At 42.7% G+C, this 71,822-nt stretch overlaps 1 protein-coding gene and 2 pseudogenes across 4 annotated transcripts; 2 read left to right on the top strand and 1 right to left on the bottom strand.

The window, feature by feature from the left end:
- Window positions 1-15,563: 15,563 nt before the first annotated feature.
- GCH1 (GTP cyclohydrolase 1) lies at window positions 15,564-68,535 on the top strand. Of its 4 annotated transcripts, none has more exons than XM_025392961.1 (7): window positions 15,564-17,032; window positions 47,175-47,284; window positions 54,400-54,455; window positions 63,412-63,443; window positions 64,675-64,759; window positions 66,662-66,749; window positions 67,480-68,535. In XM_025392961.1, the coding sequence occupies exons 1-6, from the start codon at window positions 16,690-16,692 to the stop codon at window positions 66,735-66,737; spliced, it is 702 nt and encodes a 233-aa protein (XP_025248746.1). In that variant the 5' UTR covers window positions 15,564-16,689; the 3' UTR covers window positions 66,738-66,749; window positions 67,480-68,535. The 4 variants fall into 4 exon arrangements, with proteins under 4 accessions (XP_025248746.1, XP_025248745.1, XP_025248747.1 ...); XM_025392960.1 differs by lacking the exon at window positions 66,662-66,749 and adding an exon at window positions 66,391-66,529; XM_025392962.1 differs by lacking the exon at window positions 66,662-66,749.
- Window positions 32,906-34,285, top strand: LOC112629114 (annotated as a pseudogene).
- On the bottom strand, window positions 54,828-54,939 carry LOC112629611 (annotated as a pseudogene).
- Window positions 68,536-71,822: the final 3,287 nt, after the last annotated feature.

The following is a 71,822-nucleotide window of genomic DNA, read 5'->3' as shown; positions in this document are numbered from 1 at the left end:
TTACATGATCTATTAGCTGACAACATGATTAGACGCTCTTTTGGTTTTGGTGAAAGCAAAGAATTGAGAGCAGCTTAACTTGCAAATGAATACATTACTCAGTTGTTATTGTTACTCCCCATGCAGATAGCAACATTCTGAACTGCTACTTTCGCAGGGTGCCTGGGGCAGTGTATCATAGATAGATATGGGATGCCTGAGGCTGATGACTTTCTTTTGGTAAAGACAGAGCAGGCCAATTGTAAAAGGGGAGATGGAAGAGATTTGCCACAAGTCGATCTGTCTGGACAAAAGTATAGGTGGATATTGATGATATATATGGAAATGGGTGGACACCCGCTAGAATGTGGCTTGATGCTGGGATCTTGGAAAAAGACAAGAGGGAGTAGGCCGACTGTGTGAAAGAAAGCTCCAGGTGAACATCTGGGCTCCTGGTTGTCAATCCTGGATCTGCCAGAGCCAATCGGAGGTCAGAAGGGAGCTCTGGAAAGAGATATTGTTGTTGATTTCACCCTCCTTTTATCCCCTGGGGGCCAGAATGGTGGCTTGGTCCAGCTGGGGCTTTGGAGGGCAGCCTTTGACTGAACAAATTATTGATATTTTGCAAGTAAAAACCAGTTTCTTCCTCTTCAAAATGGAAATATCAACCCTTACCTCCCAGGGGTTTAGGAAACTTCCCAGCTGCCATGATTATAAATGCAATTTCCCACTAGTTTCCTGATAATTTGTCTTGTCCCTCTCCCCACGAATCATATTTATTTATTTATTTATTTATTTATTTATTTAAGTTGGGGCCGGGCTCGGTGGGTGGCTCACGCCTGTAATCCCAGCACTTTGGGAGGCCAAGGCGGGTGCATCACCTGAGGTCAGGAGTTCGAGACTAGCCTGACCAACATGGTGAAACCCCATCTCTACTAAAAATACAAAAAATTAGTGGGCATTGTGGCGGGTGCCTGTAATCCCAGCTACTCCAGAGGCCAAGGCAGGAGAATCACTTAAACCCAGGAGGCGGAGGTTGCGGTGAGCCAAGATAGCGTGCCATTGTACTCCAGCCCGGGCAACAAGAGTAAAACTTCATCTCAAAAAAAAAAAAAAAAATTAAGTTGGACAACTTACACCAATCTGTTCCTTTCAGCTGATAACAAAGATCAGATCCACTTTTACCCTGGGGTATAAACTAAGCCCCATTAAGATAATCTTCAAAACTTGTTTAAACATGTGTTTTTGCTCCTTGATAACTGTCTACTTTATTTTCAACAGGTAAAGTTTCAGTTTAGTCTAGACACATTAGAAGGAGTCAGTCTGAGAAGCTTGGATGGGAGGGTAAGGACAGTTAAGAGTCAAAGGTAAGTATGTTTCTGGGTATTCTCTACCCCATTTTGTGGAATCCTCCAATTACTATCATCCAAATGGCCAGGAGTGGTGGCTCACGCCTGTAATTCCAGCACTTTGGGGGGCTGAGGCGGGTGGATCACGAGGTCAGGAGTTTGAGACCAGCCTGGCCAGTATGGTGAAACCGTGTCTCTACTAAAAATACAAAAACTAGCTGGGCGTGGTGGCTCATGTCTGTAGTCCCAGCTGCTTGGGAGGCTGAGGTAGGAGAATTGCTTGAACCTGGGAGGTGGAGGTTGCAGTGAGCTGAGATGCCCTACTGCACTCCAGCCTTAGCAACAGAGCACGACTCCATCTCCTCCATCTCAAAAAAAAAAAAAAGGCTGGGACAATTTAAAAAAAAAAAAAAATGAGAATTTCATTGTAAATGCCTTCTTCCATGATTTGCAAGAAACAGACCACTAATGAGGATTTGATGAGATTGACAGGGTTTTGCATGCCCCAGCTTTTCAATGGGAAAATTACATAGTGGGAACTCAATTTTAATTTAAAATGGACACATGCAGACCTAAATGGTGGGTGGATCACAGACTAGAGATGAAGGTTTCAGAGCAACTCCAATGGGACACAGGAACTAGGAGGGCTACATAATAGCAAAATGGAGCCTCTTCTCTCTGCCCTCAGATGTGAATTTTCACAGCTTCCAGTTACACCCCTTTCTGATGCTAATAACAATACTTCTCAAATTTCCATGTGGGCTGTCAATGACATGTTACAGAAGCACAAACTATTGGAAATTTTAAAATTGGATTTCGTTCTTATTGATTTATCAATTACACATCTTTCAACAGGCTTTGCCATCTAGAATGAATGACAAATAACAAGTGTCATTCACCAAGCACCTAGAATATGTTGGGCACAGTGCTAAGCCATTATATGTGTTATTTCTTCCAACATCAACAAAATTCAAGCATATTTATATACAGAAAATTGTCCACAACATAAATGTAAATCTCAGTGAACTATCACAAAGTGAAGCCCCGTATCCCTTCCTTCCAAGTCCCTGCCCATACTTCAGAAGTTCACAAGGTGCCTCTCCCAAGCAAGACCCTCCTCTCCCCTCAGACATAGGCACTATCCTAACTTGCAACATCACAGACTAATATCCCTGTTTTTGACAATTTATTTATTTTTAAAATTTTTATAGAGATGGGGTCTCACTATGTTGCCCAGGCTGGTCTTGAACTTCTGGACTCAAGCAATCCTCTTGCCTTGGCTTCCCAAAGTGTTTGTGAAATTTATATAAATGGAATCATATAACATACATTGTATTTTTAGAAATCACTTTAACAACTTTGCAAGGAGGGTATTATTGTATTATTAGTCCCATTTTTCTTTTTCTTTTTGTTTTTTGAGATGGAGTCTCGCTGTGTCGCTCAGGCTGGAGTGCAGTGGTGTGATCTTGGCTCACTGCAACCTCAGCCTCCCAGGTTCAAGCAATTCTCCTGCCTCAGTCTCCTGTGTAGCTGGGATTAACAGGCGTGTACCACCACACCTGCCTCAGTCTCCTGTGTAGCTGGGATTAACAGGTGCATGCCACCACACCCAGCTAATTTTTGTATTTTTAGTGGAGAGTAGAGATGAGGTTTCACCATGTTGGCCAGGCTGGTCTTGAACTCCTGACCTCAAGTGATCCACCTGCTTTGGCCTCCCAAAGTGCTGGGATTACAGGTATGAGCCACAGCGCCCGGTGGCCTGCCTCCCTCCTTCCCTCCCTCCCTTCCTTCCTTCCTTGCTTCCTTCCTTTTTGAGACAGGGTCTCACTCTGTCACCCAGGCTGGAGTGCAGTGGTGTGATCACAGCTCACGGCAGCTGCCACCATGCCTGGCTATATATCATTTTATTTTATTTTTACTAGAGACAGGGGTCTCGCTATGTTGCCCAGGCTGGTTTTGAACTCCTGAGTTCATGTGATCCTCCTCCCTCAGCCTCCCAAAGTGCTGGGATTACAGGCATGAGTCACTGCACTCAGCAGATTGCTCTTATTTTCTAGAGGATGAAAATTATGTACAGACTAGTTAAGGGATCTGTCCATGGTAAAATAGCTTCTAATAAGTGACTAAACTAGGATTCCACCCAGGCCTGTATAAATGCCAAATTGTTTTCCTTCTCTGCACCTTTGCCAAAATCAGAACGGGTGACTTTCAGAGTCTCTTTACAAAGGCCCCCTTTCTTTTCACTGTCTGCCACTGCTCAGATTTCCATTTAAGGACAGGATTAGCCCAGCGCTTACTGTGTCTTTCTCACTTGGCTTGAGGAAGTGTGATGAGGGGACAATGGGGTGAGGGTTGAGTTTCTTTGCTTTCTGATCATTTCTTGATTTCCATCTGATCTATGTTCAGTTGGTTGCCATTCCCCAGCCTGGCCACAAAAAGGCCTGTTCTCTTTCACAGTTTGAGTGTATTTAAGGTTGGTGATTACAACATACAAGGTTGGGAACATTTCTGTTCTTCCCTCCAAGGTTTTGGTTGTATGGGGTATATCCTGAAGCTTTTAAAATATCCTCAGAAATAGGCACAATCAGAGAGCCAGATGGTACTTGAATGACTGAAGTTTGGCATATACTGTGCAAACACACGCTCCTATTGTGTTAACATTCTAGAAGGTCTCATTAATCTTCTAATTAAACTCTATCTTCTAAACCCATTTATTAAAATTTATAGCCGGGTGTGGTAGCTCACCCCTGTAATTCCTGCACTTTGAGAGGCCGAGGCAGGCAGATCACTTGAGGTCAGGAGTTCCAGACCAGCCTGGCTAACATGGTGAAACCCAATCTCTACTAAAAATACAAAAAATTAGCTGGACGTGATGGCATGCACCTGTAATCCCAGCTACTCAGGAGGCTGAGGCAGGAGAATCACTTGAACTCAGGAGGCAGAGGTTGCAATGAGCCAAGATCACACCACTGTACTCCAGCCTGGGGGAGAGAGCGAGACTCCATCTCAAAAAATAAATAAATAAAATAAAATTTATAACTGCCTATGTAGAGCAATCAGAACATTTTGCATATTTATATATGCATATTTATAAAAGCTCACCAATTTGGAAGTATCTTTTATTTTTTAAAATAATAATATTATATATATAATAAAAGTGAGACAAGCAGATTTGGACAGGTGTGAAAGAAGTCAAAAGGAATGAAACAGGTCAAATAAACCAGTGAGTTAAAGAAAATGAGGTAGCCTTGGAGAAGACAGTTTACACAATTTTCCTTTTAGATTCTCCACAACTTTGCAAATATGCAGACCTATAGGATGCTATTTCCCAAGGCCTAGGACTTACTGCTGTGCTGGAATGTGCCCCTTTGTTTAATTCCATAAAATTAGACAAATCTCATCCTCCAAATCTCATCCTCTCATTCCAAATCTCATCCTCCCCACACCTCATTGTTCATGAAAGGCAAAGTCAGCTCCATTCAATGACTGAACAGGAGCTGGGACTACAGGCATGCGCCACCATGCCCAGCTAATTTTTTTTGTATTTTTTTTGTAAAGACTGGGTTTCACCACATTGCCCAGGCTAGTCTCAAACTCCTGAGCTCAAGTGGCCTGCCCACCTCAGCCTTCCAAAGTGCTGGGATTACAGGCATGAGCCACCACGCCTGGCCCAGGACTTCTTATATGTTGGAAACTGAGGGTCGCTCAGGCTTTCCTGCTCAAAAATACCTCCCTACCAGCCTAAAATTCAACGGTTTTGTCACTAGCATTCCTTATGAAAATGTTAATCTAATACCTGAGCAGAAATGCACATTAACTCAGAATTTTCTCATGGGATGAGATGGGTATAAACAAATAGATATTATATCAGTATTAATTATCGTATTCCTTAGACATAGAAAAGCAACATATATTATACAGATGGAGGATTGAGAAATTGTTAGGACTTTAAATAAACTCGATCCGTACATTTTTAGTCAATAGTTTCTGTGATGGATCAAGCTTTTTCACAGATATTAGGTGATATAGAACTTCAACAAATAGCCAAAAGTTGGTTGAGGAAGCTTCAAGATTTTGAGATAACATATGCAGTAGAGGTAAAATGGTAGTTTGAATTAATACAGAATTCTGCAGCAGTGGTGCAGGAGAGAACTATCTGTAATCAGCAAAATATCTTTTAGAGGGTGGAAAGTACATGACCTTCAGGGCTGAGGTAGGCTGGGGCCAGAGTGACTAATGAACTAATTTATACAACAAATGGACAGGAATTACGGTCGTTGCGTTGGTAGGAAGGACTTAGACAAATAGGGCTAACCTTGAGAAGAGGGAATTGGTTTGAGAGGGACCCAGCCTCTGGCGGGACCCAAGTGGGGCTAGAGTGGAATATGGCCAAAGGTTGCCTGATAATTTACTTTTCAATTATCTAGAATGATGTTGTTATATTTTGTATTATATCAGGGAATTCTTACTCAAACTGTCACGTTAGTGGTGGGTGTATGACTACTGATACAGTAGAGTTATCAATAAAAATTTGACTTGCTAATTATATCCATTGTTATCTGGTTTAATTTCATTTTGTATCAGTTAGTGATTGTGTTTGGCTGCGAATGACAGGGATTCAAACACTCAATAAACTGGCACAACAAATTGCTTTATTTTTCTCGAGTAATGAGAAGTCTGGACCGAGGTGGCCCAGGGCTGGATGGAGGCTTTGCCATGTTGTCAGGGGCTCAGCATATTTCCATATTTCTGCTCAGTCATCCTGAGCATGTTCTTATGACTTCCTCGCCTCAAGATGGCAAATCCACCTCTAGCATGGCCTCTGTGCTCCTGGCAAGAGAAGGATGTGAAGGGCGTAAGGGGACCTATCAGCTGAGCACAATCTGCCCCCTTTTAAGGGCCTTTCCCAGAAGTGCCATCCAGCAATTTCTACTGATGACTGATTGGACAGAACTATGTCATGTGGTCATTGTAACTGCAGGGAACTTGGAAAATGTGTGTGTGTTTTTTTAAAGTCAAGTCCAAGTGTATTGAACTAAGTCCAGGCCTCTCTGAACTAAGTTGGAGATCCTTTAGTAAAAGAAGGGGAGAAATGATATTGGGATAAGCATCTAGCAGTGACTTCTAGAAACCAATGGTCCATCTGGTATAGGGCTTCATCTTGGTATATGGCATACCCTGATGAGACATCGTGACTGGCCTCTAATAGGCTATCCTGCAATGAAGCAATCATAGTCATGAAAACCTCATATCATTACAGACTCACATGTATCTTCCTAGACACTTCTTCTGGTAATGAAGATATTTTCAATTTATATAGGATTCTTTCTCTGGTTATTTAATAAGTTAGTGAGATTTAAAAATGTATTAAAATTGCTTCAGATCCATCAGTGTCATGAATGATGTTAGAAAATATTTGCCAGAAGCCAAACATTTGAACAGCTTTAACCATGGCATCAGAAAAACTACAATTACATTCAGGAAAGAGCTGCTTGATGTGTGACATTAAAATGCAGTTCCCCAGGCAACTGAGAGGGAGATACATTCAATAACAACAGAGCTTCTATGAATTGCTAAGCTCTTACAGAACTTGCAACACCTTTTATTTATTTTTCATTGACAGTTAAATTACAACTTGAAAGCATCTGCTAACTAGAAAACAAATCCTCTGCTTTGGATAAATTAGGCCTCCTCCCAAAATAACTACTACCAATAGAGGAGCTCAGGAGAAGCAGGAGCAGTGGAAATGTGCAGATGAGACATACAGCCCTGCCATCGGACACTGTTGTGTTGGCGATAACGCTCTACAGATGGATATTGATCCATGTCTAGGTCATCCTTTCCTCAGATGATAAAGCCCTGCCCCAGTGTTCTCATCATACATAAGTTCGAAAGCCTTCTTGGATGGTGTCATTTCACAATGCCTAGTTGGGAAGTCAGCATATGGGCATTTAATAGTAAATTGCATTCAGTGAAATGCATCTCTTGAGGTATCATTTCATAATTCCATTGTCAGGTGTTGCACTAAGTACATTAAAAAAAATATTGGCCCAGCATGGTGGCTCACTCCTGTAATCCCAGTATTTTGGGAGGCCAAGGTATCCAATCTCTTGAGGCCTGGAGTTTGAGACCAGCCTGGGCAACAAAGTGAGACCCCCATCTCTAAAAAAAACAACAGAAAAACCAAATCCAGCTGGGTGGTGAAGTTTAGGCGTGAGAGTTTGAGAGAGCAACAGTATTAGATGGTGGCTCACTCCTGTAGTCCCAGCTACTGGGGTGGCTGAGCTAGCAGGATTATTTAGCCCAGGAGTTCAAGGCTGCAGTGAGCCATGATCATGCCACGGCACTCCAGCCTGTGCAAAAGAGCAAGACCCTTTCTTTAAAATAAATAAATAAATAAATACCAAACTTGTAGTATTTACAATACAGTTTTACCTCAGTTAATACAATCTATTGCTGAAAATCTTGAAACAAACTATATCCTATTGACTTACATTATAATTTCAATTTTTTTTTTCTATTTCCATTAACCAAGGAACAGAAATGTTTTATTTCAACTTTTGATTAATTTTCAGTTAATGATAAGAAACAGCTCTTTAAACTGGGCGTAGTGGCACCAGCCTGTGATCCCAGCTACTCAGCAGGCTGAGGTGGAAAGATCACTTCTTTTTTTTTTTTTTTTTTTTTGAGACAGAGTCTTACTTTGTCTCCCAGGCTTCCGCCTCCTGGGCTCAAGGGATTCTCCTGCCTCAGCCTCCCCAGTAACTGGGATTACAGGTGTGTGCCACTATGCCCGGCTAATTTTTGTCTTTTTAGGAGTTTCACCATGTTGGCCAGGCTGGTCTCGAACTCCTCACCTCATGTGATCTGCCCACCTCAGTCTCCCAAAGTGCTGAGATTGCAGGCGTGAGCCACCACCCCTGGCCGAGGATCACTTCTTGAGCCCAGGAGTTCAAGGCCAGCCTAGGCAACTGCGAGACTCCATCTCAAAAAAAAAAAAGGAAATAACACTTGAAGTTTCCTGTCTATACTTAGACTCTTAAGTAAATCAGCACCAAATACTTATTTGTTTTTTCGCCAAGGGATCTGCCCTTTTAAAAATTTTTAAATTTTTTCTGTCTTCACTAATTGTAGCAACAATAGGATCTAGGGGGCCTTGCTAGAATTAAAATATTGCTTTTGTATAAAGACATTTTTTGCCATTAATAATGGCCAACACTTATTTTTCAAATTGTATATGTCTAATACTGTTGATCTCTCAAACTCTCACAATAAGCCTACGACAAAGACTCTATAATTATGATGCTCATTTTACAGAGGAAGAACCAGGCTTGAAGAAGTGAAGAAACTTGCCCATTGACAACAAAGATAATTGATGGAGCCAGGCCATGAACCCAGACAGTGAAACTGAAGCTTGTTTCTTTACCACCGTATCATATGGCTGTTTGTTTTTTTCTATATTTTTCCTTTTGTTGCTTCTACTTTTGGTTTCATTTCTAAGAAATCCAATTGCCTAATTCAAGGTCTTGAAGATCTATGCCTATATTTTCTTCCAAGAGTTTAATAATTTTACCTCTTGTATTCTTATTTTCTTTTGTTTTTTTTAGATAAGATCTCGCTATGTTGCCCAGGCTGGCCTCAAACTCCTGGGCTTAAGACTTCTCCAGCCTCAGCCTCCAGCATAGCTGGGACTACAGATGCCTGTTACTGCACCTACCTGATGAGTTTATTTTTGTATATATTGTGAGATAGAGGCCCAACTTCTTCCTTTTGTATGTAGATATCCAGTCGTCCTAGTATCATTTGTTGAAAAGATTCTTCTTTCTCCATTAAATTGTCTTGGCATCCTTGTCAAAAATCAATCAAACATAAATGTNTCTTTCTCCATTAAATTGTCTTGGCATCCTTGTCAAAAATCAATCAAACATAAATGTGAGGATTTATTTCTGGGAAAGAAATACACTTGTATGATATCTTTGATTACATTCCCTCACATTCATTGAGTTCTCTACCTCAGGAACCCTAAGTATCCTTACACTGGATCATCTTTGTCTTCTCTAATAGCTTTCATGTTTGTCTTTTGTTCTGTGTTCACTCTCATGCCTTTCCTCATGTCAGCAATTACAGTTTCAACAGTATCTACTTTGTACATGGTTCTTTCTAATTGATTCTATAATAATGATGGTCCTCAATATATTTTGTTGATCCATACTCCCCTTTCAATTCTATTATTTTGGCTTTTGTCTTATTAAATCCATGATTTTTTTTTTTTTTTTTTTTTTTTTTGAGACAGAGTCTCTCTCTGTCACCCAGGCTGGAGTGCAGTGGCCGGATCTCAGCTCACTGCAAGCTCCGCCTCCCGGGTTTACGCCATTCTCCTGCCTCAGCCTCCCGAGTAGCTGGGACTACAGGTGCCCGCCACCTCGCCGGCTCTTTTTTTGTATTTTTTAGTAGAGACGGGGTTTCACCGTGTTCGCCAGGATGGTCTCGATCTCCTGACCTCGTGATCCACCCATCTCAGCCTCCCAAAGTGCTGGGATTACAGGCTTGAGCCACCGCGCCCGGCCTAAATCCATGATTTTTGTTTGTTTGGTTTTTTTAGACTGAGTCTTGCTCTGTTGCCCAGGCTGGAGTGCAGTGGTGTGATCTCAGCTCACTGCAACTTCTGCCTTCCGAATTCAAGCCATTCTCCTGCCTCAGCCTCCCAAGTAGCTGAGATTACAGGTGCCCACCACCACGCTGGCTAATTTTTGTATTTTTAATAGAGACAGGGTTTCACCATGTTTGCCAGGCTGGTCTCAAACTCCTGACCTCAGGTAATCTTCCTGCCTCAGCCTCCCAAAGTGCTGGGATTATAGGCATGAGCCACTGCACCCAGCCTGAATTTATACTTATTGAGTGAGTCTCTGGCATCAAACATTCGTGAGGAATTTTCTTCTGTTCCATGAGCTTTGCTTTCTTCTTAGTTGCATTCTTTGCCTTTATGTCTCCTGCATGCCATATGATGTTCCCCCTTGGTTTTCTTTTGTTTTGTTTGGCTGGTGTATGTTTGCATGGTTACCATGCTGCTTCTCTGCCCCCTGCCCATGCTTGGGTGGCTGTTTCCTGACACTGTGTATCTCTGATATTGTTGAGACATCTTCAGGTTTTCCATGATAACAGAAGCCCATTTGTTTTCCTTACTCTGCTGCAGTCTGGAGCTTGAGGAGCTGTGTTGCATCACTTCTTCTGAGGTAATGTGGAGGTAGGGACAGAGTTCAGCTGCGCTGAGGTGCACTCTCTATTAGCATCTCTCTTAGCATCTGCCTGTTCTTCTGAGATGCTATTGTAGATTCTCTACCAGGGACACATGTCTGTTAGGATATCCTTTATGGGTACCTTTAGGCTTTGGATGGCTTATTATACTCAATATGAGGCTCTTTTTTTTTTTTTTTTTTTGAGACGGAGTCGCGCTCTGTCACCCAGGCTGGAGTGCAGTGGCGTGATCTCGGCTCACTGGAACCTCCTCCTCCTGGATTCAAATGATTCTTCTGCCTCAGCCTCCTGAGTAGCTGGGAGTACAAGCGTGCGCCACCACGCCCAGCTAATGTTTTTTTTTTTTTTTTTTTTTTTTTTAATAGAGAAGGGATTTCACCATAGTGGCCAGGCTGGTCTTGAACTCCTGACCTCATGATCCACCCATCTCGGCCTCCCAAAGTGCTGGGATTACAGGCGTGAGCCACCGCACCCAGCTGAGTCTTCTCTTTTATCTCAGAGACTCAGCTTAGTGTTCATATTCTTCCATTTTGTCTCCAAAAGTTGTTCCATTCCTCCTCAGGCAGAAGAGAAGAAAGGTAAGAGCCCCCATTCAGTTTGCTTCTGCCTATATCTGGTGAATTTAGTGAGACATCTCAGGATTCTCCCACAGTCCTGCTTCTGGGAGGCTGGGGTGGGGTAAGTATACTTTTTTTTTTCTTGAGACAGAGCCTCAAGCTGTCGCCCAGGCTGGAGTGCAGTGACATGATCTTGGCTCCCTGCAACCTCCGCTTCCCAGGTTCAAGCGATTCTCCTGCCTCAGCCTGCTAAGTAGCTGGGACTACAGGTGTCTACCATCATGCCTGGCTAATTTTTGTGTTTTTTGGTAGAGATGGGTTTCACCACGTTGGCCAGGCTAGTCTCGAACTACTGACCTCAAATGATTCACCTGCCTTGGTCTCCCAAACTGCTGGGATTACGGCCTTCAGCCACCGCGCCCGGCCACCTTGTCTTTGTACCTTTTTTTTTTTTTTTTTTTTTGAGACAGAGTCTCGCTTTGCCGCCCAGGCTGGAGTGCAGTGGCCGGATCTCAGCTCACTGCAAGCTCCGCCTCCCGGGTTTATGCCATTCTCCTGCCTCAGCCTCCCAAGTAGCTGGGACTACAGGCGCCCGCCTCATCGCCCGGCTAGTTTTTTGTATTTTTTAGTAGAGACGGGGTTTCACCGTGTTAGCCAGGATGGTCTCGATCTCCTGACCTCGTGATCCACCCGTCTCGGCCTCCCAAAGTGCTTGGGATTACAGGCTTGAGCCACCGCGCCCGGCCGTCTTTGTACCTTTCTACCTTGATCCAAAATCTCCTCCAGAGTTTGAATTTCAAGTATAGAGCCTCCACCAAGTTCACTTAAATTTGCTTTTTTCCAATCACTGTTGCCAAATACCCAATATTAGTTTGTCTATTACCCTTGGTGTTTGGAAAAATTGAAACTGGTTTTCTTCTGCTGTGACACCACAACAACAATCGACACAGAAGACTCTGTGACCAAATGGGTGGGGGTTTTCTCCCACACACCAAGCAGGGGACGCCAGCTAGGTGTCCTCCCTCTTATTCAATTCAATTCTGATGCTGCCTACCTGGAGATAGCTGTAGATCCCACAAGTTGAAGGCTCAGTCCCCAACACTGGCCCCTCCTTTCCACCACTCACAAGTCTGGGCCTCGGGAACTTTTGACTGACCGGCTTCAAGTTGGGGTTTCCAAAACTCCCTCTTTGGGTTCAATTAATTTGCTGGAGTGACTCAAAGAACTCAGGAAACACTGATGTGGACCAGTTTATTATGAAGAATATTGCAAAAGATACAGATGAAAAGATGCATAGGGTGAGGTATGGGGTAAGAGGTATGGAGTTTCCATGCCCTCCCTGGGCACACCACCCTCCAGGAATCTTCACATATTCTGCTGTCAAAAAGCTCCCTGAGCCCTGTCATCTGGGTCTTTTATGTTCATTGTGTAGGCATGATTGAAGCATGGACAGCCGTGTCAAGGTGTGATTGACTTCTCTGTGCAGCTGTCCTTCCTCCAGGGTATGAGGCAGGACCCTGTTTGCAATGAGGGTTAATGATCCATAATCAGAAAGGCGGGGGATGATTAGAGTCATGCCTTTGATGAGTGGAAGGAGAGCAGAAGGTAAGTGAGAGAGAGAGAAAGAGAGAGAGAGTGAGAGAGAGAGACTGATTTTGTTTTCTGAGGCCTAAAGTGCCCCAACATTATAACAAAAGACTGTGAGTTATGAACCAGGTACCATGGCTGAAAACCTACATATACATGTATCATCATATCACAGTTGGCAAGCAACTCTTTGTACATTTCTGTAGCCCTGCAGTGTTCATTCTCTGACTTGGTGTGTCTCCCTCATCTGCCTCTTTGTTCTGCTGCTGTCCTAGAAATTAGAGAATTAAAAAAAAATTCCTTGGCTTTTTGGTAGAAAGAAACTCCCAGACTGGGTCCAAGCTGAAAATGAATCCCTTACTGGGTGAAAAACATGGATGCGGTTACAGTTCCTGGGTGTAAATGCTCGTAGTATTACTGTTGAACCATTTTATGCTAATACATTCTCTGGACATTGTTCCCTTTTGGTTTATTCCTCTTTTTTCTCCTGTTGCTACTTATAACCATCCTTGTCAACTATCTACATTTTACTATTAAATTATTCATATAATGTTGGTGATTTCAAAGTTTTCTTGTATTATTTTTGGTCATTTGGTCAAAAGGCACTGCCTCCATTTTACAAGTTAGCATGTATCCAGAGGCCCTGTTCTGCAACAAAAGTGCAAGTGACTCAGTGGCAATATGTCTAAGAAAATGTTAATTTTTAGGGTAAAAATTTTATTAGAAACTGTCTTTGGGGAATACAATATTAGTTAATGTTTACACATGTTTTTAAAGGAAGGCAAAAGATTGCCAGTAAAAATAAATTCTTACTGAAAGCATCTCTCTCTACTGTCTCCATTTTTAAAGTACCTCACATGTTATCTTTGTTTTCATTTTGTTAAATGCAAGGTCATTCTTTGAGTGTCGTCTTCAACTATGCTTGAAATAGTTTGAGACCCAGCAGATAATTCTGACCAGGTGGTATCAGCAGACAGTGGGCAGTACAGTTAGAGGAAAAAAATGTTGCAGGGCTCCATTCCCAAAAAAGACCCTACAATAAAACATTCAAACATTTCAATAAAGAGGAAAATGACAAAGAGGTTTTCCAAAGGATATTCACATTCTCTATTTAAAAATCCCGCTGGGCCGGGTATGGTGGCTCAGGCCTATGATCCCAGCATTTTCGGAGGCGAGGGTGGGTGGATCTCTTGAGCCCTGGAGTTCAAGACCAGCTTTGGCACCATGGTGAAACGCTATCTCTACCAAAAATACAAAAATTAGCCAGTCTCATAACCTGCTGTTAAATACATATATTAAAATTTAAGGCCGGGCGCGGTGGCTCAAACCTGTAATCCCAGCACTTTGGGAGGCCGAGGCGGGTGGATCACGAGGTCAGGAGATCGAGACCATCCTGGCTAACACGGTGAAACCCCGTCTCTACTAAAAATACAAAAAACTAGCCGGGCGTGGTGGCGGGCGCCTGTAGTCCCAGCTACTTGGGAGGCTGAGGCAGGAGAATGGCGTAAAACCCGGGAGGCGGAGCTTGCAGTGAGCTGAGATGTGGCCACTGCACTCCAGCCTGGGTGACACAGCGAGACTCCGTCTCAAAAAAAAAAAAAAAAAAAAAAAATTAAAAATAAATAAATAAAAAACCCCACTGATATGAAGATTTCTTCCATTTTAGAGTAAAGGTGCCTACAAGGTTAGGCAATGTCCATATTTCTTTCCTGAATGTTTCCAATGGGGCTGCGCCTGGAGCAGACATATCATAAATACTAATTACTTATTATAATGACCAAGCTACATTGTTAGTATAGAATAATTCCACAGGCTTCCCTATTGGTTTGTCTGATCCTAATCCTATTAATACCTGCGTATATGTCAGAAAATCTACATTAGGCCAGGCGGACGCCTGTAATTCCAGCACTTTGGGAGGCCTAGGCAGGCGGATCACCTGAGGTCAGGAGTTCGAGACCAGCCTGGCCAACATGGCAAAACCCCACCTCTCCTACTCAGGAGGCTGAGGCAGGAGAATCGCTTGAACCCGGGAGGCAGAGGTTGCAGTGAGTCGAGATCGTGCCACTACACTCCAGCCTGGGTAACAAGAGTGAAACTCTGTCTCAAAAAAGAAAAAAAAAAAAAAGAGAAAAAAAGAAAAAGAAAATCAACATTAGACTCTGAAACAGGCCAGGCGTGGTGGCTCACACCTGTAATCCCAGCATTTTGGGAGGCTGAGGCAGGTGGATTTCCTGAGATCAGGAGTTCCAGACCAGCCTGACCAACATCGCAAAACCCTGTCTCTACAAAAAATACAAAAAAATTAGCCGGGCATGGTAGCAGGCGCCTGTAATCCCAGTAATATGGGAGGCTGAGGCAGAAGAAAAGCTTGAACCCGGGAGGCGGAGGTTGCGGTGAGCCGAGATCGCACCATTGCACTCCAGCCTGGGCAGCAAGAGCAAAACTCCGTCTCAAAAAAAGAAAAAAACAAAACAAAAAACTCTGAAACAAAATGTTAATGGCCGGGTGAGGTGGCTCACGCCTGTAATCCTAGCACTTTGGGAGGCCCAGGCGGTTGGATCACCCGAGGTCAAGAGTTCAAGACCAACCTGGCCAACATGGTGAAACCCCATCTCTACTAAAAATACAATAATCAGCCTGTTGTGGTGGCATGTGCCTGTAATACCAGCTACTCGGGAGGCTGAGGCAGGAGAATCGTCTGAACCCAGGAGGTGGAGGCTGAAGTGAGCCTAAAAAAAAAAAAATATATATATATATACACACACACACACATTATTTTGATACATGTTTTAAAGCTCATCTTTGGCATTATGAGATAATCCCTCAAGTGAGGAAAAAGGTCCATTTTTTAATCTCAAAGAAAACAGTTACAGCAGATGTCATTGGTTAAGAGTTCAGTTGGTGAATAGCATTTCACAATTTGTACTAACATCTAGGGAAAGAAGCTTTGCATGGAACTGTAAAACTGAGCACTAAATCTGCACAACTGCGTTTCTAGAAAATGCAATGGGTTTTATAGAGATGAGGTCTTGCTATGTTTTCCAGGATGGACTCGAACTCCTGGCCTCAAGCGATCCTCCAGCCCCGGTCTCCCGAAGCGCTGGGTTTACAGGCGTGAGCCACCACCCGAAATGGATTTTAAGTGAAAGTCCTATCTTCGTTTGCAAATCAATTTTTCCAGGATCAAAGTTCTAGCAACCATAAATACTATCCTTCTAGACATAGGGACCCACATAAGGGCCACCTGATGTGACACTTGCCCCGACAGCGGTGCCACCTGGCCTCTAGGTGGCAGGTGCGTTTTTAACTAAACCCAAGAGTCTAAAGTCACATTATTCTCTTGCCTTGAAAGCTTAAGAGCTGGTTCCTAATCGGTGGCTAAACTCGGTCTCTCTCCAGGCAAGGCCACCTGTTTGCTGATCTTTCACTGGGAGAGGGGACCGGAGCCCTTCAATGCAGCGCCCTCTTGGCCTGAAGAGGGGGCGACCAGGCGCCCAGACAGTCTCTCCCACCGAGGTCCCAGCTCCTGGGCGCCTGCCTCTTTTCGGATTCGGCTCATTCCGCAATAAGCGGAGGGGTCCCGCCGGTTCCTAGGGGCCGGCGCCCTTTTCCTTCCTTACCTGCGCTTCCGAACCCCTCTGGGCCTCTCCAGAGCCGCGACCTAGGCTGGAGACCCCAGGGGCGGGCGGCCGAGGGGCGGGGCGAGCGCCATGACGCGAGGCGGCGCCGGCCAATGGGAGCGCCTCGCGGCGCCGGCCGAGCCGCCGGGCCATAAAAAGGAGGTGAGGCCCGGCTTTCCAGCCTGTGGCTGCCCCCGGCTCGGAGTGTGACCTAAACAGGTCGCGCACCTTCCTCAGGTGACTCCGGCCACAGCCCATTGTCCGCGGCCACCGGCGGAGTTTAGTCGCAGACCTCGAAGCGCCCCCGGGTACTTCCCGAAAGGCAGCGGCTGCGACGGGTCCATGGAGAAGGGCCCTGTGCGGGTCCCCGCGGAGAAGCCGCGGGGCGCCAGGTGCAGCAATGGGTTCTCCGAGCGGGATCCGCCGCGGCCCGGGCCCAGCAGGCCGGCGGAGAAGACCCCGCGGCCCGAGGCCAAGAGCGCGCAGCCCGCGGACGGCTGGAAGGGCGAGCGACCCCGCAGCGAGGAGGATAACGAGCTGAACCTCCCCAACCTGGCAGCCGCCTACTCGTCCATCCTGAGCTCGCTGGGCGAGAACCCCCAGCGGCAAGGGCTGCTCAAGACGCCCTGGAGGGCGGCCTCGGCCATGCAATTCTTCACCAAGGGCTACCAGGAGACCATCTCAGGTCAGTGCGCCCGCGGGCTGCTCTGGCGTGCGGGCGGCGGGGGCGGTGCTTGCAGGAAACGCGCGCCGGCTCCAGGAAGTTTCCGGAGTTGCCTCACTCTTGGCGCAGGGAGCCGGGCGCTGTCACCTCCGAACCGGCCCTAACCCGCTGCCCTGCTGAGGCCCTGCGTGGGGCACAGTCGGGGCGCCCTGGGTGGCAGCGACCTCTCAGCCCCAGGATTCGCTGCAGCCGCCTTTCAGGGGCCCTTCCCGCTTCCAGCGCGTAGCACTCCTAGAGCGCCCCGGGTGGGCGTGGACGGGAGTCTGGAGCCCTCTCGCCTGAGCGCCCAGCCAGGGATTCTCGGGGCACCTGCGGTTCCAAACTTGCCCACGATAAGGATCAGCTGGGCACTTGCTGGGGCGACGGCTTCCTGGGTAGTTCCTTATTGAGATCCCATTATCGGGTGTATATCTGGATTGAAGCCTTGGCGCGATCCTTCCCCGCAGCCTCGGGAACCTCCACTCTCACTGATTTGCCAGGGGATTGGAGTCTTAGAGTTGTACTTTTGTCCACCTCAAGTTTACTCCAGTTCAGGACATTTACAAAATTCGGCACAATTTTGGGCACGGGCTTCCCCGGAGTTTGAGGTGTGAGATTGATTGGGTGAGTTGGCTGCTGAAATCTGTTTCCTCCCCCAACCCCCAACCGCGCAAAAAGCAGTGAAGCTACTCCGGGGTTCGGAGGGCTCCCTGGGTTCCAGGACTCAGTCTCATCCCCGCACCCTCCCACCCTAAAATAAAGCCGGGTTGACCCGGTGCTGTTAGCATCTGAGGCGTGTCGGCTTTTCACCCAGAGGGTGGGGATGCAATCAGTGTGGGTAGGATGCAAGGTGGGGTGATGGAGAGTGGAAAATGGGGACTTTGCTGCCTGTTGGCTGGAGGAGCAGTGTTGGTCTATATTTAAAACAAACAAAGCTTCTGGCTTCTACAGCTGGGACCAAAGACGTTATTTTCCAGTCTACACCTTCCGTGTATCTTGGTGACATTTAGTTCTTTGGCCTAAGAAGCATTCTGCTGTTCACTGTTTTCTGAAATAAAAACAGTGCGCTGGAAAGGCAATCTCCCTGCCCCAGTTATTTCTCTGAAGGAGTGTGGACCGATTCCACCCAATAGACCCTGGGAAAAAGAAAGTTATTTTTTGCCCAGTCTTCCACACCCCAAAGGAAGGGTGGGAAATCAGAAGGCGAAAGAGGCGGGGCCCCAAAAGGAAATGATGCTGCACTCTAAAACCGGGAATGACTTCCAGTTCTGTGTCCAAGTTCACTTTTTTTACCCCTCGATTGCAAAAGTTTGGAATCTCAGAAGCAGTTTCAAAATGCAAAGACTGAAGAATAAACTTTCAGTTTTCCGTGGGTTCAGCTCTTTGGAGATCTAGGGCTTTAAATTGTGTGTGTGTGTGTGTGTGTGTGTGTGTGTGAGAGATATTCCACAATGTAATGAAATGTCTTAAGGCCTTGCTCATTTTACCCCTTGCAGACGCAGAAAGTGGTTTACTCCACAGCATGGGCCAGGCTTTGGGAACCCTCCCCTAAGAGAATTCACAGGACAGTGTTCTGTAATCTAGCATGGATCTAATTACCCAAAGAGAGAGGGATTTCTGACCCTGAGATAGGTCACAGAATTACCTAAAGTGACTCACAGATTTACTTGAGAAATGGTTAGCAGAAATATCTCATGAGTGAAGATTCATCTAAAGAGGATTAATGACTGCAAAGAACACATCATTCCACATTAGAAAACTGTTCTGGTTGACCGAGCTCGGTGCTCACGCCTGTAATCCCAGCACTTTGGGAAGCCGAGGTGGGCGGATCACCTGAGGTCAGGAGTTCAAGACCAGCCAGGCCAACATGGCAAAATTCCGTCTCTACTAAAAATTCAAAAAAATTAGCTGGGTGTGGTGGCGGGCGCCTGTAATCCCAGCTACTTGGGAGGCCGAGGCAGGAGAATCACTTGAACCTAGGAGGAGGAGGTTGCAGTGAGCCGAGATTGCACCACTGCACTCCAGCCTGGGCGACAAAGGGAGACTCTGTCTCAAAAAAAACAAAAAAAACACCTGTTCTGGTCAAGTGTTAGTGTTTAAAAAGTCCATGGGCCTGGCGTGGTGGCTCGTACCTGTAATCCCAGCACTTTGAGAGGCCAAGGTGGACAGATCACCTGAGGTCAGGAGTTCAAGACCAGCCTGGCCAACATGGGAAAACCCAATCTCTACTAAAAATACAAAAATTAGTTGGGCATGGTGGCAGGTCCCTGTAATCCCAGCTGCTCAGGAATTTGAGGCAGGAGAATCATTTGAACCCGGGAGGCGGAGGTTGCAGTGAGCCAAGATCGCACCATTACACTCCAGCCTGAGCAACAAGAGCAAAACTCCATTTCAAAAAAAAAAGTCCATGGATATAGAGACAGAAAGCAGATTAGTAGTTGTCAGGGACTGGCGAGAAGAGGGAGATGGGTAGTGACTGTTTAACGAGTATGGAGCTTCCTTTGGAGCTTCCTTTTGGAGTCATGAAAATGTTCTGGAACTAGAGAGTGGTGATAGTTGCACAACATTGTGAATGCCACTGTATTGTAACTTCAAAATGGCTAAAAATGACCAATTTTATGTATATTTTACCACAATATAAAGACAGGTTTTGTAGCGTGCCTTTTGTCCCAGCTACTAGGGAGGCTGAGGCAAGAGGATAGTTGTTGCTCAGGAGAACAGCCTGGGCAACATGGGGAGACCCTGTCTCAAAAGTCCATGGAGAGGACCATTTAAGATTATTATTATTATTTTTATTTTCATGTTTTTGAGACAGCGTTTGGCTCTGCTGCTCAGGCTGGAGTGCAGTGGCGCAATCTCGGCTCCCTGCAGTCTCAGCCTGGTGGACTCAAGTGATCCTCCCACCTTAGCCTCCTGAGTAGCTGGGACTACAGGCTTGTGCCACCATCCCTGGCTAATTTTTGTATTTTTGGTAGAGATGGGTTTTTGCCATGTTGCCCAGGCTGGTCTCGAACTCCTGAGCTCAAGGGATCTGCCTGCCTTGGCCTCCCAGTCTTAGGATTGCAGGTATGAGCCACCATGCCCGGCCCATTTAAGATTATTATAAGCCATTAATTGAGTATAATCATGCATTACATCATGATGTTTCATTCAATGATGGGCCACATGTATGAAGGTGGTTTATAAGATTACAATGGAACTGAAAAATTCCCATTGTCTAGTGATGTCTTGGTGATCCTGACCTGTGTAGGACTAGACTAATGTGTTTATTTGTGTCTTAGTTTTTTCCTCTCCTCTCCCCTATGTCTTAGTTTTTAACAAAATTTAAAAATTAAGAAAATTGGGCCAGGTGTGGTGGCTCACACCTGTAATCCCAGCACTTTGGGAGGCTGAGGTGGGCGGATTACTTGAGGTCAGGAGTTAGAGACCAGCCTGGCCAACATGTTGAAACCCCATCTCTACTAAATATATAAAAGTTAACTGGACATGGTGGCGTATACCTGTAGTCACAGCTACTTGAGGCTGGAGAATCACTTGAACCCAGAAGGTGGAGGTTGCAGTGAGCTGAGATTGCCCCACTGCACTGAAGCCTCAGTAAAAAGAAAAAAAATTAAGAAAATTAAAAATAGAAAAAGGTATAGAACAAGGATATAAAATATTTTTGCACAGCTGTGCAATGTGTTTTTGTTTTAAGCTGTTATTACAAAAGAGTCAAAGTTTTAAATACATTAAGCTGAAATTATTGAAGACAAAGTATGTTTAGTGTTGCCCAAGTGTACAGTGTTTATAAAGTTTACAGTAGTGTACAGTAATGTCCTAGGCCTTCACATTCACTTACCATGCATTCCTGACTCACCCAGAGCAACTTCCAGTTCTGCAAGCTCCTTTCATCGTAAGTGCCCTACACAGACATACCATCTTAAGTCTTTTCTACTGTATTTTTACTGTACCTTTTCTATGTTTAGATGTCTTTCTAAAATTATTATTATTTGTATTTTAAAAATAGAGGCAGAGTCTAACTGTTTTGCCCAGGCTGGTCTCGAACTCCTGGGCTCAAGTGATCCTCCCCTCTCCTCTCCTCATCTCCCAAAGTGCTGGGATTACAGGCGTGAGCTATCCCACCTGGCCTAGATCTCTTTAAATATGCAAATACCATTGTGTTACAGTTGTCTGCAGCATTCATTACAGTAACATGCTGTACAGGTTTGTAGCCTAGGAATAATAGGCTATACCATGTAGCCTAGGTGTGTAGTAGGCGATCCCATCTACGTTTGTGTAAGCACTCTCTTCCTTCAATGTTTGTGATATGAAACTGCATTTTTCAAGTGTTTCTCAGAATGTATTCCCATTTATTAAGCAATGCATGACCATACTTTTTAATGGGTTAAAAGTTTTACGTGGATGGTCTTGGTTAATTTTCCAATTTTCAAGTAAACATTTCTCTTATCCCTATGACAAGGCAACTGAGGCAGAGAGGTTGGCACAAGCAGTAGAGCTGGTATTTGAATCCAGAGGGTCTGATGCAGAACTCGTAGCCACTTGCTTATAGTGCTACACAAAGAACTGAATCAGTGTACCTTTTCTATGTATTTCAAACTGTGAATTGGGTTAACAGCATTAAAAAAAAAAAGTGGAGTAGCCAGGTGCGGTGGCTCACGCCTGTAATCCCAGCACTTTGGGAGGCCGCGGTGGGAGGCCAAAATTGGGAGTTCGAGACCAGCCTGACCAACATGGAGAAACCCTGTCTCTACTAAAAATAGAAAAATTAGCTGGGCATGGTGGTGCATGTCTGTAATCCCAGCTACTTGGGAGGCTGAGGCAGGAGAATCGCTTGAAACCAAGAGGCAGAAATTGCAGTGAGCCAAGATTGCGCCATTGCACTCCAGCCTGGGCAATGAGCAAAACTCATTCTCAAAATAAATAAATAAATAAATAAATAAATAAATAAATAAATAAATAAAAATTTTTAAAAAGTGGAGTAGAGGTTGAGTGCAGTGGCTCAAGCCTATAATCCCAGCACTTTGGGAGACTGAGGCAGGCAAATCACAAGTTCAAGAGATCGAGACCATCCTGGCCAACATGGTGAAACCCCGTCTCTACTAAAAATACAAAACATTAGCTGGGTGTGGTGGTGCGTTCCTGTAGTCCCAGCTACTTGGGAGGCTGAGGCAGGAGAATCACTTGAACTCAGGAGGCGGAGGTTGCAGTGAGCCGAGATTGTGCCACTGCACTCTAGCCTGAGCGACAGAGCAAGACGCCATCTCACAAGAAGAACAACAACGACAATAAAAAGAAAGTAGAATGGATAAGATCAGTGTATCATATATAGTAAGGATGTTTTGATAAACTTCTATGTAGGTTTTATAGGTATAATTTTGTGTGTGTGCACTGGCTCCAGATGTAAAATGCATTTCTTACTGTAGGTTGTAGTCAAAAGTTTGAAAGCCTGTATCTAGGGGATCTAAGGATTTAATATTTCTTTTTTTTTAAAGAGATATGTAATTAAAGAGAAGACAGAGTAGTGAGAACAAGGATGATGCTGAACTTAAAGAAATGAATCTGAAATGTGGTGGTCTGGGTCCAACCACCTGGACCAACCTGGATGGCAGGGAGAAGGAATGATACTGGTGGGAGATAGGAGTGAGTGGGAACCCACATCTTTAGGTCCATAAACAATTCTACACAATCCCTTTTATTTCTTTAGAGAGTGTGAGTCAAGTGGCCACTATATATTGTTTTTGGATAGGAACATACTTCTCTGAAGGTTACTTTTCTGTGCTTGTAAACAAGATACAGGACTTTTTATCTTTTTATGTATCTGTATTCTGTATTTTAACTCCTGATTAGTAATGTTGACTTAAGTGTTGTAAAATTTAGAATAAGTTGGCATTTTACATTCTTCAAAATCCTCTTTTCCCCCCAGTTCCTCTTGTGTGGATTGATCCAAACTCCTGGTGTTCTGGGGAATTTGTTCAGTTTTCCCTACATTGCAGCATCTCTCCATGACTGTCTCCTTTTGTACCTTTTCCCTACTTTCCAGTGTGTACCTTACCATGGGACCATCTGTGGTCATCTGTGACAGGGTTATACAGATTTCCTAGTACTGTTCACTACTGGACTGTAGCTCATGGGCTAGGAAGAAGGGCTGGAGGAGATGCTATCATCTCTCCCAGGAGCTGGGTTTCCTTTGAATCTACATCACAAGCTGATCCTTGGACCAGCTCAGACCAGCTCATCTTGATCTATTTCTGTCCCATTTCAGTTTAGCTATATCCTAGTTCTCTTAAATATTCAAGGTTTTATCTTGGTGAATTCTCCTTTGTATATAAGGTACCTTTCCTGAGTTTCCACTATTCTTTTATTCAGAACCTACACTTAGTTAAATTGGAGAGTCTGGTATTCTCTGAGGGCCTCGATCTTCATGCCCCTGTAACTGACCCTTCCAGGTATACATGGGAACAGCCTTTCAGACAGCATTATCTACTAAGGATTAAATGGGTATAAATTGTTCCATCAGTTGTTTTTTATGAGTTTATGGGAATATGCAAGAGTCTTGACTCTCACATTTCTAGTTAAAGTAGGTTTTATCTTGTCTGCCAAGACAGTTTTCATAAATCATGTTAACAGTTCAAAATTTTGGGAAGCATGCATATAATCCAGCGTGAGATGGCATTGGAGGTGGCTGACTGCTTCCCTGTGAGGGCTGAGGAAGCACAGACACTGACGGTGAGTCATATCCCCACCTCAGCCATTTTCACTGGAAGATTATGTCTATTTGCTAAAGATAATGGGAAGCAATTAGATACTTTGTTTATACAAAAATGCATCTTAGACACTTCATACTGAAATGTGGTAGCAGTCACAAAAGGTTTTTCTTTTTGAATCACAAACCTCTCTGATTTATTCAATTAGACTGCTTTGGTGAACTAAGAATTTTAACAACAACTAAGATGTGACAGGGAACAAAAACGTAAATTATTTACTATTCTCTCCTATACATGGGTGAAAGGTGAGTTTATGTCCTAAGTTTTAAAGTATGTTATAGAAATGTTCATTGGATTAAGAGGTACTATTTTAGATGTGTAGCTCATTCAAATTTTGATCCATTAATAATTTTTGTGTTTGGTTTGTTAATGAACACTTATATAGGACTTAGTTGTGTTCATTGCCAGAAAGAGCACTGTGAATAAAGAAGAAAAAAATAACAAGGCACTTGACATATTATATAATTGGAATTTTGGACATGTCTAAGTGGAATAAAACAGTTAGGAAGTTACTGAGAAAGGGGGAGGAAAGCCAATCCTAATAGTTTCTTTTAAAATGGATTATCTAGAAACAATTTTTCTGACATGGGAGGAAAAATCAATATACATAACTTCACTATAGCAAGCAAAGCCATCAGGTTGGTACTCGCACTAGATTTCCATGGCTGTATCACACAGTATCACAAACTAGGTGGGTTAAATGACAGAAATAAACAGTCTCATGGTTCTAGAGACTAAAGTTCCAAAATCAAGGGGTCAGCAGAACCATACTCACTCCAGAACCTGTAGTGGGGAAGGCTGTCCTTGCCTCTTCCCAGCTTCTGGTGGTGGCTGTCAGTTGATTGTGTTCCTTGGTTTGAGCTGTGTCACTCCGATTGCTGCCTCTGTCAGTGTCCACATTTTTGTTTTGTCTTATAAGGATGTCAGTCATATCAGGGAGGGTCCGCTTTACTCCAGTATGCCTGTGTTAGTTTAGCTGATTACATCTGCAACAACCCCATTTCCGAATAAAGTCACATGCTAAGATACCTGGGGTTTAGGACTTCAACATATCTTTTTTGGCGGATGGCACGATTCAACTTGTATTAGTACTAAACACTATTCTTTAAAAAATTACTAGGAATTTTACTATAATTTCATTGAACATCAAGTACCAGACACTTCACTGAACACTGGGAATGCAGGATAAGCAAAACCAGGTATTGTTCCTGCCTTCATGGAACTTACAGTGTAGCAGATAGAATCACATGAAATAGAAATGTGTTGTGAGATTGAGAAATGTGATGATAAACAAAAACACAGCTCAGTGAGAGCACTTGGCATAGGAACTTGACCAATGCCAGGAGATGGGAGCACGAATGGGTGAAGCGATGCTTGAGCCGATTGATGTCTGAGTAACAAATACTGCTGATTGCTTACTTTGTGCTAAACAGTGAGTTTTTACATGTGTTACCTCATTTGATCTTCACAGTAGCACGATGGGGTAGGCAATATTATTCCCATTTTATACGTAAGGAAATTGGGGCACAGAGAGAACTTTCCCAAGACTGTATCTTGAAAGTGGCGGAGCTCAGAGGATGATATAGAATGAGAATCGTTGTAATCTCTGACAGTCGATTTTATTTTGATATAATATTTTACTAATTTATTTGAATCCTTTCTCCCTTCTTCCCCACCTATCCCTGCTTTTGTATTTTCTCTGCTGTTTGCTTTGTCCACCTCTAGAAACCCTTCTATGCCTGGGCATTCCCCACCTGACTCATTTGCCAGTGATTTCTATGTGGGGACTGTAATTTCAGCCTAGTATTTGGTTGAGTAGACTGCAGCGTTAAAACTTACCAGGAGAGGGCAACTGTCTAATCATTGGATCCCAGATTATGAATCCTGGATTATGTGAACAATTCTCAGTTCCAGGTTATGCAAACAAATATGTTTCCTTTGGTTATAAATTAGCTAGAGTCTATAGTAATTAGATTGGGAGATAATTTGTGTTGGGTTATGCAAAGAGTATCTGAACCAAGTTAAATCTGTTATACTCAAGGCCAAGAGGACATTCATTTACTAGAATTTTATTCTATTGGAGCCCATTGGTAGCAATATTGATTTATTTGGAGATAGGGTCTTGCTCTGTCACCCAGGCTGGAGTGCAGTGGCATGATCTCAGCTCACTGAAACCTCTGCTTCCCAGGTTCAAGCGATTCCCCTGCCTCAGCCTCCTGAGTAGCTGGGATTACAGGTGCCCACCACCATGCCTGGCTAATTTTTGTATTTTTAGCAGAGACAGAGTTTCACCATGTTAGCCAGGCTTGTCTCGAAGTCCTGCCTGACCTCAAGTGATTGGCCTGCCTCCACCTCCTAGGGTGCTGGGATTACAGGCATGAGCCACCACACCTGGCCGGAAACATACAGTATTTGTCCTTCATGTCTGGCTTATTTTACTTTGCAAAATGTCTTCATCCACATTAAAAACATCAATTCTTTTTTTTTTTTTTTTTTTTTTTTTGAGATAGAGTCTTGCTCTTCCACCCAGACTGGGATGAAGTGGCACAATATCAGCTCACTGCAACCTCCGTCCCCTGGGTTCAAGTGATTCTCCTGCCTCAGCCTCCTGAGTAGCTGGGATTACAGGTGCCCACCACCATGCCTGGCTAATTTTTGTGTTTTTAGTAGAGACTGGGTTTCACCACGTTGGCCAGGCTGGTCTTGAACTCCTGACTTCAGGTGATTCGCCTGTCTCTGCCTCTCAAAGTGTTGCGATTACAGGTGTGAGCCACCGCATCAGTAACTCATTCTGTACAATGTTGTATATTCTCAACACATATAATATTTTAATTTCCTTATTTCAAGAAATCCTTAGAATTGAAGATACAGTAGTCCCTCTTATCCTTGGGGATCTGTTCCAAGACCCCCAGTGGATGCCTGAAACTGAGGATAGTATCAAACCGGATTGCCATCATTCACAGTAAATTTCTGTTTGTGTCTTCTACCCACAAATTTCATGTCTTTTGCATCTTAACTAAACACTCACCATGCACTGCGGCCATAGCTTTTGCAGTTTGAAGTATAACAACAATACTAGCATGAATTTTTTTTTCCCTCCTTCACAGTTTCACAGATAGAAGATTTGTTCTTAATATACGTATAGTAACCTCAGCATAATGATTTTGTTCATTAATAAACTGAGAACTTTAATTTTTTTCACTTGAAGGAAACATGGCTTCTCTTTGGCATATCTGAATTGCCAGCATCACTACTCTTGTGGTTTGGGGCCATTGTTAAGTAAAATAAGGGTTACTTGAAAACAAGCACTGCAAAACTGAAGGTTGATTTGATCACTGAGATGGATACTAAGTGACTATCAGGTAGATAGCATAGGCAATGTGGATGCGCTGGACAAAGGATTAATTCATGTTCTGGGCAGAGGGGCTGGAGATTTCATCACAATACTCAGAGTAGTGTGCATTTTAAAACTTATGAATTGTTGGCTGGATGCGGTGGCTAATGCCTGCAGTTCTAGCACTTTGGGAGGCCGAGGCAGGCCACTAACTTGAGCTCAGGAGTTGGAGACCAGTCTGACCAACATGGCGAAACCTCATCTCTACAAAATATACAAAAATTAAGCGGGCATGGTGGCACGTGCCTGTAATCCCAGGTATTTGGGAGGCTGAGGCACAAGAATCACTTGAACCCGGGGAGATGGAGGTTGCAGTGAACTGAGATTGCACCACTGCATTCCAGCCTGGGTGACAGAGCAAGACTCCGTTTAAAAAAAAAAAAAAAAAAAAAAGTGCTGGGCATGATGGCTCATATCTGTAATCCCAGTACTTTGGGAGGCCAAGGCAGGCATATCATTTGAGGTCAGGAATTCGAGACCAGGCTGGCCAACATGGCAAAACCCCCATCTCTACTAAAAATACAAAAAAATTTGCTGGGCATGGTGGCACACACCTGTAATCCCAGCTACTAGGGAGGCTGAGGTAGGAGAAAAACTTGAACTTGGGAGACAGAGGTTGCAGTGAGCCGAGATTGTGCTGCTACACTCCAGCCTGGATGACAGAGTGGGACTCTGTCTCAAAAAGAAAACAAAAACAAACAAAAAACCTTATGAATTGTCTATTTCTGGAATTTTTCATTTAATATTTTCAGACCATGTTTGACCAAGGGTAACTGAAACTGTGAAAAGTGGAACTGTAGATGGTCTCTATGAGTGGTCACTGTTAAAGGGGAAACAAAGATGATTGGCCTGATCTTGGCCTTCAAGGAGTAAAGGGGTTCTATGTAGTCAGAGGGAAGATGGGTGCTTCTGGTAGAGAGACAAGAAAGTCCAGATGTTATGGAAAAAGTAGCTTTTGAGTTGAACTTAGAAATAAATTCATTTTGAGTTTTTTTGGGTTGTTTGTTTTTTTGCAGAACGTGCCCATGCTGGTTTAGAGATTATGGTCTCAGTGTTTTCCAGTAAAAGGAATACACTAACATTCATAGTTATCTGTACCAGAGTTAAAATTCAATGGAGTTTTCAAGGCAATTAGATTTATTTTAAACTTTTAAAAGATCAATATTAATGGTATTAGGGCCAGCTCTTTCATCTGATGTCTTTAAAGTTCATTCTGGCCTTAGTCAACCCTTCTAATGAATTTTAACCTGACACATGTTGTTACTTCGTCTAGTCTTTATAACCTGGTTATTTGTTTTATCTGCAATTATTCCTTCTCGTGAATCCCCTTGGCTACTCATGCTCACAAAGTCCTGACCTGTGTACCACCTGAATATTTCTGTGTACCACCTGAGTTGGTCATCTTTCACTTACATTACAATAACCTCTTACCTGGCCACCTTGCCTCCTTGCTTGTCCTGCTCCGATCCATTCATGCCAAAGTGATTTTTCTAAAATTGAATAAATTTTCTGCTTGCAAAAACACTTGGCTGATTTTCTGTTGTCTTTTCTCACCATTGCTGTAAGGTTTTGTTGTGTTGTAGCCTCCTGCTACATTTTTTGGCATTTTTTTCTTATCTTCCATTGCATTTCCTCACATGGGGCAGTTTAGTATTGTAGTTTAGTGCACAGTTAATCTGAGAAACCGCTCTGTCTCATTTCCTTACTGGAGCTGGAGACCCAGGTGAAGGTCCTGAGGTTTGTTCTTTTGCAATGTTTGGTCTTTATTATCTCCCTCCTCTAATTTATTTTACTGTCCTTTTTATTTTTGGTTGGCAACCATGGGGAGGTGGCTGCTGCCTCTTGCTTATCAACAACTATTGCTTATGGAGATTTCTGTGAACAAGCAGCCAGGGTTAGGTGAGGAAATTGACCGTGACTGAGTTCTGGGTGAATTTTTCGAGGTCCGGTTGGTCCAAATGTTTGTGATGTGCAGTCCCAAGAGGCCATGACTCTTCCTCTGAAGTGTGATGTGTTTTGTGTATCACACATTAGTTTTTATTTGTCCTAAGTAGGAATCAGAACTCAGTTCAATAGAGGCCATTGGCAAACATCCCAAACAAGGAATCTCTCACTAAAATAGCTTAAAATATAATTATACCTGTGTGGTCTAGGCATTTGTGGTACGGTGTTCATTAGCAGCAATGAAGGGCTGTGCATGCCTGGAGTTCAGACGAGAGGCTTTAACTCAGTGAGGATGGTGCCCGTCTCCTAGTTGACTTTAAGGGATAGCTGCTGTAGATCATACTCCTCTAACTGACCCCACTGTTTATCACATGGGCCGCCCTGGAGGTATGCCTTTCTGATGGCCCATCAAAAACAATCTGCCCTTCGGCTTCAAGGAGCAGTTTGCTGACAGCCTCCAGCTGTTAGTGCTATCAGGCTTTGCCTCCATGGTTATCCCATGCTGCGTGTCCTTTCATTTTGGCATCATCTTTTTCTCCCCTTCTACCCCTTCTCCACCACAGTAAACAGCTTTTTGAGGGCTGGGGCTATTTACAACTGAAGTCGTTTATAAAAAGGAGATGCACATCTTTCAGCTTCATATTTAGCATGTTGGAAATTCTGTTCACTGATCTAATTCTGAAATCTCCTTGATATTTCTTAAACTAGTTTAGTAGAGGCCAGGTGCAGTGGCTCACGCCTGTAATCCCAGCACTTCGGGAGGCCAAGGAGGGCGGATCACGAGATCAGGAGATCGAGACCATTCTGGCTAACACGGTGAAACCCTGTCTCTACTAAAAATACAAAAAAAAAAAATCAGCTGGGCGTGGTGGCGGGCACCTGTAGTCCCAGCTACTCGGGAGACAGAGGCAGGAGAACTGGCAGTGAGCAGAGATTGTGCCACTGCACTCCAGCCTGGGCGACAGAGTGAGACTCCGTCTCAGAAAAAAAAAAAAGGAAAACTAGTTTAGTATGTCAACAAAACTTTGTCCTGCTGTAATGGGAAGAACAGCTAGCCTGGGCTAGTCATAGCATCCACATCCATGCTAACTGGTTTATGAACTCAGGTAGGTGAGTCACTTGACTATTCTAGGTCTGGTCTGAAGGGGAGAGGCAGTAGGACTAGGAGTTAAATTGTCATGCCCAGGTCTCTGAGCATGGGTGGGCCTGTCAGAATTGTCATTGCTCATTCTGTTGACTTCCAGCAGCTGATAGGCAAAGCCCTAGGAAGCTCTTCAGCCTCCTTTCCTTGCTAGAGGTGCTGTTTTCCCTTGAAATGTTCAAGCCCTGCAAATCGTTTCTATAGTAACAGGTCTCTTTTTTCTTATGATGCAGATTTTTGAAAAGGTTTCGTATCTAAATGTTCTTGGGATCTGTGGTCTTCCTACCTGTATGTAGCTCCTTTGATTAGACAGAGCCTTTATTTAAAGACTTTTTCCCTCAAGAATGTTGTTGCTTCTACCAAAAATACAAAATACCTGTCTACTAAAAATACAAAAAAAAAAAAAAAATTTAGCTGGGCATAGTAGTGGGCACCTGTAGTCCCAGCTACTCGGGTTAGTTTTACTAGTGCTTGAAGTTTTAGTTTATTATTAAAGCTTCATATAAACTAGAAACGGAGTGGTTGGGTAGAATAGTAATACCAAAAAAACCAATATTGCCTGTTAGTATCATGTATTTGTAAACTTTAATTTTTTTATTATGTAAAACCTTCAAACATAAAAGTAGTCAAAATTATATAGTGGACATCTATATACTTACCACCTAGATTGAAAACTAACATTCTGCCATATTGGTGTAGTTTATTCTTTTACTGATAGTAAATCAGAGACATGTATTTAGAGGTGAAATGTCACCCTAAAAAGTGTTCCTCTTAATGATTTACACCATCCTTAGTAAAATTAACTATTAATTCCTTCATATCATCTAATACCTAATATATATTCACATTTCCCCAGGTGTCTCAAATGTCTTTTACTAATGATTTTTTCCAACAAGGACCCACTAAGGTCCATACATTTGCATTTGATTATTATGTTTTAATCTGGAATAGCGCCTACTACCCCCACCCTTGCCACTGCTTTATCAGAGAGGTCAGTTGTCCTATAAGATATTCCACCTTTGTGATTTGTATGATTTTTTGTTTGTTTTCATTTAACTTCTATATTTCTCATATTCCTGGTAACTGCAAGTCAGGTCTAAAGACCTCACTAAATTCCTGGAAAACATTTTTAGCAGGAATGCTGTGTACTTCATGCACTGTCACAACTGGGAGGCATAAGTATTTGGATCTTGAAGATTTAAAGACTTCTAATTGGTTTTTTTCTTTTTCTTTCTTTTTTTTTTTTTTTTGAGATGGAGTCTCACTCTGTCACCCAGGCTGGAGTGCAGTGGTGCAATCTGGGCTCACTGCAAGCTTCGCCTCCCAGGTTCATGCCATTCTCCTGCCTCAGTCTCCCAAGTAGCTGGGACTACAGGCGCCCGCCACCATGCCTGGCTAATTTTTTGTATTTTTTAGTAGAGATGGTGTTTCACCGTGTTAGCCAGGATGGTCTCAATCTCCTGACCTCGTGATCCACCCGCCTCAGCCTCCCAAAGTGCTGGGATTACAGGCGTGACCCACCGCGCCTGGCCCTAATTGGTTTTTAAAAGCACTATTTCACTGGTTTTCTAGGATAAGCTTCTCTAGAGAAGTTCCTTTTTAAAAAATGCTTTATTAGTTTGAAGATTTAATGGGATTTTCCTTTCCCCTGAAATTCTTCCAGTTTGATTTCAAAAAGTAAAGGTCAGCATAGCATTAAATTTCTGAATTTTCCCTCATATAAGCCAAATAAATAGTTGGTGAAACAGTGTTTTGTGACCGATGTGCACCACCTTGGTTCTGGCAGTGTCTGGGCATTAGACCACTCTTTCTGATCTGCTCTCCTGGCTGACAGGTTTGGCCCTTTCCTCTCCTTCAACCCCTGTGTTTATAATGGATTTTACTTTTCTTTTAAAAAATCAGATTTGCTGTCTTTTGCTGTCATCACCTCTGGGCTTTGTCACCACATGGCTGACTTCAACCTACAGTAACCCCTGATGCATGTTTCCTGAAGGGGACCTCTCCTCTTCAGTCCACACTTCTAGTAGGTTGAGTTCAGCCCAAGATTAAGGCGCTCTGGTCTGGAGTCAGAAGATGGGTCAAAACCTAGCTCTCCCACCAGCTGGTTGGCTCTTCTTCAGCAGTCAGCTAGTGTTTCCAAATATAGTATCCATGTCCTCATCTGTAAAGTGGGGACAATAACTGTTGTTTTTTTGTTTGTTTGTTTGTTTGTTTGTTTTTAACAGAGTTTCACTCTGTCCCCCAGGCTGGAATGCAGTGGCGTGATCTTGGCTTACTGCAAGCTCTGCCTCCCAGGTTCACACCATTCCCCTGCCTCAGCCTCCCGAGTAGCTGGGACTACAGGTGCCTGCACCGCACCCAGCTAAATTTTTGTATTTTTAGTAGAGACAGGGTTTCACCATGTTAGCCAGGATGGTCTCAATCTCCTGACCTCGTGATCCACCGCCTCAGCCTCCCAAAGTACTGAGATTACAGGCGTAAGCCACCACGCCCGGCCTATAACTTGTTTTGACTAATGCAAGTTGTGGTAGGGCTTGAAAGAAATCACAAACTAAATGTAAAATTTAATTTGAAAAATGCTGTCCAAGCAGGAACTCACATCCAGTAACAAAATGGATGGAGACCAGAAATCCAGATGTTTATGCCCAGGAAAAGCAGAATTTTATCGAGCACTTCTCCCAGATTTTCAGGGTGCTGACTGAGGGTGAGTGAGGATGAGATGGGGCACCCAGAGACAGATTCTATTACCTGGCTCAAAGAGATCCTGGAGTAGACTGCCACTGGAGACAAGTACCACTAGGGTTTGACGATCCTAGTAGCATTCCAGGAGCTGGCAGAACCCAGGAAACAGGATGCTGATAGTCTCCAGCAGGTCCTGCCTGGGCTGTTTTGTGAATTGCTGCAAGCTTGCCCTTTTTTTTTTTTAGATGGAGCCTTGCTCTGTCACCCAGGATGGAGTGCAGTGGCACAATCTCAGCTCATTGCAACTTCCACCTCCTGGGTTCAAGTGATTCTTGTGCCTCAGCCTCCTGAGTAGCCAGGACTACAGGCGCATTCCACCATACCCAGCTAAGTTTTGTATTTTTGGTAGCAATGTGGTTTCACCGTATTGGCCAAGCTGACCTCGAACTCCTGACCTCAGATGATCCCCCGCCTTGGCCTCCCAAAGTGCTGGGATTACAGGTGTGAGCCACCGTGTCTTGTGCTGCAAGCTTTCTTCCTGGTGGCAGATGACATCATGGATTCATCCCTCACCTGCTGGGGGTGGATCTGCTTGTATCAGAAGCCAGCTGTAGGTTTGGATGCCATCAATGATGCTATGCTTCCGGAAGCATGTATCTATCACCTGTTGAAGCTCTGTTGCTGAGAGCAGCCCCATTACCTGAACCTGATAAAGCACTTCCTATAGAGTTCCTGTTAGACAGAGGTCAGGCAGACCCTGGACCTCATTACAGCCCCCCAGGGCAATGTGGATCTTGACTGATTCACTGAAAAGAGGTACAAATCTACTGTCAAGTATAAGACAGCTTTCTACTTCTTCTACCATCCTGAAGCTGCAGCCATGTCTATGGCAGGTGTCAATGAGGGGAAGGAACAGGCCAATGGAAGATCCTGCTGGAGTTGGGAATTCTTTCAGATTCAGGATGGTTACCTTGACCTTTTTGGGGACCCTACTGTCACCACTGGCAGAGTTTGTACTGACATCCAGGACAACAAATGACAACACATGCAGCTGACTGGTGGTTTAGTGTCTGCAATGGGCCACTCCGGAACAGCACCAGATCCTGCAGAAGAATTACAGGGAGGAGGCACTATATGAGGAGCTGGATCTGCTGGCCATGTTCTTGCAGTATGTGGAAGATGGTTAAAACCACCTTATGGGTCTCATCGAGCAGTGTGTTGCACCACTGCCCCCAGCCACCTTCCTGGGGCTAGTGTGCAAAATCTCCAAGCAACTGCAAGGCAGAGAGAGGAGGCTGTTGATAAATTAGTGTGTAATCTTTTTTTTTTTTTTTTTTTTTTAAACAGAGTTTCACTCTCGTTGCCCAGGCTGGAGTGCAATGGCACGGTCTCAGCTCACTGCAATCTCTGCCTTCTGGGTTCAAGCGATTCTCCTGCCTCAGCCTCCCAAGTAGCTGGGATTACAGGTGCCCGCCACTATGCCCGGCTAATTTTTGTATTTTTAGTAGAGATGGGATTTCACCATGTTGGCCAGGCTGGTCTCGAATTCCTGACCTCAAATGATATGTCCACCTTGGCCTCCCAAAGTGCTGAGATTACAGGCGTGAGCCACTGCGCCTGGCCTACTGTGTAATCTTACAAAAAAAGAAAAAAAAGATAAAACGCTCTAAAACAGAAGGGAATCTGGTTTCTGTTCCATGCATAGACACACACAGGCTTTTTTCCTTTTGCTGTTTCCCACTTCCGTATCTTATATGGTGCTTCTCTTCCTTTCCCTTTCTAGGAAACTCTCCCTCTGCTTTTCCTCCTACTCAACCTTTAGGCCTGGGTAAAATTTTAATCTTCAATACAATCATATTGTTTTCTCTCAGCCCACAAGTTTTCCTTTATGTGAACTATCAGTTTTACAATTTAACCTGTAGTCATTCTCCAAATATTTTTACACCTACGCCTCTTATTTCTGCAGATCTCAAGTTGCTTGAAGTCATGGTTTGATAGATTTATTTTCAGCTCAGAACTATGAAAACTTTATTGTATTACCCTGGACATTGATTCCTAATGAGTTGGCTGTAGGATGCAACTGGTTTCTTAAGTGGGGGATATTTTTCTAGGATGTGGATACAACTTTCTGATGTGAGGTCCTCACAAATTTTTAAAATTTGCTCCAGCAAAAAGTAAAGGTGAGTCCTCTACCTGCTTCCTTCCTGCCTCACCTTCTTTAGTTGGAGTTGGCTCCAGTTTCCTTCTCGTCTCTGCCTCCACCCTACCCCTGCCCCAGGCCTCATAGTGTTCCACAGGAATGACATGGTGACTATAGGGAGGGTTATAGTGAGGAATTGCCCACTCTTTGGCCTTGTAAACAGCAAATTTGGGCCAGCAGTGGGTCTGTTTTCTTTCTTTTCTTTTTAGTCGGAGTCTCAATCTGTTGCCCAGGCTAGAGTGCAGTGGCGCAATCTTGGCTCATTGCAAACTCCGCCTCTCGGGTTCAAGCGGTTCACCTGCCTCAGCCTACCGAGTAACTGGGATTACAGGCGTGGACGCGCCAGCGCGCCTGGCTAATTTTTGTATTTTTAGTAGAGATGGGGTTTCACCATGTTGGCCAGGCTGGTCTCGAATTGCTGACCTCATGGTCCACCTGCCTTGGCCTCCCGAAGTGCTGGAATTACAGGTGTGAGCCACCACGCCCAGCCGGCAGTGGGTCTGTTTGCAACCCTCATGTACCCTCAGCTTTCAAGCCTGTGTGCTCCCACCCCAGCCAGTCATCAGAATCACTTAGATTTTTAAAAGGCTTATCCTGGGTCCATCCCTGCACATAGTAAATCAGATTTCTCCTGGGTGGCTTGGGACACTGTATTTTCCAAAGTTCCTTATGATTGGCTGTATTTGGGAACTCCTGTTCTGAAGGATGATCCCTTATCTCTTCATCTGTCACTAATGATGGTGGCTTGCACATTCTGATGGTACTTACTTGGATGGGATTACAGATGGTTCCATAACATCCATCTGTATGAAATCTCGTGGTACAAGTGAATGTAGGATGATAAGGGATGAGCCTATTAGAGGCTTTTGAAGCAAATGGATAGTTTAATCAGATTGGTGTGTTTTTTTCTTTAGAACTGCTGTGAACCAGACCTTGTTATCACCATCTGTTTTGTAAATTCCATTTTCAGTTTAACAGCTGGATTGTGAAAGATATACAAAATTATCCAGTTAAAAAACTAAATTTGGTAAGTGTGTGTGGTGTTTTTAAAAATGACTCCTTGAATACACTGTTTTGATTCCTTAGACAGTTTCTAAGGCTCTAATTTTGGTCTACCAGAAATATTCAGAGTAGTAAACTGAGATCAGAAAGGCAAGTTATTTAGCTTGGATAACTTTGAGAATTAATAATGTACATGATTGGCGGCTTTCAGTTTTATCCAGGAATAAATCTAAACAGTTTAAAACAGGTACTTTCCCCTTACCTCAGTACAGAGAGGCCCTGGCCACTGCCATGCACATCTCAGATGCTGAGCAGTGAGGCAGAAGGGTAACTTGTAATTTGGCATCAATGTCCAACACCCTTGAGCTGTGCAAATCAGGAACCTGGGAGTCATGTTAAGCATCCTTTTAACTGAGGACACGGAAGCCCAGGTCACACAATCTGTGCAAAGCTTGCACTAGAACCTGGGTCTCTGGACTCTTATTCATTCCTTCTACTTTACCATTCTACCTCTTGAACCACTGTGCCTGTGGTTCCCCTAAGAGCCAATAAAGTAATTGCATCTGGGTGGAGACAGTATATGTGCTTTCACTTTCTCATTTCATTATTTCTACATCTTACCAATAAACTTCCATGAACATTACCGTTGTAATGAGGAACAAAATGTTAGTAAAGATAACTTTATATGTGAAAACTTGAACTCTTACCAAGAAACGTAGTGTTCGTGACAAGGCTGCCTGAGAGGATGAGAATAGCTCATCAGCACTGGGTTGGCTGAAGGAAACATGCATGTCGGTACTATTTTGAGGGCAGCTGAGAACATCTATTTCAATAGCTTTGGCTATATTTTAATAGCTAAGAGCAACATATGAATTTGTCTCTGCCAAAGATGAAGGGAGTGAAAATTTCCAAAATAACCAAACTTTTACTTTTTTTTGCAATACATTAGATCTTTCCTGCTGACAAACCTACAGTTTATGAAATGAGTTTGTGGAGCGTATCAAAGCTGTGCGGCAGCTCTGCGCACTCCAGCAGATGGTGTGACTGGTTGTCTGTAGTCGTCTTAGTTTCCGCCATTGTGTCAGTCTGTGGAGTGTTTGGGTTCATGCTTATTTTGGCCAAGTTTTCCAAATTCTGTCTTGGTAAGTGCAAAAAGCTGTGAGTGTCGGAAGCTCTAACAAGAGGTGTACTCATAATGAAAGTAAAAGCAGAGAGAGCAATTTTTTTTTTCTCTTTGAATTTGTTTTAACATTGCTCTTACTTGTAGAACAAATTTTTCAAACAGGTGGTAGAAAGCAAAACATCTTAATGCCATCTTCAGGGCAGAAGACTTTGTTTGAGGTGCAGGATGGGATCTAGGGAGGGTTTTGAAGGAGTTTGCAGCACTGTGTGAAACTGGCTGGGTCTTCCTGTGTGTTCCTCCTTGCCCTCTACCTTTAGCCTCTCCATGCAAAGGTAACCTGTTTTTTAATGTTTGTTTCTTTTTTTTTAATTTTTATTTTTACAGAAAAAAACAAAATACCAGCATGTGTATGAAGATCTTAATTTAAAAAAATGTATTTATTGGCCCGGGCATGGTGGCTCACGCCTGTAATCCCAACACTTTGAGAGGCTGAGGCGGGTGGATCACCTGAGGTTGGGAGTTCAAGACCAGCCTGACCAATATGGAGAAACCCTGTCTCTACTAAAAATACAAAAAATAGCCAGGCGTGGTGACACATACCTGTAATCCCAGCTACTCGGGAGGCTGAGGTAGGGGAATCGCTTGAACCTGGGAGGTGGAGATTGTGGTGAGCTGAGATTGGAGTGTTGTACTCCATATATATATATATATAAAATATGTATATATTTTATTAATGAAATGTCTCAAATATACAAGACTGTATGAAGAACCAGTTTAATCAGAATGCATTGGGTTTTGACAAATCTTAATATTTTACTATAATTGCTTTTAAAAAATACAGATATAGTTTAAGCTTCCTAGTTATCACTTCCTGATCCAGTTATCATCTCACTACAGAGGTAACCACTATCCTGAATTTGGTCCCTTACTTTCTTTTTTTTTTTTTTTTTTTTTGAGATGGAGTCTTGCTCTGTCGCCCAGGCTGGAGTGCAGTGGCGTGGTCTTGGCTCACTGCAACCTGCACCTCCTGGGTTCAAGTGATTCTCCTGTCTCAGCCTCCTGAATAGCTGGGATTGCTTTCATGTCTGTTTTTTTTTTTGTTTGTTTGTTTTTGTTTTTTTTTTTTTGAGACAGAGCCTCACTCTGTCACCCAGGCTGGAGTGCCATGGCGTAATCTTGGCTCACTGCAACCTCTGCCTCCCGGGTTCAAGCGATTCTCCTGCCTCAGCCTCCCGAGTACCTGGGATTACAGGTACGTGCCACCATGCCCTGCTAATTTTTGTAGTTTTAGTAGAGATGGGGTTTCATCATGTTGGCCAGGCTGGTCTTGTATTCCTGTGCTCCTCAACCTCCCAAAGTGCTAGGATTATAGGCGTGAGCCACCGATATCAGCCTCATGTCTATTTTTATACTTTAATTTTCTGTGTATGTTTACAAACAACATGTAACATTGTTTCTACTTAATTTAAATGGCTCATACTCTACATATTCTTCTGCTATATGCTTTTTACACTGAATATCCTTTCAAGGATTTATAAATGCAGCCCATATTTACTCACTTTCATTGCTAGGTCATATTTTATTGTGAGTTTACCCAAACTGTATAATTGTTCTTCTGATTCACACTTCTCTATTTTTGCTATTACCAACAAGACTGCAGTGATTTTTTAAATTAATTAATTTTTTTTTTTTTTGAGACAGGGACTTGCTCTGTTGCCCAGGCTGGAGTGCAGTGGTGTGATCTGAAGTCACTGCAACCTTCGCCTCCCGGTTCAAGTGATTCTTATGCCTCAGCCTCCCAAGTAGCTGGGACTATGGGTGTGTGCTACCACATCCGGCTAATTTTTGTATTTTTAGGAGAGATGGGTTTTCACTGTGTTGGCCAGGCTGGTTTCGAACTCCTGGCCTCAACTGATCCACCTGTGTTGGCCTCCCAAAGTGCTGGGATTACAGGCGTGAACCACTGTGCCCAGCTGAAAATTCTGTATTCCCTTGGCTGCATGAATTTCTTTGGAGTCCCTTCATTTAAAAATGTATTTTAAGGAAGTGAATTGGTCCAGTGTGGTGGCTCACACCTGTCATTCCAGGACTTTGGGAGGCTGAGGTAGGAAGAGCTTGAGCTTGGGAGTTCAAGATTAGCTTGTACAACACAATGAGACTCTGTCTCTACAAAAAAAAAAAAAAAAAAAAAAATCAGCTGCATGTGGTGGCACACCTCTAGTCCCAGCTACAGGGGAGGCCAAGGTGGGAGGATTGCTTGAGTCTGGGAGATGGAGTCTGCAATGAGCAGTGATTGCACTGCTGCACTCCAGCCTGGGTGACAGAACGAGACCTTGTCTCAAAAAGAGAAAGAGTGAATCATAGGGTAAAGACAGACATATTAATTGGGTAAACATGGAAGATCTATGTTTAACTCCAACTTTGTGCATGGTGTTACAGGGAACTGTGTAGAAGCTCCAAAGCTTTCAGATATAATGCTTAACTCAGAAACTTATAGCCCAGTGTGTTTGGGGGACATGGGCACAAATAACCATGGTACTAAGAGGCATGATGAAATAAGCGCTGTATGCTGGTGGAGGCAGCTCTGATGTTAGATGGAACTGTGAGGGTCTGGACCATTCTCCACCAAGTCAGGATAGGCTTATCTTTGTTAGCCCCTTGAGCTGATTTAATTCCAACCAGAAGCAAAGAGGTGTGATGCCCTAGGCACTTCTGTCTGTCTCTTCCCTTAATTTTAAAACCAGTAATCTGACTGCATTAGCTCTTTCCTATCCTTTAGGATGGATGCACACTCAAATGTTCCAAGTCATCTTCCACTGTCTTTTAACACTGTCCTTCCAGGAGGATGCATCGGGTGTGCAGCTTCCTCAGAGAGCTGGAGTTGTTGGTGCTGATCACCAGATACCCCAGACAGCACTAATTCCTATACTATGGGTTCAAAGTGAACTCCATTGGACAGAAATTTCCTTTTGAGGAAATCTTTCCCAGGAGTTTCTTTTTACTTTTCCCTCACTTTCTCCCCAGCAGAAACAGGTCTGTTTGTCCTTAAACATATATCTATATATTTGAGTAGGAGCATTTTGAAGAGATGAAGTTTCTATGTAGCAGCACAAAACATGGAATAGTTTAAACCAGGGGCACTCTGGTTCTCAGACCAGGAGCATCAGGATCTTCTGGGAACTTTGTTAGAAATGCAAATTCTCAGGTCTACTCAGACCACCTGAAACAGAAGCCCTAGAGGTGGGGCCTAGAGATTTGTGTCTTAACAGGCCCACTGGAGGAGTCTGGGAACCCCTGTTTCGAGGGAAGCTTAAATAAGCACTTGGGAGCCAGGCATGGTGGCTCACGCCTGTAATCCCAACACTTTGGGAGGCCAAGACAGGCAGATCCCTTGAGCTCAGGAGTTTGAGAGCAGCCTGGGCAACATGACGAAACCCCATCTCTACAAAAAATACAAAAATTAGCCAGGCATGGTGGCTTGCACCTGTAATCCCAGCTACTCAGGAGGCTGAGGTGGGAGGATCACCTGAGCCTAGGAGGTGGAGGTTGCAGTGAGCTGAGATTGTGCCACTGCATTCCAGCCTGGGCAACAGAGGGAGACCCCATCTCAAAAAAAAAAAAAAAAAAAAGCAGCTGGGTTTGTATTGTGGGCCTGTCTTACTATACTTTCAGAAAAGGGTCTGGCAGACTAAATACTTCAGGGATGTTACCCAGCAGTGTTATTTGTTGACACTGCTTAATTATGAATGACATGAGAAAGGTATACCTGAAAACTGACGTTGTGTGGTATTGTTGTGGGCAGACCTTTAATTTGTGGAGACTGCTTTGGTTTTGTTTGTGGTTATGACCAACAGTAGGAAACAGAATGCCATAAATCCCCGTTTCCAGGGTTACCTTCTTGCTGCTGATAACAGGCAGGAAATTAAAACAATATGTGATAGTGTTCTGTTCTTATTATCTACAGATGGTAGCTTTTAGATGTGTTGGCGCAAAACATAAGTAAATATAGCAGGGAAACTTTATTATTGAAGAAAAATGATTTGGCTAGGTGAAGGTTATAGTCTGGGTTCATTTTAATAAAATGGGGTATAGGCAACATATTAGTGTTCCATTATCACATGAAGCATTTAGCTGTATGAGGATCACTAGATGTTTTTTCTCTTTGATTTAATTTTATTTGAGTATATAAAACATTTACATGATTCCAAGGTCAAAACTATATAACAAATTATATTCAAAGATGCTTCCCTTTCATCCATATCCCTTCTGTCCTTTTCTCTTACTACTTTACAGGTAATCATTTTTACTAGCTTTTAAATTTATCCTTCCAGTGTTTCTTTTTGCAGATAAGCATATACATGCATGTATAGGTTCATAGCTTCTCTTTCCACTTTCATTACACAAAAGGTTACATACTATAGTACAATTTTTAAAATTATTATTACCATTATGCTTTTTAGAGACAGGGTCTTCTGTCACCCAGGCTGGAATGCAGTGGTATAATCATAGCTCACTGCAGCCTCAAACTCCTATCCTGGGTTCAAGGGATCCTCCTGCTTCAGCCGCTTGAATAGCTAGAACTATAGGCACACAACACCATGCAGTACTTTAATTTTTTTTTTTTTTGTAAAAACAGAGTCTGGCTAGGTTGGGCAGTCTGGTCTTGAACTCTTGGCCTCTAGCAATCTTCTCATCTTGGCCTCCCAAAGTACCAGGATTACAGATGTGAGCCACCGCACACAGCCTAAAAATTATGTTTGAAGTTAGCTTTATTAAGGTGTCACTTACCTTCTGTAAAATTTACCTACTTTACATGTACAATGTGAATTTTAACAAACATATACAGTTATATAGCCACCCATACAGTGAAGATAGGAACTGTTTCCATCACCCAAAAAAGTTTCTTTCTTTCCTGTTGCAGTGAAGTCCTCTCTCCGACCTCTCTGGCCCTGGTAAACCACCTGCCTGCCTTCTATCACTATAGTTTGCCTTTCCTAGAGCATAGGTAGTCTCTTCTGTGTATGGATGTCTTTCACATTGTAGTGTACTTTGGAGACTCAAACCATGTTATTACATGTATCAGTAATTCATTCCATCTTCTTGCTAAGTGTACTCCATTGTTTATACATTCCAGTTGAGGGACATTGTCCTTTTGCTTTTCAGAAAACTTTTTATTGGTCCAGGCACGGTGGCTCACGCCTGTAATCCCAGCACTTTGGGAGGCCAAGACGGCTGGATCACCTGAGGTCGGGAGTTCCAGACCAGCCTGACAAACATGGAGAAACCCCGTCTCTACTGAAAATACAAAATTAGCCGGGAGTGGTGGCACATGCCTGTAATCCCAGCTACTCAGGAGGCTGAGGCAGAAGAATTACTTGAACCCGGGAGGCAGAGGTTGCAGTGAGCTGAGATTACGCCATTGCACTCCAGCCTGGGCAACAAGAGCAAAACTCTGTTTCAAAAAAAAAAAGAAAAAAAGAAAACTTTTTATTTTGGAACAATTTTAGACTGACTTACAGAATAATTACAAAGATAGTAGAGAGAGTTTTCATATACCCTTTCCCCAGTTTCTCCTAATGTTTAACATCTCACATGGCCATAGTACAACATTTAATAAATTAATATTGGCCGGGCACGGTGGCTCACACCTGTAATCTCAGCACTTTGGGAGGCCAAGGCTGGCGGATCACGAGGTCAGGAGTGTGAGACCAGCCTGGCCTTTAGTGAAACCCTGTCTCTACTAAAAATACAAAAAAATTAGCTGGGTGTGGTGGCACGTGCGTGTAGTCCCACCTACTCGGGAGGCTGAGGCAGGAGAATTGCTTGAACCCGGGAGGTGGAGGTTGCAGTGAGCTGAGACCACGCCATTGCACTCCAGTCTGGGTGACAGAGTGAGACTGCATCTCAGAAAAAAAAAAAAAAAAGAAAGAAATTAATATTGGAGCCAGGCAGTGGTGCATGCCTGTAGTCCCAGCTATTTGGGAGGCGAAGGTGGGAGGATGGCTTGAGCCGCAGAGTTTAAGACTAGCCTTGCAACATAGCAAGACTTGTAAAGATTTCTAAAATAATAATATTATTTTAGACATATATAATAATAAAGATATAATAAAGATCTCTAAAATAATAATAATAATAAGAAGAAGAAGAAGAAGAAGAAGGCCGGATACGGTGGCTCACATCTGTAATCCCAGCACTTTGGGAGGCCAAGACGGGCGGATCATGAGGTCAGGAGATCGAGACCATCCTGGCTGGCATGGTGAAACCCCATGTCTACTAAAAATACAAAAAATTAGCTGGGCGTGGTGGTGGGCACCTGTAGTCCCAGCTATTCGGGAGGCTGAGGCAGGAGAATGGCGTGAACCCGGGAGGCAGAGCTTGCAGTGAGCCGAGATTGTACCACTGCACTCCAGCCTGGGCAACAGAATGAGACTCTGTCTCAAAATAATAATAATAATAATAATAATAATACACTATTTTAAAAAGTAATATTGGTACAATATTATTATTTAAACTACAGACTTTATTCAGATTTTCATTGTCATTTCTCTAGTCTCCTGCAATCTGACAATTCCTTAGTCTTTCTGTATTTTTCATGACTTTGATGCCTTACTTTTTAAAAAAATTTTTAAACATTTAAAAAATAGAGACAGGATCTTTCCCTGTCACTCTGGTTGGAGTGGAGTGGTGCAATCATAGCTCATTGCAGCCTTGAACTCCTGGGCTTAAGTGATCCTCCTGCCTTAGCCTCCTGAATAGCTGCGACTACAGGAGTGTGCTGCCATGCCTGGCTAATTTTTTTCTTATTTTTTGTAGAGATGGGATATTGCAGTGTTACCCAGGCTGGTCTCAGAATGCTAGGCTCAAGTGATCCTCCCGCCTTGCTCTACCAAAGTGCTGGGATTACAGGTGTGAGCCACTGTGCCTGGCCTGATGCTTTCTAAGGGTACTTGTTTAGGTATTTTGTATCCCTCAATTTGTCTGATGATTAGGCTGCAGTTACGGATTTTTGGGAAGAATACCGCAGGGGTGATGTGCCCTTCTCATGGTGTCCTATCAGGAGCTACCTGATGTCAGTATGTCCTGTTACTGGCAAAGTTAACCTTGATCACTTAGTTAAGGTAGCCTCTGCCAGATTTCTCCACTAAGTTACTATTTTTCCTTTTCTGTACTCTGTTAAGGCAAATTATTGCTTTTTAAATTTTGATGTACCTCCATGTGCATGAGAGATACATAGCTTTGCAACTCCCTCAATCTTAATTGTAATAATAATAGTAATAACAATAACTAGCACTTGGTCCACCTGCATAGTTCTAAACACATGTGCCAATTTAATCCTCATGACACCCTGTGAAGTAGGCACTTTATGCTCATTTTATAGCCGAGAAGATTGAGGTAAGTGATGGAGTCAGATCTTTTTTTTTTTTGAGACGGAGTCTTGCTCTCCCTTGCCCAGGCTCACTGCAGCCTCCGCATCCTGGGTTCAAGCAATTCTCCTGTCTCAGCCCCCCAAGTAGCTGGGACTACAGCCATGCACCACCATGCCCGGCTTATTTTTGTATTTTCAGTAGAGACAGGGTTTCACCATGTTGGCCAGGCTGGTCTTGAACACCTGACCTCAGGTGATCCACCTACCTCTGCCTCCCAAAGTGCTGGGATTATAGGCGTGAGCCACCGTGCCCAGCCTGGAGCTAGATCTTCACTTCGCCTGAGTTGAGGGGCTGACTTTAACATGGGCCATATGGTTGTCGTCAGAGCTTAGGATGGGGATGCTCTCATTCTTTGCCAGAGAAAACAAATGCTTCCTATATTTAATGATTCTCTCTTGTTTTTACTTTAAGACATTTTTTTTGGCTTGTTTTTCCTTCCAGGAATATTCTTGTGTGACTAAAGATTTTAGTAAGCTATATGTGGCAATAATACCATATTAAAATCTTGGGGAGAAATCCAAGAAACTTTTGGAAACATTAAGGATCTATTTTTGGTCTTCTTTTCAGAAATATGACTGAAGGTGGGGCAGAATATTCAGAATAGAAAAGTGCCGTGGTAGAAGAAACACTCAGTGAGTGACACTGAGCCTTTTTCTCCTGGGATGTTATCAGCCACTTCTACCAGGGGTGTCTGTGTTTGTCTTTGTGTGTCTAACCCTGCCATGTTCGCCTTTCTTTCTTTCTTTTTTTTTTTTTTTGAGACGGAGTCTGGCTCTGTCTCCCAGGCTGGAGTGCAGTGGCGCAATCTTGGCTCACTGCAAGCTCCGCCTCCCGGGTTCACACCATTCTCCTGCCTCAGCCTCTTGAGTAGCTGGGACTACAGGCACCCGCCACCATGCCTGGCTAATTTTTTTGTATTTTTAGTAGAGACGGGTTTCACTGTGTTAGCCAGGGTGGTCTTGATCTCCTGACCTATCTGGCCACCTCGGCCTCCCAAAGTGCTGGGATAACAGGTGTGAGCCACCGCGCCCAGCCCCATGTTTGCCTTTCTTGACCATACTAATGACTTTTCTACAACACAGTCAAATGTATCTCTGAATAGCTTGACTCAGGGTGATAACTGTGGTTTACATGATGACTTGGTCTCTGTGAGCCCCCTATTCTAGTAGCAGTGGAGCCACTGAAGGTCAGGCAGTGTGGGTGGACATTTGTCCATCTTCCTGTGACTCACTCAGCCACCTGCCTTTCCGAGGGGAAAGAGCTGTAGGGGCAAAGCTCTAATACATCCCTTCCCTTCTCTTTCTAATTCTATGTATATTGCATATCCCCCAAATCCTTGAAATTACACAGCTAGGTGTCTTGTTATATCTAGTCTGCCAAACTGTCTAGGTATCAGTACAGTTTTTTTCTATGTATATATTTATTTTCCAAAAATGAAATCCTACTGTATTTCTTTGTAGCTTCTTTTCTCATTGACAATATAGCTGAAGAAGTTTCCATGTCATATGGCATGTATCTACACTGTTGTTTGGGTACCTGCCTGTTATCAATAGCTTGGCTATATTATGATTGGCGGGGATTGTGGCTTGTTTATCTCTATCCCTCTTCAGCATCCGGGACAGGATGTTCTTGCAGTCACAGAATGTTAGGAAGCTCAGAGCTCTCTCAGGCATCATCTAATTAATCTTTTCTCTTGCACATAGCATAGTTGAGGCTAAGTCAGTGCACTTTTTAAAAATAAAGCTTTTTTTAAAAAAAAGGTCTATTGTATGTCTGGCTGGAAGTGCCAGGGTCCACAGCTTAAACAAGACACTGCTCATCTTCCAAAGCCTACCCAGAGAGGCATATACACACAAACTGTAGGATTTATTTCCTTAGGAAGGCGACTGTTTAGAATAAGTCTGATGCTGGCCAACAATATATAGAACACTTTACAAATGTAGAAAATTACTTGGGGAATCGATAATAGAGGTCAAGTTTACAGGTGTCTGGGTCTGGCCTCAGAAGTCAGAGGGCTAAGGATTAGTCTTTTTCTCAGATAAGTTTTTCTACATACTGATTATAGACAAAATATAAAGTAGAAGAAAATGTAAGGAAGAAAGTGAAAGTGGCCCATTTCTACTGCCAGAAATAGCCACTGTTTTATTTTGGTATAATTTTTCCTTTCCTCCCTCCCTTCTCCCTCCTCTTCCATACTGCAAATATGTTCATAATCCTGCATTTTTCATGTAACACTTTATCAAGGATTTTTAAATGTCACTTAAAGGAAAAGCCTTTGCTACTTTGATAAGGAAAAATATCTAGCTTTAATTTGTATTCCCTTAATATTTTAGGGAAGATTAACATTTGTTTATGTTGACTGTCTATTCATGTTTATCCATAGTAGCTTTTCTATTCTACCTTTCCATAAAATTGGAAATGTTACTAAAGCAAGCCTCTGATTTCAGATGTCCTAAACGATGCTATATTTGATGAAGATCATGATGAGATGGTGATCGTGAAGGACATAGACATGTTTTCCATGTGTGAGCATCACTTGGTTCCATTTGTTGGAAAGGTAAGGTACTCTTTGTTGTTTCCCAGCAATTTAAAACATAATGAAAGTTTTTCAATCAGAATAATTATATTTAAAAATTTTAGCTGCCAATTCCTGATATCCCAGGTATTTATAATTATACATATGTGATTATTCTTTATTAACCTAACAACTTGAAACTTAAAAAACAAAAGAAAAGTAGCAGAAGACCCTCAGGGCAAGACTTTCATGTTAAATACCATTGACATAGGTTAAAATAATGAGGTTAAAGTAGCATCTCTTTTTTTTTTTTTTTTTTTTTTTTTTTTGTAGCTACTACAGGTTCTGAAAACCTTTACCCTTTTATTTATTTATTGTTCGCATCCCAATCTAGAGATGCCCTTTACTTTAACTTGAATAATGTTTGATCCAAGATATTTATGTATGTATGGCATGTCATGAGCAATGATAATTGCAGAATTTCTTGTGACAGAGGTTATGGTATTTGTGGATTTGTTTCTATCCCTTCTATTTTAGGAAAGGTGAGTCTAATGCATTAGATTCCTCAGCACCTCTGAATTTCTTTAGTCAGAAATGTTTAGTCCTAGTCTTATGAAACTTTAGATCTAATCTAGTTTACAGGAAATCCAGAGGCTGAATGGAACAAATCCAGAAGATGGGACACTCTGCTGAACAGCTGGCCTATTCTCTTTTCAGTAGAGAATGTTATGGGTGGGAGCATTATTTTAGAACAAAAGAGACTTAGGAGGTATAACCAAATGCAATGTAAATACAAATGTGTGACTCTCCATTGGATTCCTGTTTAAACAAACCAAAAGTAAAACATTTGAGACAATTGGAGGAATTTAAATCTGAGTTAGTTATTAGATGTTGTCTAGGAATGACTATTTAATATACCTTTGAGAACATGTGGTTTAGAACAAAGAATTGTCCCATTCCCCTAACCCCCATCATAATTTTATTTAATTTTGACTCTTTATTAATAATCTTTAAACAGAAGACTTACAAGAAGTAGTGTTATGAATACTTATATACCCATCAACTAAAGTTAAAGTGTTAACATTTGCTTCATTTTTTTCTTTGTTAAAGTATTGTATCTTTCCACTTTTTTATGGAAATAAAATATAGACAGAAAATGCACAAAACTTAAGGGTGTTCCTTACCACTTCAGAGATCAAGAACTAGAATAGGCTGGCACGGTGGTTCACGCCTGTAATCCCAGCACTTTGGAAGGCCAAGGTAGGTGGATTGCTTGAACCCAGGAGTTCAAGACCAGCCTGGGCAACATGGCAAAACCCCATCTCTACCAAAATAAAAATAAAAGACCCCTGGGCATGGTGGTGCATGCCTGTACTGCCACCTACTCGGGAGGCTGAGGTGGGAGGATGGCTTGAGCCCAAGAGGCAGAGGTTGCAGTGAGCCTAGATTGTGCCACTATATCCCAGCCTGGGCAACAGAGCCAGACTGCCAGACCCTGTCAAAAAAACAAAAAAGCAAACAAACAACAACAACAACAAAAACCCACAACTAGCATCCTGGAAGCTCACCTCATTTCTCTTCTCTTAATTTCTAATCCATCCTTTGTGCCAGTTTATCAATTTATAACCCTATCCTATCAATTTATAACCCTATCAATTTATAACCCTATGGATTAGTTTTCTTGTTTTTCAACTATATATGAGTGGAAAGATTCTACGATATGTACTCTTTGTGTCTGGCCTCTCTTGTTCTACATTGTCAGATTGATTGAGGTCATTGCCTGTCATTGTAGTTTATTTTCATTTTTATATCTTATTCCATTGTACAAACATACCACAATTTATTCTGCTCTTGGTGGACATTTGTATTGTTGCCTCTTTTTTTTGTTTTTTTTTTTTGTTGTTTTTTTTTTGCTATTACAAACAATACTGCTATCAATACTTTTTTGGTGTACATACGCATGCTTTTTTGTTTTGTTTTGTTTTGAGACGGAGTCTTGCTCTGTTGCCCAGGCTGGAGTGCAGTGGCGTGATCTCGGCTTGCTGCAAGCTCCACCTCCTGGGTTCATGCCATTCTCTCACCTCAGCCTCCTGAGTAGCTGGGACTACAGGTGCCTGCCACCACACCCAGCTAATTTTGTTTTTGTATTTTTAGTAGAGATGGGGTTTCACTGTGTTGGCCGGGATGGTCTCGATCTCCCGACCTCGTGATCTGCCTGCCTCGGCCTCCCAAAGTGCTGGGATTGGAGGCGTGAGCCACTGCGCCTGGCATATGCATGCATTTCTATTAGAAATGTACCTAGGAGTGGAATTGCAGGATCATAGGGTATACTCATCTTCAACTTATTAGATGCTGACCTATAGTTTTCCAAAGTGGTTGTACCAGTTTGCACTGTCAACAGTATATGAGATTTCTAGTTGTTTCATATCCTTGCCAACACTTGGTACTTTGTCTTAAGTTTAGTATGCTGTTATGTGTTTAGTAGTATTACTCTTTTTGGAAAAAAAACTTTTATGGAAAATTTCAAATATGTAATAAGAGTAACATAACAAAGTTTCATGTTCCCATCAAGTAGCTTCAACAGTTACCAGTACAGGACCAATCTTGTTCAATATAGGTCCACACTGAACTATTTTGAAGCAAATTTCAGATTATTTCTTCTAGCATTTGTCTCTAGAAGAAAAGAAAAAAAATTTATTTTTATTTTTGAGACAGCCTTGCTCTGTTGCCCAGGCTGGAGTACAGTGGCAAAATCTGAGCTCATTGCAAGCTGCACCCCCTGGGTTCAAATGATTCTCGTGACTCAGCCTCCGGAGTAGCTGGGATTACAGGTGCGTACCACCATGCCCAGCTAGTTTTTTGTATTTTTAGTAGAGATTGGGTTTCATCATGTTGGCCAGGCTGGTCTTAAACTCCTGACCTCAAATGATCTGCCCACCTTGGCTTCCCAAATTGCTGGGATTATAGATGTGAGCCACTACACCCAGCCTAGAAGATTAAAAAATTATTTTTAGGAACATAACCCCAGTTTGATTACCATATCCAGTAAGTTAGCAATAACTCTTTCAATATATTAAATAATATAAAGTATGTTACAGAGAGCATAACTCTTTATCACTACTTATTAATATGCATCTCTAAAATACTTACCCATACTAGCCATTAATATGCCTCTCTAAAATATTTTCCGTTTTTTTTTTTTTGAGACAGAGTTTCGCTATTGTCACCCGGGCTAGAGTGCAGTGGTGCGATCTTGGCTTACTGCAAACTTTGCATCCCAGTGATTCTCCTGCCTCATCCTCCCGAGTAGCTGGGATTACAGGTGCGCACCACCATGCCCGGTTAATTTTTGTATTTTTAGTAAAAATGAGGTTTCACCATGCTGGCCAGGCTGGTCTCAAACTCAGGTGATCCATGTGCCTCAGCCTCCCAAAGTGCTGGGATTACAGGCGTGAGCCACCGTGCCCGGCTCTAAAATATCTTCTTCTTTCTTATTCACAGTAGCACTATCACAAAATTAACAGTAATTCTTAAATAGTATCTAATAACTAACTCATATTTACATTTCTCCAGTTGTCTCAAAAGTTTACTCTTGGTTTGTTTAAAAAGGAATCCAACAGAAAGTAACACATTTGTATTTACGTTGCATTTGGTTATACCTCTTAAGTCTCTTTTGTTCTAAAATAATGCTCCCGGCCGGGCGCGGTGGCTCAAGCCTGTAATCCCAGCACTTTGGGAGGCCGAGACGGGTGGATCACGAGGTCAGGAGATCGAGACCATCCTGGCTAACACGGCGAAACCTTGTCTCTACTAAAAAATACAAAAAACTAGCCGGGTGAGGTGGCGGGCGCCTGTAGTCCCAGCTACTCAGGAGGCTGAGGCAGGAGAATGGCGTAAACCCGGGAGGCGGAGCTTGCAGTGAGCTGAGATCCAGCCACCGCACTCCAGCCCGGGCGATAGAGCGAGACTCCGTCTCAAAAAAAAAAAAAAATAGTGCTCCCACCCATAACATTCTGTATTGAAAAGAGAATAGGCCAGCTGTTCAGCAGTGTCCCACCTTCCGGATTTGTTTCCTTCAGCCTCTGGATTTCCTATAAACTAGATTAGATCTAAAGTTTCATAAGACTAGGGCTAAACATTTCTGATAAAAGTAGTTAATAAGGGCCGGGAACGGTGGCTTATGTCAGTAATCTCAGCACTTTGGGAGGCCAAGGCAGGTGGTGGATGGATCACTTTGAGCTCAGGAGTTCGAGACCAGCCTAGGCAACATAGTGAAACCCTGTCTCTACCAAAACAAAACAAAACAAAACAAAAAAACAAAAAAACAAACCAAACAAACAAAAAAACAAGCAAAAAGTAGCTAGCATGGTGGCATGCAACTGTGGTCTCAGCTACTCAGGAGGGTGAGGTTGGAGAATTGCTTGAACCCAGGAGGTCAAGGCTGCAGTGAGCCGAGATCACACCACTGCACTCCAGCCTGGCAAGAGAGTGAAACCCTGTCTCAAAAAAAAAAAAAAAAAAAAAAAGAAAAGTAGTACTTCATAAGGGTGCTGAAGACTTCATATTATGTCATAGCAGGGCCAAGTGAGGTGGCTCATGCCTGTAATCCCAGTGACTTGGGAAGTCAAGGTGGGAGGATAGCTTCAGGTCAATAGTTCAAAACCAGCATGGGCAACATAGTGAGACTCTCTCTACTACAAAAGAATTTTTTTTTTTTTTAAATTAACTGGGCGTGGTGGTGCATACTTGTAGTCCTAGCTACTTTTTGGGAGTCTGAGGCAGGAAGATTGCTTGAGCTCAGGAGTTTGAGGTTACAGTGAGCTACGATCATGCCACTGTACCCCAACCTGGGTGACAGAACAAGACCTTGTCTCTAAAAAGAAAAGAAGAGAAAACAATCAGAAAACCCAGATACATCACATCAGGAGCCATACCGTATCTGGTAATCCTGCAATTAATAATGAAGGAATCTTTGAAAGGGAATCTATTGGTGAGCAAATTAGACACAGAAAGCCTATGGCTTGTTCAAGAGGATAGAGATAGTTAGTGGCTTGTCTGCAGCCAGATCCAAGGCACTGATTCTATACTCAGCCTGCCACCATTTTTTCCTGCTACTTTCTGCTACTACTTCCTCATTGTTTGTGTTTTTGCTACCTTTGTTTAAAAAATATATTATTTAGTGATTTTTTTTTTCAAGACAGTTTTGCTCTTGTTGCCCAGGCTGGAGTGCAATGGTGCGATCTTGGCTCACTGCAACCCTTGCCTCTCGGGTTCAGGCAATTCTCCTGCTTCAGCCTCCCGAATAACTGGGATTACAGGCACCCACCACCATACCTGACTAATTTTTGTATTTTTAGTAGAGATGGGGTCTCACCATGTTGGCCAGGCTGGTCTTGAACTCCTGACCTCAGGCAGTTCACCTGCCTTGGCCTCCCAAAGTGTTGGGATTACAGGCGTGAGCCACCACTCCTGGCCTATTTAGTGATTTTGTGAAATGGACATTTAAATGACCTAGGATCTTAAGACCAAAAATAGTATAAACAATAAACAAATTCTGTGTCTGCATAGAAAGGAAAAAATTTCAGACAGTATAGAAGAAGTTGGTTCATGGGAAAGTTTTAACTCTCTAATTTTTCTTTGAAATACTTAATGTTTAGGTGCTATTTTACTTTTTTCCTCCTGCCAACCAGGAAGGCAGTGAGGTGGACTTCTCAAATTCCTAAAGCATAGTGCTAATGGATGGGGAAAAAATCACTAAGTACTACTAGATCAGTTATGTAAATAGTAAGTGAACAATGAAACTGTTGGCAAACCATGATGCTGTTGAGTCTCTAATTTTATATTTGGTTAATTAATTGCCTACAAGTGACCATTTACTCTATTAGTCTTTTCAGGAAAGTAATATTTTTCGTACGTAGTATTTGGCTCAAAAAGAGGTAATGTTTATATTAATTGGTGCCATTTAAGGTGACAGAAATGGCCTGGCTGTATACCGGGTTCTATAAAACTTGGTTCTTAGGGTACAGGTTCTTGCCAAGCTATGGTGGTAGCAGTGCCCTTTTTCTCCTGTTAAGAAGATGGGGCCAGGCGTGGTGGCTCACACCTATAATCCCAACACTTTGGGAGTCCGAGGTGGGCGGATCAGGAGGTCAGGAGATCGAGACCATCCTGGCTAACATGATGAAACCCCCCCTCTACTAAAAATACAAAAAATTAGCTGGGCGTGGTGGTAGGCGCCTGTAGTCCCAGCTACTCGGGAGGCTGAGGCAGGAGAATGGCGTGAACCCGGGAGGTGGAGCTTGCAGTGAGCCGAGATTGGGCCACTGCACTCCAGCATGGGCAACAGAGCGAGACTCCGTCTCTAAAAAAAAAAAAAAGGAGGATGGTGCTCTCTAGCAGCTTAGAAACCAGGAAGCCAAGCACAAAAGGGCATGGAGACCTTCTGTGCTGCAGGGCTTTGCGGTGGGATCTTAAGGCTGCTGTGATGTGTGGAATGGCAATACTTACGCTTACAGTTTTTGCCATTTAAAGGAGGCTTTCCTGTATACATTTTAATGTTGCTATGAGATCATTTGCCTTTTCTTGAGAATGTTTCTCCTCCGTAAAGAAACTTTCAGATTTGTGTCAAGAGTTCAACTTCACAGGTAAGTGTCAGGGCTGTGCAGTTGACTCTTGAACAACATGAATTTGAACTGCATGGGTCCACTTAGACATGGCTTTTTTTTCAACCAAACAGTGATCAAAAATTGTACAGTATTTGCAGGATACAAAACCTGTATAGATGGAGAGACGACTTTTTATATATGCAGGTTCTGCAGGGCCAACTTAGGGACTTTAGTATGTAGGATTTGGGTATACACGGGGGTCCTGGAAGCAATCTCCTGCATTTATCGACGGACAACTGTACTTCAAGTTTGTTATTTGATTAATAGACTCATACTTACACATTTTTCTTTTACTGCATTTATGTAATTTTAAAAATACGTGTGTAAATGTTTCATTTTCTAAGTCTTAACCGTTCCAGATGTTTTCAAGGTAATACATTGTTGTGATAAATTACATATAAGTATGCTATATTCTTTTTGTATTTCCTTATTCTGTCACAAAGAAGGCACTGTATTTTCACTCAGCTCATGATTTCCGTCTCTTCTCTGAAGGTCCATATTGGTTATCTTCCTAACAAGCAAGTCCTTGGCCTCAGCAAACTTGCAAGGTAAGTGTGACTGTGCAATGAATAAGAATACAGGTTTATAGGACCTGCCCTCACCTGCTGAGAATCTATCTCATCAGGCTTTCTCTCTTTACCTGTATGGATCTAACTTGGAAGTCACATTGCAACTTAAAGTTTATAGTTGCAGAGGCACAGACTCGGAGGGCCTGAAACACAGATGCCCCTTCCTTCTCGTCCCCTATTGCCTGCTCCCTCTTCCACTTCCCACCCTTTCTTCCACAGATACATACATCCTGGAAGTCTCAGTTCACCTCTTTCTCTGCAGAGCCTTCTCTGACTGGAGAGGTCCTGAACTTACCTTCAGTCCAGCACCATCCTTTAAGAGGGGTTTAGCTAACAGTGAGGGGCTGGGGGAGAAGCTGGTCAGGGGTCTAGCTGCAGTGCCCTGCTGTCAGACTTGTCAGGCTTGAGGACTCTTCTATCCTTGTCAAGGGGAGTGCTCAACTTCTTCCCTTTCATACAACACTGCTTTCAGACTTGTAATGAAACTTCCCTGTGGGATCCCCAGCCTCAACCCTGCCTTGCTCTGCACTGAATGCCTCCAGGCATATTTCAGGGGTCCTGCAGGCCAGTCCGTTCACGTCTAGGTTCTTTGTTTCTGCAAACACAAGACTGCCTGCCTTGGCTTTGCGCAGTTTTGTTCTGATACAGTGTTCACTCTCCCAGCTCTCATTTCTCTCTTTCCTGCTACAATCTTTTCTGTTCCTTATCCTGTGGGTTCATGCCTTAAAAAATTCCCTTACTGCCTTTTTTATTTGGGTTTTAGGAGAGGTGATGTACATACACATTCATCTGTGTTTAACTGGAAGTCAACATGGGGGTTTGTGTTCAGATATCTCGGTAGGCCCCAGCCACCAATATTTTATTGCCCTTAAATATCCTTGTTACTTCTTTGTATAAAGTTACTGAATTTTGGGTGATGGAGGAAATACTGGGAGGTGTGTCTGTGTGGGGAGAGAGAGAGAGAGAGAGAGAGAGAGAGAGAAAGTTAAGAATAAGCTGAAGGGTGGGGTAAAGTGTTCCTACTCTGTTTTTCAAAAACAATCAAGCTAAGTTTGAATAACTTGAGGTATAGTGACCATATCATAATCGAAATAAATGAGTGTCAGGTGGGTGCAGTGGCTCACACCTGTAATCCCGGCACTTTGGGAGGCCGAGGCGGGCAGATCACTTGAGGTCAGGAGTTTGAGACCAGCCTCACCAACATAGTGAAACCCCATCTCTACTAAAAATACAAAAATTAGCTGGGCGTGGTGGTGCACATGTGTAATCCCAGCTACTTGGGAGGCTGAGACAGGAGAATTGCTTGAACCTGGGAGGCAGAGGTTGCAGTGAGCCGAGATTGCGCCACTGCACTCCAGCCTGGGCGATGGAGTGAGACCCTATCTCAGAAAAATAAAAATAAAAGAAGAGGAATAAATGAGTCTCTGTGACCAGCTGACTGTGCTGTGGCTCTGATGTGTTCCTGTTTCTTTACGCAGGCCCTGGGATTTAACAGTTGTGAAATGGTGGTCCTGATATTTCTCAATTCTGTGCTGGAATCTGTAAAAACTACCCCAGCAATCTGACACCTACCCTCTACAGTTGTTCCTTTTTCTTTGTTTTCATTTTCACTTTCTCATTCATTTCCTTTGGGGATCAATAAGAAAGTGGGTAGAAGAGACAAATTTAACTTCCTCAGTTTCTGACCTCATTCTTGCTCAGCTATTTTGCTATTAGACAGGGCTGCTTGGCACCATGAAAGGATATTATATCATAGCTGTAATTGCTTCGCTGGAATAAGGCTCTTAGCACAAATCCAGAAACATTCTGGCTGCTTGCATGTAATCCGTCCCTGGTGGCAGTGCTGAAAAGTTGCTGAGAAAAAGTATATTGGTAGTGATTGGGAGTAATTAGTCTTACTGTACTTTTTATTAACAACTCCCTTCCCAGTAACTTACTCTCAACTAATAATGTATTAAGCCAATTTCATGTCAACTGTGAGTAAAAGTATCTTTACTAAAATCGGTTATTCTTACCATTTTATAAATACAGTCTAAGTAAAATCAGCATGCTTACTGTGCAAACATAACTGTAGGCCCAGTCCCCTGGGGCCCGCCCTCCCTGTCAGCAAGATTGCCAACCTTATACCTTGCCCATATAGAAATTCCGGCACTGCTGATGCCTATAACAGACTGTCCATATGTGAAAGGTGTAATGGATAGTTTCATAGTGTAAAAAAGCTGGGCAGATCACATTAGGCCTTGGTCTTGATGTAACAGCCTTCTCTGAAAAACCACCTGTTGATCATGATTAACACTTTATGGGAAACAGACTCAAGAGTGATTCAGTGAGATCATACAATAAATGGCAACCTGGTGGTAGAAGGAAATAATCTTAGTTATTTCCTTTCCAAGTGGGAGGAAAAGATCTCAAATAATTAAGCTTTTATGAAGCAATACAAAGGAGTTGATTATTAGCATGGGAATTTGTCCTTAGACTAATAGGATTAAAATTTAAGAGTAAAATGGAACACTAAGCCGAAGAACCAAGTGTATGTTGCTTTCAGATATTTTGCAAAAAAGAGTCTATTAAACAGAAAAGAAGATTAAGATTTTATCCAACTGCTTATTCTTTTTAAGAAACAAGAAGTAAGAATATTTAGGGAATGAAGGGGAATAAAAGCTGAATGTCTTAGCAAAACTTCACTGCTCATTTTAATCTTGTATGTGAAGTTTGTTATATGCTTGCCTTTAAATGAATGACCTTTCAGTGCCAGTGAAGTCAAATATCAAGCAGTAAAGCCTTAAGTAACAAGAAAATGCCAGAAGTGAGTTGATCTGGCTCAACTCTAGTACAATTCTAGAATAAACTTAGTTTGAATAGAACTTTCTTTTGTTGCTGAAGTCATTGAACATGTATTCATTTTCTTCCCTTAGAAATAACTGAGCCTTGGCTGGACGAGGTGGCTCATGCCCGTAATCCCAGCACTTTGGGAGGCCGAGGTGGGCGGATCACTTGAGGTCAAGAGTTTGAGACCAGCCTGGCCAACACGGTGAAACCCTGTCTCTACTAAAAATACCAAAATTAGCAGGGCATGGTATCATGCGCCTGTAATCCCAGCTACTTGGGAGGCTTGAGACGGGAGAATCGCTTGAGCCTGGGAGGTGGAGGTTGCAGTGAGCCGAGATTTTACCACTGCACTCCAGTCTCATGACAGAGCAAGACTCTGTGTCACCAAAAATAAATAAATAAATAAATAAATAAATAAATAAATAAATGAATGAATGTACGAAATCTTGAATTTAGAGTTGTAGTACCTTCCGTAGCCATGGCTGACCTGTTGGTGGGCACTGTGCCAGCTACTGTGGAGGCGAAAGAAGCAGGACATGGCAGCCACCCTCAAGGAGAGTGCACAGGGCAAGACTGCAGGTGCCATGGAAATGCCTACTGTAGCTCCAGGTTCAGAGGAGCCACGATGGCTGTGGCCTGGCAGGTGAATAGACCTAGAGGTGGAGGGATGAGCAGAATTCTAAATGGGGGAGAGGTTTCTCTAGGTATAGTTAATGCATGAGCAAAGACCAGTCAGAGGGTAGGAGCGAGGCCTGTTCCAGTAGATGGGAACCAGATTGACTGATGGAAGTAAGAGGTAGACAAGGGGAAAAGGTGAGGTGGGTATTAGATTACAGAGGGAGCAGTCTTTTTTTTTCTTTTTTCTTTTTTGATTATAAAAACAACATAGCATTTAAATACAAATGAGTAAATAAAGTAAAACCTTTTTTTACCTATTTTCATTCCCCAGAGTTAGAACTAGAGACTTCTTTCACTATCCTTCTGGAAAAAATTTATGCAAACACAAACATAAGATCATATCTTATATTCTGTACTACAACTTGTTTTTTTAAATTTAAATTTAATTTTTTTTTTGAGATGGAGTCTCTGTCTGTTGGCTAGGCTCGAGTGAAGTGGTGTGATCTCACTGCAACCTCTGCCTCCTGAGTTCAAGTGATTCTCCTGCCTCAGCCTCCCCAGTAGCTAGGATTACTGATGTGCACCACCATGCCTGGCTAATTTTTGTATTTTCAGTAGAGACAGGGTTTTGCCATGTTAGCCAGGCTGGCCTTGAACTCCTGGCCTCAAGTGATCAGCCCACCTCGGCCTCCCAAAGTGCTGAGATTACAGGCATGAATCACTGCACCCAGCCAGGTATTTTTTTTTTTTTTTTTTAGAGACAGGGTTTTTTTCTGTTGCCCAGGCTGGAGTGCAGTGGCACTATCTGGGCTCACTGCAGCCTCCACATCCTGGATTCAAGCGATTCTCCTGCCTCAGCCTCCTGAGTAGCTGGGATTACAGGCACGTGCCACCACGCCCGGCTAATTTTTGTATTTTTAGTAGAGATGGAGTTTCAATATGTTGGCAAGACTGGTCTTGAACTCCTAACCTCTGGTGATCTGCTCGCCCCAGCCTCCCAAAGTGCCAGGATTACAGGAGTGAGCCACTGCGCCCAGCCCTGGCTAGCTTTTTAAAAATTTAAAATACCTCAAAGTTCCTTGGATATCTTTTAGTCCCAAAAGTCCAAGGTTCTTTTCATAGCTACCTAATATTTCTTTGATTAATATAATTCATTTAACCAGTGTTTGCTATAGATAAGTACAGTTTGCAGTTTGAGACTTGCCAAAAAGTAAAAAAGTACCCTGGTGAACAAATTTTATTATCTTTGTGTGCTTTGAATCTATCCGAAGTATAAATTACTAGTATGGAACTTGATGGGTTAAGGGTAGCCGAATTTTTGATATTATGAAATTGCTCTCCAAAGAGACCCTGCCAGTTTATACTCTAATAAATTGATACATAGGCAAAGTGTGGTGTATGTTTCTCCACACTTTGGCCAACACTAAGTTTCATCACACTTTTAAATCTTTGCCAAACTGATAAGTAAAACATAGTATCTATTTTAGTTTGCATTTCCTTAATAGAGCAAGGTTGAATCTATTCAGACATTTCCTGTTCTTAGCTCCAGTGTTAATTTTTCCACTGAGTTACTTGTCTTTTTATTCTTGGTTTGGACAAGCTCTGAATGTTAAAGCAATCAAGTCAGGTGCTACAGACAATGCTTGCCAGCTTGTCATTTGTCTTTTGATTTTGCTTTCTAGTATTGTATTTCCATAAAGAAGTTTAAAACTTTACTGTAGTCACAAACTTTTTTTTTTTTTTTTTTTGGTACTTGTATGGCCGCATTAAATGTATTTTGGGGTGAGGAGTGAGGCAGAACCCATCTACTGCTGTGTGTGCTCACTGCCTGGCGGCCGCAGCACCCCCACTTCCTTCCTTCCTGCCCTCCCTGCTGTGGGTCTTTGCTGGGCCTTTCTTATCTTCCGCCTGGAGGGAGTGTTAAGCTCCTGCCTCCTCCCTGCCTCTCATCTCTGAGGGTCCTTCAGTCCGCCCTCATGAGCTGCTGGGGTGTTCTTTCTAAAGTGTGGATTGGATTGTGCTGCTCCTTTGGTGGTTCGCCACAGCTTTTCAGATCAAGTTTAAACTCCTTATTTAGAATAATTTAGAAAAACCCCAAAGAATAGAAATCACAAATCTACAAGTTGAAAATCTTGTATCATAGGTTGCTGGGGAGTCTGATATCTAGGAAGGAGAGGATATGTAACTAAAAATATGCTTTATAAATCTTTACATCTTGATGAGTAAGTTTTTTAAAAAGATGGGGAGAGAAAGGAATGGACCAAGAGTTTGAAAGCCTGCATACATTAATAACCATTAGAAAAGATCAAATTAATGTTTTGGGGGAAAGTGCCTGTACCTAGTCAGTTTTATAAGTATTTTTTCAAGCTTTCAAGTAACCACTAATTTTGCATGTGTATAAATAATTCAAGAGCATAGAAAAACCTGTGAAGTGTCAATTAATTTGATGAAGCTGCCTATTCTTGATAACAAAGCCTGATAAGCATAGCGTTAAAAAAAAATGATAGGCAAATCTCACTGATGAATGTAGTTGTAAGAATCCTAAAATGTCAGCCTAGTATGGAAGTACTGTTTTCAGCATTACCCAGGGATGTTTAGTCCAAGAATGTAAGAATGGTTTAGATTAAAATTGACAACTACTGATCCTGAGTGTGGTGAACTAGATTGTAATAATGTCCCTCTTGGTACAGCATATCAAGATATAATGCATATGTACATTTTACAGTTTGGGGGAAGCATGAGGCAATTCTAGTGATAATCCACTGGAATTAGCACTAAAGCCAAAGTCTGGATTCTGTCCTCCCTATTCCCATCCCAGATCGAGGATGATACTTACCTATTAGCATTATTCTAGGAAGAGCAGGAAAAAGAAAAAAGAACTAATAGACACATTCATAAAGTTTGGGATCAGAATTTGTACTGCCTGTGTGGCCTTCAAAAAATCAAATGGAATAATTTAGTTTCAAACGACCCCATAAGGCCAGGCGCGGTGGATCACGCCTATAATCCCAGCACTTTGGGAGGCCAAGGCGGGTGGATCACCTGAGATCAGGAGTTCGAGACCAGCCTGACCAGCATAGTGAAACCCCACCTCTACTAAAAATACAAAAATTAGCTGGGCGTGGTGGCACACGCCTGTAGTCCCAGCTACTCAGGAGGCTGAGGCAGGAGAATTGCTTGAACCCGGTCGGTAGAGGTTGCAGTGAGCCGAGATCACACCGTTGCACTCCAGCCTGGGCAACAGCAAAAACTCTGTCTCAAAAATAAATAAATAAATAAATAAATAAATAAATAAAACGACTCCATAGAGGTATCCCTGTAGGCAGCTAGCAGAAGCTAGTGCATGTTCTCTGATGCACTTTTATCCAGGCTTCAAAGGATACCCAAAGATGAAGTTCCAAGAAGCATGAACAAGCCACCATGAGTCGAGTCGGACGAACACGATGGAAGAGGGCAGATAGCAGAGGTATCAGAGATAGGATATAAAACAAGTATAGTAAGTCCTCACTTTACGTCGTCGATGGGTTCTTGGAGACTGCAACTTGAAGCGAAATGACTTAGGCAAATTGGCATATAGCAGTCCTGGAATAATGTTGTTTCATTCAATGTCATTTCATTATGATTGAGAAAAAAAATTCCTAGCTGGGACCCACTGTCTGTGTGGAGTTTTCATGTTTTCTCCCACATCTGTGGGTTTTCTCCAGGTGCTTCAGTTTCCTCCCACATCCCAAAGATGCACACGTTAGGTGATTTGGCGTATCTGTGTGGTCCCAGGCTGAGTGAGAGTGGGTGGATGTGTGTGCCCTGCAATGGGATGGTGTCCTGTCCAGGGTCAGTTCCTGCCTTGCACCCTGAACTGCTAGGAGAAGCTCCAGCCACTTGAGACCTTGAACTGGAATAATTGGGGAAATCAATATCTTTTCATTAATCTTTCTTAAATGTATGTATCACTCACATTTATTTTAGTGTTTAATATTAGAAGTGTTTTTGTGTTTATTTAGAAGTTTGTTGACATTTTTGTGACCAGAAGTATGCTGTAGGAGCTTAACTCTTATGATATCAATTAGCCTCCGGTAAAATTGGTTTTGTTCTCAGTGTTTTAGTAAAGTCATAGATTCCAAGAACCTGTTGACTTTAAGCAGGGATTTACTATGTATTAAAAAATAGGCCGGGCACAATGGCTCATGCCTGTAATCTCAGCACTTTGGGAAGCCGAGGCGGGCAGATCACCTGAGGTCAGTAGTTCAAGACCAGCCTGGCCAAAATGGTGAAACCCCATCTTTACTAAAAATACAAAAATTAGCCGAGTGTGATGGTGGGCACCTGTCCCACTACTCAGCTACTCAGGAGGCTACTCCCAGCTACTCAGGAGGCTGAGGCAGGAGAACTGCTTGAACCCAGGAGGAGGAGGTTGCAGTGAGCCGAGATCGTGCCAGTGCACTCCAGCCTAGACGACAAGAGCAAGACTCTGTCTCAAAAAAAAGGAAAATTTATCACTTGACAGATTGTGCTATAAGCTAAGATCAGGAGGCTTTTATTTCTTGCGGGTTAATCATACTAAATGCTTAGATAAACCTGTCTTATGAAGAGGTGTCTGAAGAAGTCTAATCAGTTCTAATCTGCCCCCCAATAGGTTTAGTTGGTATAGTAGTTGACCATGGTGTGCTATTAATTAACAAGTCTTTTTATTTTTAACTTGAATTTTAAGCTCTGATAAAACAATATGATTAATCAGAGCACTTGAGACATGACCTAAAATTGATGATTTGGAGCTTTAAAATTTTGTTACTTATCTCTGTGTTTTTCCTAAGTGAATGTCACACTTGGAGACTCATTAATTCTCTTTCTGGGGACTTCAGGAAGCACCACTCTGTAGTGGTTGGTGGTCTTTTGTATTAGTCAGGGTTCCCTAGAGGGACAGAACTAATAGGATATATATATATCTCTCTCAAGGGGAGTTTATTATATATTAACTTACATGATCACAGGGTCCCACAATAGGCTATCTGCAAGCTTGAGGAGCAAGGAGAGCCAGTCCAAGTGTCAAAACTGAAGAAGTTGGAGTCCGATGTTTGAGGGCAGGAAGCATCCAGCACTGGAAAAAGATGTAGGCTGGGAGGCCAGGCCACTCTTGCCTTTTCATGTATTTCTGCCTGCTTTATATTCGCTGGCAGCTGATTAGATTGTGTCCACCCAGATTAAGTGTGGGTCTGCCTTTCCCAGCCCACTGACTCAAATGTTAATCTCCTTTGGCAACACCCTCACAGACATACCCAGGGACAATACTTTGCATCCTTCCATCCAATCAAGTTGACTTTAGACTACATCTCCCTGTGTTACTTGTATCTTTCTGTCATCTTCCCATAAGCTTTATCCCCTCCTGCAGCCCACTGTTGCTTCAACAGTGTCCTTTTTGTTTTATGAGGAAGCCTTATCAATTTTGCTTCAAATGATTTATGATTAACTAAAACAATTCTTTCTTTTCTAGGATTGTAGAAATCTATAGTAGAAGACTACAAGGTAAGCTTTAAAAATCTTTACTAACAGAAAACATTTTACTTTTTCTTTTCTTTTTTTTTTTTTGAGACAAAGTCTTTCTCTATCACCCAGGTTGGAATGTAGTGGTGCAATCTTAGCTCACTGCAGCCTCAGCCTCCTAAGTAGCTGGGATTACAAGAGTGCACCACCATGCCTGGCTAATTTTTGTATTTCTAGTATAGACGGGGTTTCACCATATTGGTCAGGCTGGTCTCGAACTTCCAACCTCAGGTGATCCACCCACCTCAGCCTCCCAAAGTGCTAGGATTACAGGAGTGAGCCACTGTGCCTGGCTACAGAAAACATTTTTCCTACACAAAAAGTATTTTTTGTTTTATTACAAGTGTAGTAAGTATGACTTATAAAAATGTAAAACCTCATAGGACTATAAAAAGTCTGTTTCAAGCCTCCAGAAGAAATCACTGTTGTATTTGCACATTCCTTCACATTTTCATGCATATACCTATGTTTTCAAATCAATTTATTTGGATTATGTTTAAACAAAAATGGGCTCATTTTATATATAATCAGCCTTGCTTTTTGCCCTGCTTTTTTTCATTTAACAAATCTTAAACAATTTTACCACATCCATGTAACTATCATTCATTCTGGTGGCTGTCTAGAATTCTGTATATGCCATGGCTTGGCATAACCTATACCTGCTCTGATAGACATTGGGGGGTTTCATCAGTTTTCGAATAGATGCAGTGCTGCAATGGATACTCTTATATGAATTAAAAGACAAGTCATTTTATTCAGGACAGGAACTATATTATTTAGGTTAAATTGTTGGTTTTCAACATTGCTCTAAGTACAGCTCAATAATGGGACTGCAGCCCCTTTGTTAACCCTGTTGCAAGCTATTTATTTGCTGCACTACTTTACCTCCATGGAGGTGCTTGGTAACCAGTACTGTGTTGTTCTTACTGCACAGCTATGAGATAATTACTATTCTAATTCCTTCCCCTAGTGATGCTGGAGGGCTTCAAGGGGTTCTGAGATCTCTTTAGCCCTGTACTTCAGGTGAGGGAGTTGAATCCGGGCCTCTCTGTGGCCCAGTCAGCAGACAAAGCAGACTGGTAAAAGCTGGTGTGTCTTGGCTCTTAAATCTCACAGAAGTCTGCTCTCTAAGATTTCAAATGTTCTAGAGACAGAAAAAGCTTCCAGCTGTTTGTGTCAGACTCTCAAACTGAGCTCCTTGTCACATCCACAGTTCAGGAGCGCCTTACGAAACAAATTGCTGTAGCAATCACAGAAGCCTTGCGGCCTGCTGGAGTCGGGGTAGTGGTTGAAGCAACGTAAGTCTGCATCTGCCTTTAGTAACATCATAATGGTGCAGTAGAAGTGATCTTGCTATTTAATGCTTCTCATATTTTGTAGCACCAGGTGATGCCACACAACTGACATGATAACTGTAGATTTCCATCCCTGAGCCTAAAGCTCTTTTACCACTTTTCATTTACTGTGTTACTGATATAGGAACAGAGTACGGAAGAAGTATTTTTCTGAGGGTAGGATGGGGCTTGTGGAGGCATAGGGAGTTATAAGCACAGGTGTAGAGATTTACACGATGAATAGCCCTTTTTTTTTGAGATGGAGTCTCGCTCTGTTGTCCAGGCTGAAGTGCAATGGCGTGATCTTGGCTCACTGCAACCTCCACCTCCTGGGTTCAAGCGATTCTCCTGCCTCAGCCTCCTGAGTAGCTGGGACCATGGGTGCGTGTCACCATGCCTGGCTAATTTTTGTATATTTAGTAGAGATGGGATTTCACCATGTCGGCCAGGCTGGTCTCGAACTCCTGACCTCGTGATCCACCCTCTGCGGCCTCCCAAAGTGCTAGGATTACAGGCAAGAGCCACTGCGCCCAGCTCAATCGCCATTTTTTTTTAAATGTTCAAGACAGGGTCATGCTCTGTCACCCAGGCTGGAGTGCAGTGGCACAATCTCGGCTCACTGCAACCTCTGCCTCCCAGGTTCAAGCAATTCTCCTGCCTCAGCCTCCCAAATAGCTGGAATTACGGGTACCCACCACCACACCCAGTTAATTTTTGTATTTTTAGTAGAGATGGAATTTCACCATGTTGACCAGGCTGGGGATCTCAAACTCCTGACCTCAGGTGATCTGTCCGCCTCAGCCTCCCAAAATACTGAGATTACAGGCGTGAGCTACCACGCCCAGCCCCAGGAGCCGTTTTTATGTCTTCTCTTGATTTCTTCTTTAGCTCTCTGTTGCTCCAAGCCGAGTTTTTCTAATATTTTGTCACACATTTAAAAAAAAAAGCCAAAAATAAAGCCAAGAATTGGTACATTTCTTTAAGTTAGGATGAGTTAAGAGAATTGCAGCCATTGTGTGGACAGAGTTCATATGTGTTCTGTGACATGGTGTGAACTCTGTTCTATGTCTGGTATCTAATGTCACCAGGTTGCTCAGACAGGATCCCTGGTCACCATTATCTGAATTCTGCCTGGTAACACCAGTATACCTGAGCATTTATCTCAACACCTAGGCTTGCATAGTGCTGTCTTGGTCCTAAAGGCAGAGCAAGTGAGAATTCTGACTTTCTTTTGATCTAGAAGTTAAGTATCTTTGTATGCCTTTTATATTTCTTTCACCCCAGAAGAAAATTCCATTTTTTCCCCTTTTTGGATGCTTTAAGGATCAACTACTGATAAGAATAAAAGTTGCAAGACAACTTGAAGAAAAAAAAAATTAGGTTGCTGCAAAGGTAATTGCAGTTTTTGCCGTTACTTTCAATGGCAAGAACCACAGTTACTTTTGCACAAACCTAATAGATAATATTTGTGTAAGAAGGGATATTTTGATATACTTGGTAACCGTGAACTGAGATTTAATCTTTAGGCCTGCTTTTAAAAACCAAACCAGCAGCTGTCTACTCCTTTAAACAACCTGTGTTGCCTTATTTTGTAGACACATGTGTATGGTAATGCGAGGTGTACAGAAAATGAACAGCAAAACTGTGACCAGCACGATGTTGGGTGTGTTCCGGGAGGATCCAAAGACTCGGGAAGAGTTCCTGACTCTCATTAGGAGCTGAGCTTCAGTGTGTGTGCGTGGGGGTTGCCGATTGTACTGCCGGTAGCATTGTCTGTCTGTCTGGTCTTGTTTGTACATTCCATTTTCAGTTGTTACACATGTGAACTTTTTCCTTGTCACTAATTATATTTAAAATGATTTCTAGAAAGTTAAATAAATATAATAAAGGGTTGAGCCCTCTACTTTCTTCTTGCCACCTTTTTGTGGCAATATTAAAGTGAACTGCTAATAGTGTAAGTACGTGCACAAAACTACTGCCAGATAACCAGAGGGGCCTGGGAAGGGAGAAGAATTCGTGTATTTTGTTCAAATAGTATAGTAATTTGACTCATAAGCATAGGAGCATTGGGAATGGGAGGGAACTGTGCCCAGTATACTGTTTTTTTTTTTCTTCCTCCAATAAAAATGGTATAGTGCTGAAAGTGCTAAAATATTTAATGCGGTATTGCTCTGTGAATTCAAGTTCAACAGACTCCAATTTGGTCATGTTTATTAAACCACCAGTGACATTTAAAAATATATTTTTAGCAGTTGTAATGTTAGTCACCAAGGGAAGGTGGTGGAATGTCTATGTTTTTGATTTTACTGTGAGTTAAAAAGGCACATTTCTACCTTCTATTGTTTTTAAATTCAAGAATAGGGAATTAGTTCCTGGTGTTGTTTACGAGTATATTCTCATGTCAACATACAGGGATTTAGATATTTAACTCTCTGTGCCTTGATGAGAATATCATTTAGAGTGTAGATACTTTTGCCTTTTTTAAAAAGCCATTATTTTATAAGACTTGGTACGCACACTGCAAATAACTAGTCATCTCAGTTTTAACTTTATAGGTTTATTGGGAGTTTCCTTTGTGTGTTCCATGTAGATGCCTCAAAATGTTTCTTCTTCTTTTTTTTAAATCTTATAAGATATTTTTCTAAGGATTTCCAGAAACATTTGAGAGTGCCCATCATTTTCAGGTCTGCAAAACCATAGCTTCCACGTACCTGAAAGAGCGCAGACTGAACTGATGGTGGAAGACATTACGAGCTGTGTCCAGTGTTCTAACCAGAGGTTATTGTACCAACGGTCTGTGAAAATGCACTGGAAGCTTCTGGTCCCGGTTTCCTTTGTGGTCTACATGGGTCCTGTCCTCATTGTAACTCCGTATAGGTGGTATAGGTATTTTAATCCTGGAAGCTGTTGCCTTATTAATGATTATCTTAGAATTTCCTCCATTGGGGCAGTGTGGGCCAAATTAAAACAAACAAAACCACAACTCCTCCACAGAAACACAAACACAGTTATTCTATGAAGTTTATTATTTGGTTGACATAGTGCTCTTCAAATTCATCCCATTACCCTAAAAGTAATTAACTTTGATGCTTGCTTTAACTTTACTCCCATCTCTGCCACTTTGATGCTATTTGGGTTATGATGGGGCAAGATGGCAGAGGTATTGGGTTTTTTGTTTTGTGTTTTTTTCCATTCCTCTCTACTTCTGTCTGTTTTCTAGCTTTTTCTTTCTGGAGTTTAACTACAATGATGGTTGGCTTGAGTTCCTTTTTAAATCTAACCCAGTATAAACATTAGCCTGCTTAATATGTAGACATTTATAGGTAGAATTCTAAGCACTCATGTTTAGTATTTTAAAGTAAAAACAAGTGTGACTTCGAGGACCAAAGAAATTGATAGCTATACATTTATCTTTATGAGGTTATTTATATTCCTTTTTAATGACTCATTGTTCTAACATTTCCTAGAAGTGTTCTTATAAAGGTCTAATGTATCCACAGACTGTTGTCTTATTAGTAAATGCGAAGTAATGACTTTGTCTGTTTTACTCTAGTCTCTAGTACTTCAAAATTACCTTTTCATATCCATGATCTTGAGTCCATTTGGGGGCTTTTTAAGAATTTGATGTATTTCAATACACTGTTCAAAATTAAATTGTTTAATTTTATGTATGTGTATGTATGTTCCTGAAGTTGGTCCTATTTAAATTATTAAAGTATTGTAACTTTGTTCTTGTGAAAGTTGTTTCTTTTTCAACCACCACTATAAATATTTAAATAACTTGATTATTTTGGCTGTATTCTGTTTCAGCAAAGACATCATAAGGGCTTCTCCCAGCCATCAAGCTATTTGAATACTAATCTCAATTATTGTATGAAGGAACCCCAAGTTCTGACAGTTTCTCCTTGGTATTTGATTGAAGTCTTACCGTCCTCACTGTCTTGAGGTAATGGGAGGAGGAGGCCTGGGATAAGAGTCAGGAATCTGAGTTGCCCTCATGTCCCTATTGTCTTAATGCTCAGTAGGTAACTTCAGCCCCCTGGGAACTGGCACTGCTTCCTATGTGGGAGCTGTTGGGGAAGGAAGAGTAGGCTGGGGCAGGGAGTGGAAGAGGGTTTCCTTCCCTCTTCTAAGAAGAGCCTGCCCGGGGCAAAACTTCCAGTTAGTGCAAAGGATTTTGTGCCGTTCTTCTGTCCCATGCCCAACAACCTCCTTTCCTTCTTGCTGGTGGTCTGCTCCCCATTCCACGCTACCCATAGGCAGAGGCCCCTGCCCTCACCAGTGGCCAGCATGTCCAAGTACTGGGGCCTGCTGCTCCTTGCAGGACCCTGTAGACCATTGGGTAGCAAATCTTATCAAAGTAGGAGTGCTTACTGGCGTAAAACACTCCTAGAACCACCATTCATAGGTGTCAATAAAATGATGAGCTGCTTAGCTAAGCCCAAGTTGCTGCTCCTGAGTTTTGTCACTGAAGATTGATTGGCCAAGTTCCTTTTCACTTAGTGGAAGAGTAGTTGCAGACATGAAAGGTTTTCAAGAAGGCTTTCTCTCAAAACAGCACCTGGATTCTCCATCACAGGCATGGGTCCTCCTGCTGATGGAGAGAAGAGGAAGTCTCAAGAGATGAGTTCAAGGGGAAGTGTGAGTACCTGACTGCCCACCCTCCCAGAGGCCCTTGCCTTCTTTTATTTTGATTTTTGTTACAGAAAATAAAACACGCACATCAGTAGAGAGAGGAGCACATGAACCCCTGTGTACTAATCACCCAGCTTCAAGAAGTCTCAACTCAATGCCGCCATCTTGTTTTCCTCTATACCCATCTGAACAGATTATTGCAAAGCAAATCCCAGGCATCATTTCATCCATAAATATTTCAGATTATCTAAATAAGGTGGAATCAGGTAAATAAATATATGAACAAATACCATCCATTATCACACTAAAAATGTCAATTCAAATATCTAGATTTTCCCCTGCTATTTTGTCATTTTTAGTAGTTTATTTGAATCAAGGTACAAATGAGATCCACACATTGCAACAGGTTGATTTAAGTCTCTTAAGAATCTTATACGTTCTCTTCCCACTCTCTCCTCTGTTTTCCTTAAAATGTATCTGGTCACTTGTTTTGGAGAAGCCCCGTGTTTGTTGCTGGAATGTCTGTGGCTGTCCAAATGAGGTCAAACTCCAGCTAAACAGGGAAAAGAAGTTGTTCTTTGCCACAACACTTCTCCACATCCCTAAACCCATACTCCTGGGCAGCCCAGCTTGATCTGGTTCTGGCTGGCTTTTAACTGGAACATAGCTCTCCTTGGCTTTGTAACTTAGAGCCATTCCCCAGGTACAGAATAGAGTTCATTGCTTTTTTCTGAGTGTGTCCTTTTTGGGCAAGGATTCCATTTTAAAACATGCTGCCTTTGGCTTCAGCTTGGTGGATTCCTTGGCTGCCAAGATTTTGGTTAAGGTGGAAAGGTTATTACAGAAGTGAAAACCAAGAATCTCACAGTAATTGGCATCACTTTGAGGGCCTACCCATAGGGAATTCCATTGGGTTGGACAGTAGGAGTGCTTGGGTTTCTTCCCCCCACTCCCTGACCTCATCAGTTACATTTTCATGACATCCTGAGTATGAATGTCAGACTCTGGCCGACAAAGGATGGGGAAGAAAGACACACTGTGTCTTGCATTTAAGCAGCTCCTTTTATTCCCTCCCTAGCAGTGCAGCTATGACATGCTCGTCGGTCCTGGTAGTGTAACTCCTGGCACCTGCATTACACAGCCCTAATGCACCTATCCATCTTTCCTCTTATTTCTACATTCTCCTGTTTGTTTTGAGCAATATGTCCACAACTCTGACCTTTTGAGAAATCCTTTCAATCTGGAACTGACTGTGCTGCCCAGAGAAACGTGGTTTGCCTGCCGGTGAGCACTGGGAAGGCTGTGTGGAGGGAGTCCTGTGATGAAATGCCTGGGCATGTGTATGTACAACTTCTTCTCAGGCTGTTGATTTTCCCTGATTTTAGAATGTGGATTTTTGATTCTTCCTCCTTTTCATGGATCCTTTCACATTCAAAAATGTACTGAACAAATAGATTTTTTTTTCTAATTCATTTTTCTGTGAAGTTTCCCATTATATATGTAGTGATAATTTTTACAGTCATTCTATCTAGACTGATAAAATTGTTTATGGAAATTTTTCTCTTTGCAAGGACATTTTACTTCTAACCAAGGGGGATAAACTGAATTAAAAAAAAAAAAGAAAAGCTAGTAAATAAAAATCAGTTTAAAACCATTCTGGTTTTAGCAGGGACCACAGAATTATTGGTCCATATTGGTCATCTGGTCATTGGTCTCCCAGCAGCTGCTCAACCATTTTTGGCTGGAGGTGGATTTTGGTCTATGTCTCTCTTTGGCTTCACTGCTGCCGGCCTCAACTGCGTTCTTGATTGCTTGGGAAGAACAGCCTTTGACATCTGTCTGCATAGATGACAGTCTCTTATAGACCCACACAGTGGCTTCCGTGCCTCTCAATTTGGGAAATTTTAAAGGAATTTCCATTTGCATATTGAACAAGTCCAACCAGAGAGAGGAAGCACCCTGACTGTTTCAGTTTGTACCTTTAAACTTTCAAGTACCTTTAACCAATCAGAGACAACTAATCTTTCTTTCTCCTTTTTTTTTTTTTTTTTTTCCCCGGAGACAAGAGTCTCCTGCCCAGGCTGGAGTGCAGTGGCATGCTCTTGGCTCACTGCAACCTTCACCTCCTGGTTCAAGCAATTCTCCTGCCTCAGCCTCCCGAGTAATGGATTAAAGACACCCTCCACCACGCCCAGCTAATTTTTGCATTTTTAGTAGAGACAGGGTTTCACTATGTTGGTCAGGCTGGTCTTGAACTCCCGACCTCAAGTGATCCGCCCACCTTGGCCTCCCAAAGTGCTGAGACTACACTCAGCTCAAAGTGCTGAGCCACTGCGCCCAGTCCAAGACAACTAATCTCAGAGCAAAATTTCTTGCCTGAAGTCTCATTTCT

This window comes from Theropithecus gelada, chromosome 7b (genome assembly GCF_003255815.1).
Source record: "Theropithecus gelada isolate Dixy chromosome 7b, Tgel_1.0, whole genome shotgun sequence".
NCBI classification, from domain to species: Eukaryota; Metazoa; Chordata; class Mammalia; order Primates; family Cercopithecidae; genus Theropithecus; species Theropithecus gelada.
The sequence above is the reverse complement of the archived record's forward strand: the minus strand, read 5'-3'. Positions and strand labels throughout refer to the sequence as shown.

What these genes read in the sequence shown, in the direction of transcription:
- GCH1 (XM_025392960.1), top strand. Translation starts at nt 16,690, where the DNA reads ATGGAGAAGGGCCCTGTGCGGGTCCCCGCGGAGAAGCCGCGGGGCGCC. An exon ending in CTACCAGGAGACCATCTCAG is followed by an intron (nt 17,033 to 47,174) that starts GTCAGTGCGCCC and finishes CTCTGATTTCAG; the next exon opens with ATGTCCTAAACGATGCTATA. An exon ending in TGGTTCCATTTGTTGGAAAG is followed by an intron (nt 47,285 to 54,399) that starts GTAAGGTACTCT and finishes TCTTCTCTGAAG; the next exon opens with GTCCATATTGGTTATCTTCC.